The sequence below is a fragment of the Pagrus major genome, chromosome 22, assembly GCF_040436345.1.
Source record: "Pagrus major chromosome 22, Pma_NU_1.0".
Taxonomy (NCBI): domain Eukaryota; kingdom Metazoa; phylum Chordata; class Actinopteri; order Spariformes; family Sparidae; genus Pagrus; species Pagrus major.
In genome coordinates, this window is record NC_133236.1 from 8,848,532 (window position 1) to 8,920,620 (window position 72,089).

Here is a 72,089-nt window from a genome sequence, read left to right on the forward strand (position 1 = left end):
GGGAGACCTGGAGCTGTTCACCACGGCCGAGGTGGTCGTCGGCGAGGCGGTCGACCTGCTGTTCACCAGAGAGATGGACGACAGGACGGGCTTCCCTGAGCTGGTCGTTAAACAGCGTTCACAGAGCGAGGACAAGGATCCCACGGGTCCTTGAAATCCTGGAAAGTTTGTCTGTGATCTTTAGTAAAACCAGCTGTTCTCGTTATTAAAGTTGTAACAGTAAACAACCCTGATCTGTTTCTTAAACTATGCTGTTTTGGGTCTTTGAATTTGAGGGAACTGGGCCTGGAAGAGTCCATGAATTTGATGTTTAAGAAATTGTGGTGACCCTGCAAAAATAACAGAAAAATATGAGCGTTAAATTAATTTAAAAAAAGTCTTTTGAAGGACATGATGCAATTTAAATCATCTTAAGGTATCCACAGTAATTTCAGGATACCTGTGTTATAGACTTAAAGGAAAAGTTCACCCATACATGAAAACTCAGTCATTATCTCCTCCCCCCACCGACCATGGCAGCTGATGTGGCTACTGGTGATATCTGCTAGATAAACCCATCTCAGCTGCCTTTTCCTGTAATGTGTTTTTGATTTCGGTCATCTGTTCGCAGATTGAGCAGCTCTTTGATCTGATTCGTAAAAACACCAAGTGTTTCAAGTGTTTTGACGTGTTTTAACATTATAAGAGTAGTAATTTACATGTTTTGCCTGAACTGAGATTGTGCTGCGGCAGAAAAACTGAGCTTTACTGCATAGCAGTCCATATTGTCATTATGATATTGCACAAAGTAATGCTACATCTCTCTTTTTGTCAATTTGTCAATTACAAATGGGTAAAATTGATTAGGTGTTATATGTTAATGTTCAGTGTGAGCATTTTGGCTGATAAAAACATGTAGCGTGACTTTACACAACATCCTTGATTAATAACATTGTCTCTCCATCTTCAGGACATGCAGCTTCCAAACACACACACACACTCATACACACACACACCCAGTTGTCCTGAGCATCCAATAGGATGGTCTCTGCGGGGGTCGCAGCTTTCTGCTAATAGATGTTAAACTGAGCTGCGGCCTTTCAGAGCCTCTGACCCCCCCGGTTGTGACAAGACAAAGCGAGAGCCCCCCCTGCTGAGGATTAGCAATGACCTCGGCTCGGTCATGGCCGCCGCCGCGAAGAAAGAAAGGCCTCTGTTGCCGTGTGGCGGGCGGGTCGGAGGGAGGGGAGAGGGGAGTGGTAACAGCCTTTTGATGGAATCCAGTCCATGGAGTTTAATTGGAGCTCAGACTGACTGATGTCGGCCTGCTGACATGTTCCTTCATGAACACGCACACACGAGTTTGTTTTGACTCACACACCGTCCTGCTGCCGCAAATACTCACCAGAGCAACAAATGTGGATTTATCCGCCGCTGAAAATAGTCCCAAAGAAATGCACTATTTCCTCCTGTTTTAGAAAAGTTTTTATACTTCCTTTCTTCTGTCAGTTTTGTGGTTCTATTGAGATTCATGTGTGCAAGAAGTCCCTTTTTTTTCTAGCTTTGACAGAAAGAGAGCAGAAGTGTCCAGGTGAAAACTGGGCTGAACTCCGCTGGAGTTTCTGCAAAAATATCAGGATGTGACATAACATCTGTGCCCAAATATTCTCAAAAAACAAAGAACAAAACAACATATCTTGTTTGTATGCTGATCTAACAGTCCTGTTGACTTGCTGCTTGAGAACAGTTCATCTTGTGCTCTGATCGAAATCATATTACCACATCACGTAGCACTTTTGTAGTTCGATACACAAAATTATACAAAAGGGAATATTTCTTCTTTTCCATGTGCCGTCTTCAAAGCTGTGCATTTGGATTTAAATTAAAGGTCCTATTTGTAAGAAAAGTTGTTTTTTGAGTCTCACTCCCAACTCGCTTTGGGATTGTAGGACGGGTCGGCCGCCATAAAACAAGACAATGGAAAACAATAAAAGCTAATAAGATAAGTCGATGTGAAAATAAAAAAAGATTAAAGATTAAAATCCAAACCGATGTGACAATCATCACATTTTCATGAAAATGTTATGCACATTTTGGGCAATTTTTTATTGCAACAAAGTGATATAATTAAAAGAACTCCAGGCAAACCTAAAATGATACAAAAACCAGGGAGAAGGCATTGTGGAAATGTGACATTTCTGTTTGTTTCATGTGTAACTGGGGGGTAAATCTATTCAAATGTAATTTACACTCAGGTTTGGGTTTCGCTCTTGGAGTTGTTTAAATGTTTACATTGATCCTTTGTTGTTTTCTTTCAGTGTAACGTTATTTGAAGTGGAAAGCAGATTTTAAGCAGGCTGTGACAATTTTATATTCTATTGCAGACTTTGGTCACAAGGTGAGAGTACCAAGTAGTGTTATTGTCACCCCACCAGGTGCATTATGGTCCTTTCTTCCTCTTCAGGTGCGAGCAACCTGGAAATTTGCCAAGTGAATGTTGCTGAGATGGTGTGTAGGTAAATACAGACATATCTTGTGAAATGTTGCTGTACAAACACTTAAAAAGATGTTAGCTGTCAATATTTTTAACTTGATGGCTTGATTTAGGCACTACAGTAACTGATGTCTTGTGCTTTTTGGCACCAGTCGTCGGCCACAGTGTTCTCAACTGCATGGTAATGTTAGCATGCACAAAGCCAGACTGTGCTAATGTCTTTTGTAACTAGAGAACAGTTTTACATTAATTTAAACTCATGTGAAATTGTGATTTTACATGTGAAAAAAGCCAATTACATATAAACGTACAGTATATAATTCACATGTAAAAATGGAAATGGAGCCTATCACTTCTGAAAATGTGCAGTTCACATGTGAACATAGCAGATAATGTTTAAATATTTAATTGACATTTTGATTTCACATCACATTTTCTAATAAAGATATATGCTGACTGTGATGGATTATCCCTCTACAGGAAGTATAAAGTCTCTGCAGGTTGAATTTTATAGAAATAACTTAAAGGAGCACTATGTAGTTTTAGTAAAGAAATGTTAATCAGAAGATCATCTTTTTTTAAGCCTTAACAAACTAAATAAACAAACTCTCTTTGTTTTCATAACTGAAAATTGAATAAACAAACTGACCTTAAAGGACAACACAATTTCATACTGTTGGTTTATATGTGGCGGACCCTGCCAGTTATTATTATTATTCAGTTATGGAAGAAATACACATTTCTGAGTTTGTATTATTACCTCATTAATATTGTAAATATTAAAATTCAGAATTTGAATTTCTTATCCAAAACTACATAGTGCCCCTTTAAAGGACAGTTTGTAAATTATTGTAAAATACATGTGATTTGTTGTCAATTAATATAAAAAGCAAAAACCATCAGTGAGTCCTGGTCCCAGTCAGGATGTAGAGTTGAACATTTCTCACAGGTCGCAGGTCTTCAGTGTCTGTGCTGCTTCAGGAGGACGAGGCCGCACGTCAGCGGGGCAGCCGGCCGGCCGCCACATTAAAGCAGAGCAACAAAGCGTCCCCGCTGCAGCTTTGTGCTTTTGTTTTGCTGTGTTGACGCAGCATGGTGGCAGAAAAGCGTTGGTGGTCTGCCCCCGTGCCCCCCAGGGGGGCAATTTTACGCAGCCAACTAAAGCAGCTCAGTTCTTGTGGCTGATAAATTGAAAGGCGTCGCAGCAGCCTAAAGCGGATGTTCTGGATTTGAAATACAGCTTTTGATGTCGAGACCATTCTCAATCTTGTCTTTTTGTCTTTCTGCAGATGTCTTCATCATGAGGCAGAGATGATTAAATCTAAATGCTGTTTTTCCTTCGCTCATGTACACTTGTTATATTTCCACACAAAGAAATGTGAGTTATCCTCGTTTGAAATGTATGTGAATAACAGGTTAGTCATCTTGGTTGTTGTTTATTAATGTTCACAGCCATGTTTGCAGCTGGTGTCCTGCTGCGAGGCACCAATTACATTTTACTCGGAGACTCTTGCTCAACAAAGAGTCGACTTTAATCTCTGCACAGCTGTAGTTCAAGACGGCTGAGGCTGTTTTCACACTACAGAGTAATGCATCTCCGTTGGCAGGTTTTTGTCACGGACAAACATCAAAAGTTGTTGATTTTTGTTCTATTCTGAATCATCCAAAATCTGACCTGCTATAGAAACAGGAGATGACTCGTCTGATGCAGACAATCTCCTGGTGTGTGCTTCATGTTTGAAGGGAAACTCCGGACCTGATTCTGCAGACATTGTCCAGAGTTGATATCACAGAATGGCTCATGTATTCCTGATTTTACTTTATGGAGAGACACATTCGCCCACACTCATCCCCAACGGGATTAAAAGTTGAATATAAATAAATACTGGCATGTGAGTCCAGCAGAGTCGGCCGGAGATCGCACAGAAACTGGAAATTTATGCTTGAATATTTCTGTCTAACAGGCTCCGTTTGAAGTTAATTGGGGAGGCAAAGTAAGACAAAAGTGTGATGTGACCGTACCTTAGTCCAACAGATGTTAAACAATATGGTGCCAGATGTCGCTGCATTGCTTCGCAGCAAAAGCTGAGCTAAATTTTACTTCTTTTATAGATGACACAGCCTTTTATTCATGTATCTCTTTGTTTCTACAGTCACCCAGTTTGCCAGTGCAGTAGTATAATTAGTTGTGTTTCCATCAACGTATTTGCAGGCACAGTTTGCAGGATCATATTAGCAAGCGCTGATGCAAAAATTGAAACAACTTTCTCAATTTTGCAAAAAAAGATTATCTCTTTATGTAGTTTTTACCCTTTCATGAGAAAAGAGTTAATGCGCTTCAAGAGAGATGATATAGCGACATTTAACCAGCCCAGTCTCCAGGATATAATGTCGGCAGTTAACATTTCTGCGACCCACAGACACATCCAAGGTTGACAGTTGTACCAAACTCCTCATATCACGTTTACATTATATGATTATTAGCCATCTTTCACATCAGGAGGTGCAGGGGACAGTGGTGGTGTTATTACAGCCAACAAGGCAGCCAAATGACTGACTGCAGTTCGAGTCACACCACTGGATATTTTTAATAATAATACATTTATTTGTACAGCGCTTTTAAAAAACTCTCAAAGACACTTTACAAGAATAGAAAACAAACGAATGACACCTTAATGACACCTGGAGAGATTTCCAGCTGATTTTTTAAATTGAATCCAAACCATGATGTAATTAATCATTAAACTAACCAGAGCATAACCATCAATCTATCCATCATTTGACACCGCTTATCCTTTTCAGGGTCGCGGGGGACATTAGTGGTTTGACACTGGGCAATAAGTTGCCAGTTTATCACAGGGCTGACGTATAGGGACAAACAACCATTCACGGTCACAGTCACACCTACAGCCAATTAAGAGTAACCAATTGACCTAACCTAATGTCTTTGGATTGTGGGAGGAAGCCAGAGTACCCGGAGAGAACCCATGCAGGCACAGGGAGAACATGCAAACTCTGCACAGAGAGGCCCTGGCCGATCTCGAACCAAGGGTCTTGAGCATTGACATTTTTTTGGGCATCACAACCCCTGAGAAGTGAGTCGTTTCACTGTTCAATCAAATCACGATTAAATCATTTTATCCCAATTCCAGTGAGCTGGGCGCTAAGTCAGAAGTTAGCTAGCTCAGTCAGCGGAAGTCTCTAGTGTACTCTATGGGCCTCAAAACGCCAAATATCTTTATATTGTTGCCTTGAGGCGGGCGGTTATTGTATATTCGGGAAGTTGAGCTTTTTTCAGCTTCATGTGCTGCTGAGCAGCTTTCAAAGGTATGAACAGGACGCCTACGAAGCTGTATCCAGATTATAATTGTTAAATCCAGGGTTCAAAACCTCCACTTCTTTGACTCATTTGCAGCCATGTGGACGTGCCACGAACTTCTGATGACACTTTGCTTTGAATAGTCTAGTTTAATCACTCCAAACCAGTTGATCGACACACAACATTTCAAAAGCTCAGTTCAAATTCTCTTGACGATAAGATGGAAACACAGCTAATGAAATGAGCGTTTTTTCATGCAGTTCTGTTTTTTGTCTTAAAAGTCTTACAGCACCAGTATACTCCATCAGAACTGCTTGTAGGATGGTAGAATTTCTTTGTAAACCCCTCCTCAAACACTTTTCCAATGACGGCTTTGAAGGGGAGGGGTTGTCACCACCAACTTCTGATATTCACACTTCACTTTGCAGCTGATTGCTCAGCTGTGTGAAAGTAAGAAAGGTGTCAACTTTTCCCTCGGTTTTAATGTGAAGAACCAAGTCCAACACTATCAATGTCTTCCAGGAGAGACTGACTGAAAATGTGCGTTGTCATCCCCCAATTATCACCCCCCAACCACCTCTTTCTTTCAGTTTGGCGGTTCTAAAGCTTTAAACTAGTTGTTTTTGACCTCACAGGTGCAGCAGGTGTCTTCCTGCTCTGCTCAGGTGAATCTGCAGCAGCAGTAGACTGAGAGTCTGTGAGTGACAGACAAGGAGCAGAGACGCTGGTGAGGAGCCTCATAATTCCTCCATTTAGTATCTTCTCTTTTGCTCATTAGTGACTTCTCCTCCCTGTCGCCTTTTGTGCGATTGTCTGTATTATCTGTCTGAGTAATGAGCCATGTGAGCGGCGTGGGGACTCTGGCGTTGTTAAGCCGCCCCCTCTCCGCCTCACTTCAAACGAGACCAGCCCAGGTCATTTGTAAGTCGGCCGCTAAACAGCCTCCTGTTTGGGAAACAAGAGAAGCCGTGGCTGCGGTTGCAGGCCTATGCACGTCCTCCGCCGCTGGGATGCAAGCAACGGCCCCCCCGGAGAGCCGCCGCCGCTGATCTGGCAGCTTTCATGTTGCAGCCAAAGATCTCCCAGGCTAATGACACGCTGCTCTGTTTGAATGTCGCAGCATGAGGCGGAGGGCCGGGCGGATGACACACAGATCAAAACATCGAGCCGCTGCTGTCACGGCTGAGGGAAGTTGTCACAAGTTGGTTCAGTTTTTGCTCCAACATTGTGTTTGTAACAGAAACACAAAGACACACAAACAGTTTCACAGTTCTGACAATGCCTCCAATTGAGAAAGTTTCTCTTTAGGGTTGGAAGAACGAGTTCTTTATCAAATTAGAAGTCAAGCCAGCCAATTTTATTTATATAACACAACATCACAAGGCACAAATTTGCCTCGAGGGGCTTTACGATCTGTCTAGCACACATCAGCCTTTATCCTTGAAACCTGGGACAAGGAAATATATGACATAAACTGCATTTATATCGCTGTTTCTCATCTACCAACTTCCCAACACATGTGACATTAACCTATTCACATGTTCATTCACGCACACTTGGGACGCTTCAACATGCAGACTGGAGGAGCCAGGGATCCCACCACCAACCACCTGATTAGTGGAAGACCCACTCCACCTTCTGGCCCACAGCGACCCCAAAGTGATGCTGCATTCAAATCTTTGGACTGAATCCAAATGTCCAGACTTTAACCCCTCACAGACTTGTGGACTTTGCCTGCGCATTCCTGGGAAAAATGTTAGTGCTGAGAGCTGTCCAAACCCACAATTCATCCAGTCTACAAGGGGCCTTGAGTGGACTTTCTCCAGACATCCAGAGAGTTGGGCTGGGGTGCAGACTTCACCAGTTGCTATAGTTTTCCATATTTATATTTCTAAAACTCGTGCCACATCACGTTCACATTACATGTTTATTTCCAGACTTTTATATAGGGGAGGTGTCATGGTTGTGGTTTTTGGTTAGTTATTTCCTGTTTTATTTTGTAGTTATATCCTCTTGTGTCTTGTTCCCAGTGTTCTGTTTCCCTCCTGTGCTCCTGTGCTCCTCCTTAGCCTGATTTTCCCCACACATCTGTCTCACATCAGCCTCGTTAGCACTGCCCTGTTCCCGGTGTCTCTCCACCTGCATCTTGTCCCCTCGTTAGTTTAGTTTGTATTAAAGCCTGTGTTGTTCCCTCACTCTTTGTTGGCCTGTCTGTTTTTTTTCCTCGTGTCACTCCTGTGCTCCTGTGCCTGCTCCCCAACCCTCTTGTGTTCCCTGTGTTCTCATTTGTAATTTGTGGTCTTCTGGTTTGTCCTCAGTTTTTTTATTACTTTATTTTTTATTCCTTTTCCTGTCTTTTTGTTGCCATTTTATTGTTCGCACTTTTGGATTTTTTTTATCTTGGGCATCAACTCAGGAAAGCTCACTTTTTGTTTCCAGCCTGCCTCTCTGTGTCTGCATTTGGGTCCTCACCATTATGTTATTGTGACAGGGAGGTGGATGTGGTGGTGGTGGAGTTACAGGCGAGAAGGCTGGCAAGCCAGTGACCACGGTTCAAGTCTGAGTTTCAACATTTGTAAGCATCACACCACTGGATATTTTTAAGGAGACCTCGGGACAATCTCCAGCTGTGTTTGTTGCAACCAAAACAGGTATTTTAGCCAAACATAGTGTTCTCCTAACCCTCACCAGGTGTTTTTTGTGCCTAAACCTAGGCAATAGGTACAATAACCAGTGTTGTCAAAAGATAACACTAAAAATTGAACATAAACATGTGTAAAGTTTCAGCATCTAGTGATTGGGTTGGCCCTCACAGATTTGGTGTGATGACAGTGAACAGTACAGACGACTGAGGTCCACGAGTGCTCAGTCCGCAAGTCCAGAGGGTTAACATTTGGATTCAGCCTGCTTCAACGGGGAAGAAAATGGAAGAAACAGGGGAGGACAGACAGACAGGGTGTACTGTTTACAGAGCTAACCATCACACAGTCTGGATAATCAGGATGAAACAATTATTGACTCAAAACATATATGAAGAATACGTTTAAAGTCTAGGAGGAACTGAAACTGAAAGAACAGAAAAGAAAAGAAAAAAGAAATAATGCGTGTTGAGACACGTTCTCTACCTCCAACAACAATATATTATAATCAATAGATTGTGATATCAACCACCTGTGCAGTTAAACACCCTGGAGGAGCTCAGTGTGATGAGAGGTTAAAGTGTAGACCCCGTTTCTATCACAGCGTCAATTCACTGCTGCTGAGGATCGTTGGAGAAGGCTGAGAGATCTCCTCTCGAAGAAAGAAAACCACAGGCAGAGGACTTTTTCAGAAGGCCTTTCATGTGGTGTCAGTGCTGATCATTAGTGCCTGGCCTTTTGACTTTAGTCCACTCAAATGTGTCACAAATTTCACATTTCTTGTATTTGGGATCTGCAGGTCAACTTGAGATGGAAGCATTTAATCAAATACTACTGTCCTTTGTTTCATCCATATATGTGTCAGGCAGAAAAAAATGATCATTTTTGTTCATTTTTTACTGCAGCACTATTCTTACACAAAATATTTTTCTAAAAATGGTCACAAAGTATAAAAAGTATTCTGCGCAAACAGATTAATTGTCCAGTCCATTGATTTATAGTCACACTGATGAGAAAACATCAAATCCCTCTCATACAGCTCTGGGTTTGGGACTTGGGACCCATCCAGAGGGGCCTCAGAGCGTCGGGGGCCCAGGTTCTGTTACAGCTGTTCACCACCAGGGGGTAGCATGAGGCAAGAAGTCCCTGAGAGGAATATGACAGCAGGGGATCTCTGTGTCATAACATTTGTGTCTTTATCATTATTGGCTTAAAAATGTGAAGCTTGTCCTGAGGGTGGTGCCAGACGAAAGGTCATGAAGTCACCCAAAACAAAAGGGTTTCTTTTTCTGACAAATTCTTAATTATTTGGACACATGTTATGCACATATTCTTTCTTTCTTTGTGTAGAAAACATTGTGTCAGTTTGTTCTGGTGATGTACGTGTTAATTTTAAAAGAAGTACTTCTTTATTGTACTTAAGTATCTGTACTTTAATTGAGTATTTATTTCTCTGACAACTTTTGACATCTCCTCCCTACATGTGAACACAATTATCTATGTTAATCCATTTATTTCTCCTCCTCACATTTTCAAAACAGGCTCGTTACTTTAGTTTGATGCATTTCAGGGGAATTATGGATTATTTTTTATTTTGCGTCATCACACGCCGTCTTCCCAACATCACAAGACTGATTTCATCATATTAGTCCATATCACGCATGACAGACGTAGTAAGACGAAACAACGTTAAAGACAGAAGAAGACAGAAACAGACAGAGAGGGAGACTGGAATGGGGAGAAAAGGCGTGTTAGTGTCTCGTATCTGCAGAGACCCTGCAGCCCTCTGCCTGGATTTTCTTATTTTCTCACTTTGTTGCTGCTCGGGACGCTTTACCAACCCAAAATGTGGCTATTTGACGTCCTGGGAATGAGACTCAACAATCAACTGTCTTTGTGGTGCGTTTAGGAACAGCTGGGACAAATCCTACTGATTCTACCTTAAGTTTAATAGTCTTTGAATTATATTAATATGATGTGAGCTTCAGTTAGCTTTGACCAGAAATGGCCACTAGAAATGTCCTTCAGAGGGAGACTCTTTATTTTGATACTCTATACATTCGGAGCCTGTAGCTATTACTTTTTTACACAAGTATCTGTACTTCTACTGGAGGAGAGAATGTGTGGATGTTTCACACCTCTGCTGAGAGCTGTCCATGTCCATAATACCAGGTCTGAATCCCCTCTTTGCAACATTATCCTGATGGCAACGGTGGAAAATTTGTGTTCGGCTTATCCTGTTAGTTAAATAAGTTAAATCAAGCACTAAGATGATATCTGCCTGTGAGAAATGTTTATGTAACTGAGACTCAGTGTACAGATCTGCAGCAGATGAGTTCCCATTTGAAAAATTGTGTGCTGAACTTCCATTAACAATAATTGAATCCCACTCCAGTGAGATGCTAACGGAGGAGGGGGGAGAAAGGGGGAACCGTGTTGTTATTAAAATGTCTCCTCCTCTAATGTGCAGGTAAGGACCCCTTCACTGCAGGCCCGCTGCCAGGACCGTCTCTCGCTTTTAAGTGAGTGCCTTCATTGAGACAAATTTAGCTCAATTAAACCGCTTTACCTCTGCCAAGAGTGTTTCAGAGCATCAGTGCTGCGGAGCGGTCTTTTCAATTAGCCACCGTGAGCAGATTCACCACTGATCCTATTACTGTTTGGGTTTGTGACTGAGGCATTGAAAAACCTCCTGCTGCTGTGGCTGCTGCTCTGTCAACATAACCCCCCATTTTCATAATGGAGATCAAGGATGTTTTTAACAGTTAATAACAAGAGTAAACAAACAGCCAGAGGAATAAATAAATGAGGAACAAGCCTGAATATTCAAAACAGGGAAATTAGCATTTGATTGACAGATGCTCAGGAGATGTAACTAACATGAGTTTTTAGCCATGCGCACGCCCTATGGGCTGAACATAATGAAAGGGTCATTTTACACCCAGGAAGTCGAACCTCCATTGCTGTATCCAGGTTTTTCCTCATTAGATTACTGCTCCAGAGCCACAACACTGACACACTGACTGCCCTGGTGCTCTTGCTGGCCAACTGGGAGATGCATTAGCATCTATTTCGCAACATTCACTTAGCTCATTAGCTTTTTTTAGTCTAATAAATACATACACAGACAACTCTGTTTAATGACACAATCATGTAAACACAAGCAAAATAGCTGTCACGAACTTACCTCAGTCCAAAAGTTGGGAAGGCATTTACTGCTCTTTGCTGTTGTTGAGTGTTTTGTGCTAACGTTAGCCACTGAACAGGCCTGTTGCTGCTGCAGTGGCTCTTTTTCTCTGGCTCAGTGGCTGCATGCTTTGTGCTAGCTTGGTTAGCGACAGGCTCAGGGGCTGTTTATTGTGAGCGCATTTTGACATTATCATTATCAAAAAATATACACAACTAACATGGCTATTATTAGTACAGGGATCTCAGCTGCACTTTCTCTTCCATTCTTGTGCAACTAGCTCGCTAATAGCTTTAGCAACACATCCGCCACACAGCTTTGTGGAAGACTCCGGTCATGCACAGTGAGTGTACGGGTAGGCAGGTACAGAGGAATAGGCAAGATGGGCTTATAGGAGGCCTGTGACAGCCACAGACACTGAACTTCTTTTCTTTTTTATTTCTTTTTTGTTTTTGTCATTATATTTGATCTATGGATTAATTAGCAACTCTAGCTTAAATACAAACGTATTGATTGTAGCATTTTTAAGAATTTTTATTGAACAGTATTTCTTCTTGTCATTGAGTATTTTTCCCTTTGGTGGTTAGTTTTTCTACCTCTGATGATCCAAAAAATAACAAAACATTAAAAAAATGTTAAAAATCATGAAACATGAGAGGGTTTTGTAAAATTCAGCTGAAAGAGGGCCGACATGAGAAGTTTCAGTCTGTTTCATTGGAGGGATGAAAAACGGAGACCCGGCGGGTCTTTATTCCTGCGACACAATGGGTAGAAACCAACTCAAAGAGGCTGCCGAGGACACATCCCAACCTTGGCGACACAGATTGCTGTACTAAACCATGTGACTTCATGCTGAGCTTTTCATGTGCACGCTAAAGGGAGCAGCTAATCAAAGGCCCTAATGCGTTTAGTCACAGTGTTGCTGTTAGCATGAAACTACAGTAGGTCTGAATTGGACTAACAAGACGGAAAAAGAGATCCTTTTTCCTGGACGAGCGCTTTCATTAAACCTCTGTTAATTCATATCTCATGTGTAAAATGTTCCCTGCACAAAGCTCCGGCTGTGTGAGCATTAAAGTGAGAATTTAACTCGTAGAAACACAGATCAACTCCTGGATGAAGCCAGAGATTAAAGATTAAATGAGATTAATTGTTGTTTGAATACTTAAGCGAGAGCTGCAGCGTCCTGGTGAGAAAATGAATCCTCAGAGACTGGAGGGAAGCCATTGAGATGTGTGTGTGTGTGTGTGTGTGTGTGTGTGTGTGTGTGTGTGTGTGTGTGTGTGTGTGTGTGTGTGTGTGTGTGTGTAGACAGGATTATTTCCATTTCATTGTTTTAAGATCAGAGCAACTTGATATCACAAGAAGATCTTAAGTTCGTATGAACTGTTCAAGCCATGAACATGCATTTATATTTTTTAAATGATCGTATACATTAAAGGGTAAAGTGAAGCCATACTTTCACATAGTTATTAGTCATTTTCTCCATCAATCAATTGATTGTTTGGTCAGAAATGTCAACACAATTTCCTTCACAATGTTTGTTTAGTCCAAACCTTAACATAGTTACAAATACATTAAAGTTATTCAAGTTATTCAAAGGAAAAGCAACAAATCAAATTGTTTTTACATAAAAAAAAGACTTGATCGTAGCATCAAATAGTTGACAGTTGTTTTCCTGTCAATCAATTAATCAACTAATCGTTTCAGCTGTAATTAATTTCATTTAGCAAAACATATTTCATGTATATTTCAGCTCTTCACATGTTTTGTGTACAAGAACATTAATTTGTAAGGTGACAAGTAGTTAAAGCTGTCAGAGAAATGTAGTGAAGTAAAAGGTTCAATGTTTCCCTCTGAAATGTAGTAGAAAAGAAAAGAACTTACAGCTGTACTTTGTTGGGTAGTTTAATTTATAGCAAAATATATCTTATTTATTTATTTATTTATTTATTTATTTATTTATATCTTATTAAGTCTGTGGATCAGATGTGTGCAAAACTAAAGAATAGATTCAGGAGTCCTGGTTTATAAACCATTTTATTGTTTATTAACAGTCAAATAGTGTTATCCTTTTAGCTAATTATTTGAATTATTTATCCATTATTTTTCTCATTCTTATTCCTTTCTTTTTTATCCATAACAACTTAATCTGCTCTGCTCTCTTGTTAACTAGTTTTCACACACTTTCAGTTGTAATAGCATCTAAATTAAATGTACTGTATGTTATTTATGCCACTTGGGCAGACTTATTCAACTGGCGGCCCGTGGGCCAAATGTGAGTCAAACAGACAACCTGCTTCTTAAAAAAAGAAGGTGCGTTGTTTTCTTTCCCGCACTGTTGTATACATAACTAAGTGCATCGTTATATAGATATATGGAACGTAGATGTTCGGCCCCTTGGTACTTTCCTTTTTTTTCACATCTGGCCCTTTTAAAAAAGTAGTTGACTAGGCCTCCACATGGGGTTTCTCAATCAAAATAATGAAAACAGAAGACATAGTTTTTTAGTAGTTTTTTTACTTCTATATATATCAAAAGTACTTGAGTAAATGTACAAAGTCACATTCCACCACAGGCACACATAAGGAGGATGACAGTTGTTGTTTGTAATGCTGATGATCCACCAGGTGAGGGCGCTCTCCCTCTTTAAGTCATCTGCATGTTGGAGGAAATCAAGTCAGAGAAGTCAGAAAAATCAGCTCACATGTAAATGACTCAATCTGCATGTTTTGATTTGGTTTCATTCTGTTTAAAGAAAGAAACCCTTTTTCTGCCTTCAGCTGTTTGAATAAAACTCAAGTACTGACTGACTTAAGGGTAAAAATAGTGTCCTTAGTTTGTTTAAGTAAAGTTAATTTTCCAATTTTTATTAACAAGGTCTGTGGTAATTAGCCTGCATCAAACCAAAGCCCATAATCAGCATGAATCTTTACATGAATCAGTGAATGAATCATCTGCAGCTGTCAGAGTGTATGTTCATGTCACATTCCTGAGCTGTGTCTCCTCTGTCTGAGTGGGAGGTTTGTGTTGCAGCTCTCACATCTGGGATTTACATCAGATTTTTCTTCGTTTCCTCCACAAACACCAAAATGATGGCTTCATCCTATTACCTGCGACTCTAGCGTAAATGTTTATGGAAATGGCCTGTCGGAGCAGGCCAAGTGTTTTCCATCAGCAGCTCTTTGCAGTAATAATACTGCAGTGTTGATGTCAGACCCGCCCTGCCTGAAGAGGGGAGGCTAATGGCCCCTTTCCCCCTCCCTGCATCAACCAGAGAGATGAGGAGGGAAAAAAATCTAATTCACCTTAAACGTGGTGCTGCAGAGTTGTGAAGCGAGAGGGCATCTGTGCAGAGAGTCCCCATTAAAGGAGCATTATGTAACATCAGACTGTGGATGATGGAGATTCAAACACGATACCATTACAGGGAATGTGGACGGAGCTCACACATTTCACACATTTGAAAGTTGTTCAATAAAATGTTCAAAGTGCAATCTTTAATGAAATCTGCAACGATAGTTATCATTATTATTACTAAAGGTCCAGTGTGTAGGATTTAAGGGGATTTATTGGCAAATGCAATGGAAATGGAATATAAGATAGGTGTATAACCACCTGAAACTAATAACTGTAGTGTTTTTGTTACCTTAAAATTAGCATTTTATGTCTACAGAGTGTTTCTACAGTAGCCCAGAACAGACAAACACTGACTATACAAAGGGACAAGGGGTAATCAGTTGGTTGCAATCTGAAACCCCACTGCTAGATGCCACTAAATCCTACACACTGGACCTTTAAGACGTTGCTATCAAGTAAAGTTAAACTGGTAATAGACAACTTTTTTTGTTTTAACTTCTGAAGTAAATACCAATTGCACAGTGTAATGACTGTAAGTGATAACATCTGCATAAAGATTGGTTCCCAATAAGTCTCACTTTTATTATGCTATTCGGTCTGTCAACAGGCTGGACATTTCCCACAAAAGTGAAGTCTGCCATTGTGCAACCAAAACAAGAAGAGGCATTGTTTTCCTAGGTCACAATCCTCAGGTAACAGTGGAACAACTGGAATAACTGTGGAAACTCTACACTGCAAAAGAAAAAGAACCCTGCTGATGGAGGGGGCAAAGAAGATGAAGAGACCGAGGTAAAACAAGAGAGAACGGACAGGCATTCACTTAATGGAGAGCGTGCTGGTGGTGTGTCAAAATGTGTTGCCTCTTTACATACAAGTAGCTGTTTTACTATTCTTACAGTTGTTTTTTGCTTCGGACAGTAGCCAGGCTGCTGCAGCCATGTTGCCAAGACAGTGGCGCCAAAAGCAATACCACATGGGAACACTGGGAGTTGTCTGTTTCCACTTTAAGTTAAGTTGCTAGTTAAACCTTGTATCATCGACAGTAGACGAACAGTTCTCAGAATGTTGTGTTAGCAACATATTGGCCTCAGACCGCTAACAAGCTGTACTAGCTAGCTTTGTTAGAAATAAAATGATCACAGGGAAATTTATAAATCAATGATCACAAAACAGCTGCAATAAAAGATCATTTAGACGGCGAATAAAAGGTTCCTGTCAATGTAAAGTAAAAGTGATCTAACGATAACAGTTCAACTTGAGCTGTGTCAGTAACACATGGTTGCTACCAGCAACATTAACGGACACCAACTGTTAGTGACAGAACAATAATATCCTTGTGGTGTGCTTGAGTTTTGCCTTTTGTTTTTTGTAGTCTGTCCTCCTCTAGGTCTCCATGGAGAGGAGGTCATGTGACTCAGGTCTGTTTGAACACATCTGAACTTACTCAACGTCCTCTCTGACCCACGTTCTTCACATAGGCTATATTTACAGTCTATGTAGGCTAGATTTGTCAACCCAATTGTCCACACTGTAAATTTACTACAGCCCTGTTTCTTCCATTTTCTCCCGTTGAAGAAGTTTTTGGAGGAGTTTTTTCCATACTTAACTGAGGGTCTGAGGGTTATGTATGCTGTACAGATTGTGGCCCTTAAGACACATTTGAGATAAGGGCTTCATGACTTCATAAAACTGCCCCAGCAGAAGGAGAAAAAAAATCAAATTTAATCAATAATGCTAAACACTGCTCATTTATCCTAGTACAAGTGCCGTGACATTTTAACAAAACAAAAAAAACCAAAATGAGTAAAATAAGCTTAATTCTTCTCGGGAAATAATAATACCGCTGCCTGCAGTGCCGATTAAGGCCACGGATGTCGCTGTGAGCCCACATGACTCTCTGGAATGATCCGGAAATGCATGATATGAACCGGAAAAAGTACACAATGTTCATGGTCAACAGCATGTAGCAGAGCTGTTGGACTCATTCTGGACAAGTTGCGTGTTTTAATTAAGCTATTTTAACTGTTTGATACGAACTCGTATTTTTTATAAGCTGACAGAGAAGCGATTCTTCACCTGAGATGGGAGTCCCGGCGTTTTTCCGATGGCTGAGCCGAAAATATCCGTCAATCATTGTGCATTGTCTTGAGGAGAAGGTAAGTGGATAGCATGTTAGCTAGCAACCGAGTCAGTTTGCATGTCGCATTTACGGGAAGATTTAAGGGTCGATAACCTCCTTTAAACTAAACATTTACTGACTGCAATCAATTCTGAAGCTTCGCGACCATTAATGTGTCGTCAGTGTAATGTTTTGTGTTTTGAAGGTTTCGGTTCATCAGACAGCAGTTGACAAAACACGACACACGGGGGAAGTTTGTGCGGGGATGTAAACAAAACTGCGTAGTTGTTTGTCCTTAATTTCAGACTACCATAGACACTATTTCAACATACAGCCTAGCACTATTTGACACCCTAATCGACCTTTATTGGTTAGAAAAGATGTAAAAACTCTATGCTGTTTGAAAATATTGACCGCCTATCTGTGATAACTTGTATTACTTCTGCACTGAGTTTGGTGGATGAAATTGTAGATTTTGATTTCCCGCCTCAGCTAACACTTTAAAAACACACTATTGAAACATTAACATACTAACATTTATGGGAAATACAGATGATTCGCCGTGGTTTTTTTAACAGTTATGTGTTTATTGAGTGGGTTAGAAACAGTTGTCAGGGTTAAGTCCGGGATGTCTTCAGTCAAAGTGATTTGTTTGTTCTTGTTTTATCTTCACAGGGTAAAGAGTGTAATGGTGTCCGTGTTCCTGTTGATACAACCAAACCAAATCCCAACGAGGTAGAATTTGACAATTTGTACTTGGACATGAACGGGATCATTCACCCTTGTACACATCCAGAAGACAAGTAAGAACTAACTTTTGTGCATTTCAAGACTTTGTTTTTGTTCTAACATGACTACATTTTCTGCTTTGAAGTTATGTCAACAATAAAGCTTAATGTATTAAGGCTGGAAATAAATGTCGATTAGTAGTTTCGTCTAAAAAACGTAAAAAAAAAAAAAAAGTATATTGATAATTGTCTCCATAAGCCCAAGAGGACGTCCTCAAATGTCCTGTTTTGTCCACAACCCAAGGTATTCAGTTTACTCTCATAGAGGAGGAAATAAATCAGAAAATATTAATTTAATCATTTTAATCTGGAATATGAGAATTTAACATATTTTTAAATTTTTTATTTTGTAAATTAATATTTACAGTATCAATGAGGTAATAAAAAAATATTTTTTTCCATAACTGATTAAACAAGCCGCTCTCAGTGGAAAATAAGGTCCACAGAACACAGTTTGAAGCAAAAAAAGTGGTAGGGTCTGCCAAATATAAACAAAATAAAACAAAAGTAGTAACCTCACACTCTGATCTCTGCTGTCCACAGACCTGCTCCCAAAAATGAAGATGAGATGATGGTCGCCATTTTTGAGTACATCGACCGCCTGTTCAATATTGTGCGACCCAGGAGAGTTCTCTACATGGCTATCGATGGAGTGGTGAGTAACTCTCAGTGCGGGATCATGCAGCCAGAGAAGCCAAGTTGCATTTCTGCCAGAGAATCAAATATTTACTGGTAGTGTAGTTATCTGTTTGGCTGGTTTGACTGCACATTAAAAATAACATCTTGTTTAACTATGACCAGGCTCCACGGGCCAAAATGAACCAGCAGCGCTCTCGGCGGTTTCGTGCCTCGAAAGAAGGAGTGGAGTTGACGGAGGAGAAGCATCGCATCAGGGAGGAGATCATCCAGAGAGGTGTTTGATATTTTTAAATCCCTACACTCCTGGATGATAAATAAATAAAGGGAATGTATGATGAATGTGACATCCTTCACATTACGCAGAACATCACTTAACATTTTCCACCTGATCATGTTTTCTCTGAACTCTGGGAAGGAAAATACTGATGACTTAAAAGAGCTGATGTTTGGTCATGTTGGTGCTCTTTGAGAGCTTTTATGCAAAGTTGTAGAGACAAATCCAGACTTTAAAAATACACCTGGCCAGCTACTTTTTCATACAGTAAATTACAGTTATTAAAAGGAGCATCACCACTGTCCCATTGAGTGTCTTTGTGCAGTGGTATTAACTTCTCCACAGTTGTACCTGTACCAGTTTCATGTACCTGAAGCATCGTATCCACTTATCTGAGAGAGGAAACACTCTCTCCACCCCTCAACCCTCTTAACCCAGGACAGCAACATACTAATTTTACTGCTAAATTTGCTTAAATTAGCTGAATGTTGAAGGGCTGCAACTGATGATTATTTTACACTGTTGATAAATCTTCATCTTTTATTTTCTCAATCATTGATTAGTTGTTTGTCTATAAAATGGAGAAAATTGTTGATCAGTGTTTCCCAAAGCCCAAGAAGACATCTTCAGATGTCTTGTTTTGTCCACAACTCAAAGATATTAGGTTAACTGTCAAAGAGGAGGAAAGAAACCAGAAAATACTCAGATTTAAGAAGCTGGAATCAGATAATTTTGACTTTTTTTCTTAAAATGTACTCAAAGTTATTAATCATCCAAATAGTTTGTGAATAATTTAATAGGGGACAATTAATTGATGCACTGTTGTTGACAACTCACTCTGGATTTGTGTTCATTGGTAGATGTTTCACTGTCTTTTTTTTTTTTATTTACCCTTCATGCTCAATGTAAACTTACATGTTATGTTTTCCTCTACAGGAGGTTATCTTCCACCTGAGGAGATTAAAGAGAGGTTTGACAGCAACTGTATCACACCGGTGAGTGGGATAAGTGCTACATGCAGTTTTTTTTTAAGTGAAATCCATCAGTCTGATTTTGCTAGATCATATTGACTTATTTGATGGCTACTTGTCACTTAATGTTAATGTTATATTGAGTTAATTAAAGTTTTTGTTTTATGATGTAAACGCCTGTTCGTCAATGTGTTTTGTTTACCGGAGTGTAAATAAAAGTTGTTTAAATATTTACTTATAACAGCAGAATTACAAATTTGATTTCTTGTGTCTCCAGGGAACCGAGTTTATGGATAACTTGGCAAAGTGTCTTCGATACTACGTCGCAGACAGGCTCAGCAATGATCCAGGATGGAGCAATGTCACTGTAAGTGTAACTTTACTACTCAGGCTTTCAAATACTGCCAGAAATGTTAGCAGCTGTTTTGACAGAACAAATGATAAATAAATATAAAACATGAAGATTAAACATGAAATATGAATGTTTTCACCTCTTGGCTGTTGATGTTGTACCCTGGTGGTGTGTTTTATGTGAACAGTGTTCACGGTCACAAACCTTTAATCTTTACTGACTGTTATCCAGGTCTTCCTGTCTGATGCCAGTGTTCCTGGGGAAGGCGAACACAAGATTATGGACTTCATCAGGAGACAGAGAGGTACAGCTGCCAAACACCTGTTGCAATACAAAGGATTACATTAAAGCACATATACAGTATAGGATACATCATGAACAACAAAAGTGATGATATTCAGAAGATCATAAAACACAGCCTTACAAGCCAATAGAAATGTATCCGTGTGCACAAAAACATGTGAAGTAGGCTCATATAAAGCACACAAAACAAATCAATATCATACATCATTTCCAGGCTGAATTTAGTCGCACTTGACTGATTAACACAGAAAGGTGAAAGTGTTGTTGAGTAGCATCATCAAAAATATACTGACATGAACACAAGTCAAGTCTGAATCTCTTGCGCAGACATGTTGTTGACTCACCTTTGTTATTCACTTTGAAAGCTCAACCCAACCACGACCCCAACACACACCACTGCCTGTGTGGAGCTGATGGTAAGCCTTAAAATCCACCTTCTGAAATGAAGAATAAGTTTCATTAAAATACATATTAAGTAACTGATAGTTATCAGCCATCTTGTTTATCTTTTTAAAATAACATCTTTTTTCTTTCTGCGTGGTCAGCTGACCTGATCATGCTGGGCCTGGCCACCCATGAGCCAAACTTCACCATCATCAGAGAGGAGTTCAAACCCAACAAGCCCCGCCCCTGCGCACTCTGCGGACAAGTCGGTCACGAAATCAAAGATTGTCAGGGGACGGCCAGAGAGAAACAGGGAGAGGTGAGTTCTGTTCGTGCTAGTTTTCTGCAAAATCTTTAATTATATAATATATAGAAAATATGTGACATGGATGGTGTTTTTTTTGATAGCAGAGTCTTTGTTCAGATACCAGAACTAAGGGAAAAAGTAGCATATTTTAAACTGTAGTTGATCATTGAGAGCGTTACGATGAGCAAAATTTAGCAGAGGAAAATTTCTGTAATCAGAACTTGGTACCTCCCTCTCTTTCTTTTGTCTTAATCTGATGTGAATTTTACAATATTTGTTTTTATACATTTGTCTTCTCTTTCAGCATGATCAGTTTGCAGACTCGATGCCGGTGTCTGAACAGGAGTTCATATTCATCAGGCTCTGTGTGCTGCGGGAGGTATGATATTTGTCATATTTTTTAGCCTATACAGCTGAAAATGTGGAGGTAGCCCTATTGCATCCACTTAATGACCATGGTACGGAGTATTTCAGACATGACTCATCTGATTGAATGATGCCTGTTGTTACTCTATGAAGACATTTTTTATTTCTCGCAGGTTGTGTCTTTGAATGTGTTGTGTTATGAATGTGTTTGAACTAAATGAAATTAGCAAACTTTGGCCTCAAAAATAAAGCATCTACTGTCCCTCCATTTTTTTTTTTTTTTTTCCTTCAGTACCTCGCCAGAGAGCTGACCATGGCCAGTCTGCCGTTTCCCTTTGATTTCGAGAGAAGCATTGACGACTGGGTCTTCATGTGTTTCTTTGTTGGAAATGATTTCCTGCCACACCTGCCGTCCTTAGAAATTAGGTGAGCTCCAGGACCCCTTTTTCATTCTTGAATCTTCTTTGAATATTAGTGGAAATTGTACATGTTGGTCCTTTTTAAAAATCCAGAAACAACACTCAGTTAATTTAATGAAAGACCTTACAGCACTTTGGTCTTAAAAATAAATAATAGAATAGATATACAGGATTTTTTAATGTTTCCTTTCTGTCAACTAAATTAGTTGTGTTACTCCAGAAGCTGACCCAGACGTGGGCAAGACTTCTGCTTTCTTTAAGCTTCACAAAACCAGGGTTAATTGCAGGACAGTTGCATTGTGTTGCTTTAAATTGCGCAGGTGTTGAAGACAGCCTGATTATTCACTTTCACATTGATCGTAATCCTGCATGCGCTTCACTATAACCTCCAACGCTGGCGGAGAAGCTCAGACTTCTATTGTTGTGTTGTACTGTTCTTCTGTAGTGTTTCTTATTTGTATGAGGGTAAAATAGAGCTCAAAATGTTACTTGGTTACCTGCCAGCATGGCTGAAAGGCCAGCCAAGTTTCCTGATAAATCAGTGTTCAGTGTCAGCTTAATGTCCTGTCCTGATTCTCATTTAAATTTACACTGATTAACTAGTCTTTAATTATTCACTGGTGTTATTTTGTACAGAGAGGGAGCAATAGATCGACTGGTCAACATCTACAAAGACGTTGTGCACAAAACTGGGGTGAGTATAATCACAAATTTGTACCATTCACTGTTTTCAGTTGTGGATTATTTTTTCTTTAGAGAATCTCGGACTGTCCTGTGCTGTGAATAAACCGACCTGTGTTTGTCTGTAGGGCTACCTGACAGAGAATGGCTTTGTTGAGTTGGAGCGAGTCGAGATGATAATGCAGGCAGTTGGCGTGGCTGAGGACAATATCTTCAAGAAACGCAAAGAGGATGATGTGAGAATTACACACAGCAATCATAAAAGTTTTAGTTTATAGAAAGGCCTTTAGGAGTGTTGGAAACCAAAATATCAACATTTGTGTTTAATTTCTTGTTAATTATTCTCAGATACTTCCTGTTTAGTGAAGGTCTTGTAGGTCCTCTGGTGTGAACACAACAGTTAACATTTAAGTTTAACTTTTAGTTTATATTTCTCAAAATAAGGTAATGGGGAAAAGCATCGTACTGGTTTTGGTACCAAGACTCAAGGTCAAATGATACCCAGCTATAAGAGACAGAAACTGAAACACTTAGCTACAGCCAGACAACTTTACAACAGTGCCATTATTTCTGCTCTAACCTTGCTTTAATTCTTTCAGTGACTGATAAGGCTTCCCATTTTCTTTCTTTTAGGAAGGTTTTAAGAGAAGAATGAAGGAGAAAAAAAAGAGGATGAAGGTGAGTAAAGAAGGTGGATAACGATGATTTTGTTGATTGTTTTTTTTGGGTTTTTTTTTAAACACACGCTTCTTAAGAACTGAGATGAAAAAAATGTGTGTATATAGAAGGGACGTTATTGTTTATATACGGTATGAATAATTCTCAAAGGGGTGACAGTAGTTTTTTCCCCCTGTGTTATCACAGATGGATCAGCAGCGGGGCCCCGCCTACATGACTACGGGCCAGTTTGCCCCTCATGCCCTTGGGAGAAGAGACCGACCCGAGGCAGTCCAGAATGCTCGGCACCAGGCCTACGACATGAGGATGCAGTCCAGGGAGCAACACAACAAGGTACGACAGGTCGTTCATGTTTATTATGGGGTTTCTTTGTAGCTCTGGAACTCAAGCTCCAGGTCTGAACAACATTGGGTTTGCTCAAGAAGTCTGAGAGTGAAAATTTTTATTCTTCGTTGTCATAGTCACAGTTTTCTAAGAGATACCACACAGATTGTGGCCTGTTCTTCAGTGTGTGTGTCAATAAATCACAATCTAGATGTCACAGCTAGGGATGGGACAAACGTTTTTATGGCCGCAATAAGGAACAGTCAGAATAAGATGATTGTAGTGAATTTTCATTATTGGATAATAATGAATCCAGATTATCATGACTATCTTCACATGAATGACTTGAAAAAGCTGTCTAGCTGTCTCGCTGACAGTCTATTGGTTTCCTGATTTATTTTGAACCGCCTAAGCCCATCACCATGGCTAAAGGCTCAGTTTACACATTGTAATCCCCACAAAAACAGGTTAAATCGGATGTGTGTAAATACTACTGATTCTAAACTAAAGAACAACAGGGAGTTTAGGCTGCCTCCATTTATTTTGTGCAGGAAGACGTTATTATTTATGATTACTTATTTAAGATTCTTTGATTATTTTCCACTAAAGAAAAAGTGTCCCTCTGTGATGCAATAAGATTGTTTATTTCCTAACAAAATGTTAGATTCCAGAGATTCCAGTTTGTTCTAGTGAAAATAAGTTTTATGTTTAGATTTTAAGAACATTTTGATGATTATTGGGATCAATATTGTAAATAGCAATTATGTTAGAGAGGATAAATATGACATGAAATGTTCGTATCATGCTCAGTTACAACAGTCTTCTTGCCAGTCACATATTGTGATATTTTGAGTGATATGATTTTATTGTTACTCCTCTTCAGATCCAGTCAGGAAGTGGAGGACATGTTTGAGTGTAACTTGGTGATGAATTATCGTTGTAGCAGTGCGGTCAGAAAGTGTTTTTTTTTCTCTTTATTCTGCAGGATGCTGCTCAGTCCCTGAAGGCCATGATAAGAAACGGTGGCAATGTAAGTTCATGGTGAACTGGAAAGTGGACACACGCACAAAAACATTATTTTTTAAAACTTTTTTGGAAGATTATCATTCCTGAAAACAGAATGCACACACCTGCAAACGAACTGTTTACAGACAACAGTTTTACGAAGTGTTCCTGAACTCCTGTAGCAATATCCTTTTTATACAATCATGTGTTTCACAAAATGGTGAAACTCGCCCCTATTTCCCAATGTTTTGTTGCCCCTGTCCCAACTGGTTTGAAGCGTGTTGCTACCGTCAAATTCACAACAAGCATTTATTTACAAAAATCGACAAAGTTAATGAGGTGAATATTCAGTTGCATTGTGGGTAATGAAGGCCACGGGTTTTAAAAAGGAAGAAGAACATGTGGAATAAAAAAGGGGATATCTCTGGTTCCGATGTGTCGATTTTGATCATTTGTTTTTTAACTGTCCATAATAAGTCCAAGAGAGTTATAGAAGTTTAATGCTGTTGTGGGCTGCTTTTCAAAACCTGGTGCCTATAATATCCACAATGCAAATGACCACTGAGTGACATCCTTGAAGGTAATTTATCATATATTTAAATTTAAACTACTTCTTTTCACATGTACAGTAGTACTCCTCAAGACCTGTTTTCAATTGATCACAAATGATCACATTTTGTTTTATTATTGTTTCACACTGCATCCCGACTTATTTGGAATTGGTTGTATTTTGTTCTGCATCTAAAGTTGTGAGTTGGAGTTGGACTTTACTATGAACAAATGGTTGACTAGGGATCCACTTTTAACATTTGAAGTGCCAATTGGCTGGTGCATGGAGAATGCAGTGTAAAAAAAATGTTCTTTATTATCACCCAGTTGTAATCTAAAAATCCTTGATCAGTACAGCATGTTCAAAATCAGAAGTATTTAATTCTTCAGCAGCTAAAAGTTTATCAGCATCCTTGAAAATGTCCTTTTACTTGTTAAAAATTCATGCCGCCAGTCGTTTCGAAACCGTGTCACCTTTTCTTCTGGGTGAGTTGGATTGTCGCTGAACAGCAGTCTGTTTGAATGTGGGCGCTGTATTTTGGTTCAGCTCATGGTCGTGTTTCTATTTAACGTGTCTGTTAAGCTGTTAAATTTCCTGCCCGTGTGAAGCGTTAAATGTATCGGCCAACAATAGTCAGCCATACATTTGCACATGAATGAAAAGAGCACAAAGGCTTCAGGAAGATGGGAAGGCTAAGTAGCTAAGGTAGTGGGTTTTTTTTTTGGGGGGGGGGGGGGGGTTTCTTTCAATACAATATCTTTCAATTGTAAAAAAAAAAACAAACTTACAGCTGCTGTAGCAGCCAGAAGATGACTCCTTATCAGTAAAAATATATTTCAACTGCCCTTTCTGAATGAGATTGCAACAAACACCACTGTTGAATACAATACTTTTAATTGATGCTACAATGAACATAACATCATACGTCATCTTTATCTGTATGGCATAAATATGTATAAAATATTCTTAATTTCAGATATTATTGATTATGTCTCTAGAGAATATAATGCGATCTTAATTAGTTAGGTAAACGACAACAAATAAAAAATGATTAGGGTTGAAAATAAAACGGTCAACTAATATTTTAAGTCACTTTTTGAGCAAAAATGTGTAACACCTTAATTCCATCTTCTCAGATGTGATCATTTTGTGCTTTTCTTTGTCTTATGTGTTGCTGATCGATCACATGGTAATGTTAAGTTGTCTTTAGCTTCCATTGAATACACTGAAAGAAAATTAAAATGTATAAGTTTATGTTGAATGTCTTCTGATATTTCTTTCTGTCTTATTTTTTCCCACTGTTTTTTTTGTCGCCCTGGACAGTCGTCTGCAGGGACCAGTGACAGCGCAGACAACAGGGGGGTGAAGAGGAAAGCTGAGGACAGTGACAGCGAGCCGGAGCCTGAAGACAATGTCAGGTAAACCTGCATAAGCTGGGTGGGCTGGGTCTAAGCGCAGGGTGGGGTTAAGGCGGCAGTGTGAACACATTTTGTGTTTAGATTTACAGTGAATACTGTTGACTGTATAAAATAGTCGACAGAGCCACTGTGACATCACCTAGGGCCGGGCAATACATGATACTCGTTTTTGTAATATGAGACATCTGACATTTCTGAAACTGTTATATCATGATAAGAGGTGTTGTCTTTATCTGGTTTTAAAGTCTGCATTACTGTAAAGTGATGGAATTTTCTGAACCTACCAGACTACTACTTGTTTTGATACTTGCATTCACCCACTTGGTGATTACATCCACATTACTGATAATTGATCGTAAATCTCATTGTGCTAATGTTTTGTGAAAGTACCAATATAGTCACAATATTAATATCAAGACATTTGATCAAAAATATTGTAATTTGACGCTTAATCCTGACATTTATTAAGTGCTTTGAGGACATTTCAAATATAGAGATACATGTTGTTTGTCGCGATACAGCCTAAAAATGCAGTGATATTATTTTAAGGTCATACTGCCTAGTCCTAATGCCACCGAAAGGGATCTGAAGAGCCCAAGTAAAGCCCAATCTGGATCATACAGGTGGTCGCCATCTTGGCACTTCCTGACTTCGGCAAACTCAGCTATTCAAAAATGGGCAAAGAGGTTGATTTTGGGTGGAGCTGAGCAAGCTTTTGTACAAGACTTACAGTATATTGCAGTTGAGTTCAGCACTTCCTTGGCAATTTATGGCAGGCGAGAGTGAGGATAAATTCACTTTTCAATCTCAACAGTTTAAAAAACAAACTGTGCTGTCCTCGACTCCTGGTGTTGGTCCCTCCAGAGGCTCTTCCCTTAAAACTGGCCACGCCCCTAATTATGCATACCTTTATGCCTTAAAGGTGCACTATGTATTTTTGGGGAAGAAATTTTAATCGGAAGAGAAAAATCTTGATTGACTGTTTTTTGGGGGGGGGTTTATGCGTGAACAAACTATTTATTTACATGACTGAATAAACAGACTGACCTTTTAAAGAAGAACACAATTTCAGTCTGTTTTACATTGTTTATTCAGTTATGGAAAAGTATTATTACCTCATTAATATTGTAAATATTAAAATTCTGAGTTTGAATTTCTGCTCCAAAACTTCATAGTGCCCCTTTTAATATAATTTAAACAATAGTTATGTAACAATTCAAGCCTCGTACAGTTGTGATGAAGGGATTGGGTATAGAGACCATAATCGTTTCTTGTACCAGTCTGTAAACACGCTTTCTTTCTGTTGTAAAGTTGAAGTTTCAGGTGAATCATAGAGATTGCGGTATTACATGTCCTCTTTTTCCAAATTTCACATAATCTCATTGACTAGAGGATCTGCGCTAAGTGAACAAACCTAATAGAGTGATGTAGCCAACAAGATGGCTGTGCTGATTGGATGATTGGATCGAGGCTCTTCCTTGGATGATAATGTCTTTTGTGCTAGCCTACCGGACAGTCTGCATGTAGTTAATAAAATGGCTTTCAAATACTTCTTTACAGACAGCTTCAGTCAGTGAAGATGGTGTTAACAAACACAACTGGAGAGATGGACTCATTAATGCCACAGAGCTGCAGCACAAGCTGTTTAACCCTCTGCCGCCTCCCTAACACATACACACACACACTCATCCCTCTGCTGAACAGCTCCTACCTCCTTCTGCATGTCATTAATATGGAAAGCAGGAATATTCGAGTAAATTCCTCTGTGACGCACTCGTCAAAGCTGCTAAATCCATCGGGCTAAATTGGTATTCATGGAGGCTTTCCTCTTAGGACTCGGCGCTCCCTGTGGGCCGCTCCGAGAATCCACGGCACAGATGCTGGACAGACTTGATTATGTGTGCAGAATGGCATCGCTGCCCCAAATCTACCGAGAAGTCAAAGCCATTAAACTATTCCAGCAGCAGTGAGGAAGTTAATGCAGTTTTTTCAGCCTATAGATGAGCAGAGCAGCATCCTCAAAACAGCGATTTTAATACGCAAATGTATCGTTAAGGAACATTTACTCTACAAACATCTGACCCCATTATATACACTCATGTTCGACAGCAGAATTAATTTACATTTCAAGGTCACAAACAGTGTTGGTAATGAAAAAATATTTATTTTAAAGCCACAGCATCCAGACAGTCGATCCCCAAGAGAGTTGAGCAATATAATGACGGTAAATACTGCTGGGACGATTACCGAGCATTTTGGTATCAGAGAATGTTTGTGAACTTACAACTGAGGAAGCATTGGTTGAGGTTGTCGCCAGCTGTGTTTTCTGTCCAGTAGGGATCCTACGGTTAGGACCGTTTCCCCCAGTTAATAAACTTGTTATAACACTGGTGTTATGATTACAGCAGACATTTTACATGAAAAGATATCTGTTAATGCTGAATAAGTGTTTATTTTGATCATTAATGTACACCTTTAGATCTTCCTCTGTCTTTAAATAAAACTAATGCTGAGAAAGTTGGTTCATTCAGTTTTTAGTCATTAGGTCTCTCAACCATTACTCTTCAGCTGTAGCTGTACAAGCCAGTTGTAATGTCACCTGTTGTTTCCCTGCTTCGACTGTTGCAGTCCAACCTGGTCGGCGGGCTGCTCATGCTTCTCCTCCAGAGCCTCTCATTGCTGGCGGAGTGTCTCTGGGCTAGAGAGAGCGGACAGGGAGAGTGCCTGTCCGCTCGCTCTATCCCGGAGACACAGCTGTGAACCAAAGGCATCGGTGTGTAAAAGGGCAAAGTAAAGGTGGCAATTTGCTCACCAATGCCAGTGCACATGTATAAATGTGTAGGTTATGGCGAAGGCTCTGCGTAGAGCCTACGTGCGACCATAAATCATGTAACACCATGTAACACCAACTACTTTTGTAAGACGACTGTGTTTTTCTAAGTGTAAGATAATTGCTGCTGGGTCTCGAAGCTGTAGGCATTAAAGGTCCTATTTGTAAAAAAAGATGATTTTTGAGTCTTATTCCCAACCCATTAAATACTGATACTGTGTGATTGTAGGTCAGGTCAGCCACCATCCTAAAGTATCAGTATTTGACACCAACAGTGTGCGCTTAGCTTTAATGACTTGCCAAGTTTTTTTTATTATGCCAGTACTGTGTATATTTTTGAGGGAAAGTGCTTCCATGTTATGAATAGTTTTGATCACTTAAGGTTAACCGTGTGTCTGTGTGTGTGTGTGTGTGTGTGTGTGTGTGTGTGTGTTGCAGGTTGTGGGAGGAGGGCTGGAAGCAGAGATACTACAAGACCAAGTTTGATGTGGATGTGTCAGATGAGGATTTCAGGCGGAAGGTGGTTAAGTCGTACGTGGAGGGTCTCTGCTGGGTGCTGCGCTACTATTACCAGGTAACACTGAAATCACTCTGTCATGTCTATTACATTTACTGTAAAATAGTGTTGTGACATGAACTTGGACAGAGTTTTATCCCAAATTTGTCTATTCTGCTGAGAAACGACATGTTTTCAGCCAAGTGGGGCCTAAAAGATGATGGTTTGACAAGTTATCCAAACACCACTGAATATGAATGTTGCATATTTTAATTGGCTTCCTTTGAACAATTCTAATGATTTTTATGACCCGTCACTAGCTTCACAATCAGACCATGTCTGCACAAGAATAGTTCAGCTGTATTTAGCCTTCCCTAACAAACCAAGCACCACACATTTGGTGAAGTTTCTCACTCCTTTTCCTGAGTTACAGATTCAAATGCTGTGAAGGTCCCAAAATAATTATGGGAAGATTAAGAGTCTTAAACTTTAAAAGCTAGGGGGTTCTCCCCTCCAGCATTAGTGTCTCAAAATATCAACAGATTCTTTTTTTCTGGAAGCTAACTCTATTTACTCTAATACTCTAATTATATTTTTACAAGGGCAAGACCTAATGATTTGGATATTCATTCAATGGTTAGGTATTTTTCAATGTATGGATTCAGATATTCACATTTTTGCTTTGTTTTCGTTTTTTTTGCAAAATTTAGGCAATCAATAAAGGCGAACTACAGCAAAAGCTGTTATTTAACCTTGTTTAACCAAACCGCTCTGGATTACAAACATGCGAAAACCTCACCAAACCTTTCGGAAAATGTATTTTTATTCAATGAACGATAACAACAGAAACATCAATACAGCAGAATCCTTAAAAAATGAATGCCTTTAGTTAAACAAAGACATGCGTTGCAAAGCTATGCAGTCCATTTTGATTGAGAACAGATAAATGTCTGGCTAAGGCCTTTTGGAGTCATCCTCTGCATTCCGTCCTCTCCTTCTTCATCTGAAGCTTCCAATATTCACTGTTGATTATTACTGAAGCTCAAAAAAGGGTATTCGGGACAGCCCTACTTTTTACACAGAGACTGCCCAGTATTGCCCAGCGAAGACCCTTCTTTACGCCTGCTGTGTTTTCTGACACTGTACATAACAATGGCAGCATAATGCCGCCCTAGTATCTGATTTTGTATAGCATGCCAGCATTGCAAGATGCGTGACATAACATCACAAATCACCTTAGTATAACAAACTGATGTAAGAAGAAAAAGACTTTAAGCTGTAATGAAAAGATGACACATTTATGTGTTACCGTATTTCAGTTGATAGTGTAATTAGAAAAATAGAACTAACCCAGCTGCAGTGAAAAAAATACACTTTTGTCTCTTATTTTTAACCAAATACAGTTTTGACCTCAGATCAGACTTGATTCAGTCTGAATAAAAGACTTCTCTGGCGACCAGAGATTTTAACAGAGCGACAGGTTTTCTGTTGAAAGTCAAGAACTCCTTACTGTGGAGTGTCTCAACAAACAAACCTCCAAGCAGCCGTCTCTGATTTCTGCACTTATTGTTTGCAGTGTGATTATGCACTAAATCATTTTATTGTTGTAAAATATTGATCTTTATCTTGAAATGAAATAATCAGCTGTGGGCCCTCTTCAGAAGAGCTGGGGCGTCTCGGGCTGAGCCGGGGGGATTTGTCCGGGCTGATTGTGACGAGTGTATATTCACTCTCTGTGGTGACTCCACATGCTCGCCAATCCAAAGCCCGTCTCAGGGGGCTGTTCTGGATGAATTCATTAACGGGCCCTCGGCGGACGGGGACGTGTCTTCGCTCTGCTGCCACACATTCACGGTTCTGTCCGCCGTCGCAGAGTTATGATCAAGCACACCTCGCCAAATGATCAGGGAAGGAAGCGCTCAGTTTATACAAAACGCAAAAGATTCACACTTTGTTCGGTATCACAGTTTTTCAGATCCTTTGCGTTTTTTGGTTTGTCACCCCGATGGAAACATTTTCCATGCTGACAGTCTATTTGGGATGGTTCACCCCTAAGTTTTTTTTGTTTCATTTATTTTTTTCTTCCAAAAATCGACATTAAATGGCCCACCTTTGTCTTGAATTCATTCATTTTCATCAATTTGGACCCAAATTAGGACAGTTTTCAACAAATGCATTTGTTTTCTGATTAATCTCAATTTTAATTTAAATGATCCAATATATCCGATATTGAATCCTAAATCCAAAAATCAACCTTTGTGTCTCTGAATATATGTATGTGTGGGCTGTGGTTCTTCGTTACAGTTTGATTTGATTTTCTTGGTTCAATACTTTATTACAGTGAAATGTGTTTGAAAGTTGATTATTACAGTAGGTCAACCTATTTAAAACCATTACTGTCTAATACAAAACCCATGAAATAAACCTTTTATTGTTGTAAAGTTTGTTTTTTGTTGATGTTTAGGGCTGCAATTAACAATTATTTTCATTATTGACTCAGCCGATTGACCATCATAGAAGACAAGGAAAAGCAGCAAATTTTACTTAAACGATCTTAATTATCAAAATAGTAGACAAGTGTCCTTTTTAAGTTATTAATTTTTTGCAGCTCTGTGTTTATGATATTGGAGTAGATTTACTTTATGCTCATTTTGGAGTCTCCCCTCATTGATTTAAATGTGGTGTACAAAACATTAGAAACACCTGGGCTGGATTTCTTTCATGACTTTTGTATCAGACTGAATCGTTTTCAGCTCCTTGTACCTAATACTAAGGTTGTAACTAACTTTTTCATTTGCGGTCAAAGCAATTTCATGAACAAAAGAAACAGTGTGAATATTAAAGAATTGAAACTATTTGAAACAAGTTGAATCAGAACTTCTTGGATCAAAGCTGAATAGAATCAAGAGATCAGTGCCAAACCAGAGCAAGTCTTCTCTCTTCTTCTTAAATGACAATGTAGATGCTATTTAATTATAATAAATTATGTAGTTAAGGGCATTTGTTTTTTCATTTATCAAGATTAAAGTCCGTAAGACATTTTTTTTATGATTTAACAAATGTCCACAAAATTGTACTGACTTACAGACAGATGTAATGAGTTGTATTCAAATTTAACTTTAATTTAGCAGTAAAAACTAACCAATCAGTAAGAACACATTTTAAATCAAATTTAATGTTTTTATATCATTGAAAGTGACTGATGCTGAAATTATTTGTTAATTTCACGAAGGACTAAAAATCACCAGCTATGTATGTAATAGTCCATTGTTAGAAAATATAACAAACAATTGCTTTTTCTAGTTTCTCACAAGAATTTTCTGGGTTTTTTTTCCTTTTTTTTATATCGTCGTAATTGGCATAAAGAGTTGAATATCTTTGGAGTTCTGACATTTGTTTAGCCATTACCCTCCTATTCTATGACAGTCAGATTAATTGATTATAAAATCCTAGTTAGTTGCAGGCATACATTTGGCAACAGAAGTGTATTAAAACACAATATGATTATAAAGGTAAGATTACACTGAAAGACGGGAGATTACATGAACTGGCAGCTTTTTTCCCTCCTGTTATGAAACAGTAAATGTATTTTCTGTCGTAGTGGTCTTTGACCTGCCGGCTGCAGTCACAAATGAATTTCTCCTCGAGACAAAACATTCGGTCATATTAACATAAATGATTTGTGCGATTATTTGAATGTGGAGATTGGCGCCTCTTCTACCTTTTATTATGGTAAAGTCCCATATTATCATTTGAATGACCATCTTTAATAATAGAGTGGTGAGGTTCACTGAGATGTGAGGATTGGTGGATTTATCAGAGGGCCTTGTTTTCTCAGAGGTGGATTGTGGGAAGTGAAGGTCGTTCTTTGGACTGAGGCGTGTTTGTTCAGGAAGGATAAGTCGTCCAAATACTGGATCCTGCAGGATTAGACAGGTTTTTTTTGTATTTCTCTTCTTCTATGCTCCTGCATAAACATTCAAAAACACAGAGCTGAGGAAGGGAATTATTTGTGAGATGTAAGAGCCTCTCAGCAGGTGTTGGGGAATATTTTGTCCCCAGATGCTCCAGGGTTCACGGTACAGTCTGTCTTTACAAGGACTGGATTGGTTTATGCTTCATTGTAGTTAAAGCAACAAAAATCTGCCCCCAGTCACCATCGACACAGAAGTTTAAAACAACAACAGACGGAAATGTAATTTTGGAGTTGGATCTGCCTAGCAGGCAGTTTAGACTGTTTCACATATACAGAATTCAGGCCTGTGAAGGTTTTTAAATGTCAGCTCAGCCACATTAGTCTGATCAGATTGGATCTTAATCTTTATGCTGCAATGGAACTTCAGTGGAAAAAGGGCAAAGAAAAGCTTCTTTCTTTCCATTTCGTCTTTAAGTGTTGTTTTTTTTTTTCTGATCCTGTTCACATGTTAGTCAGGAGATAAATGAAAATGAAAATGTAATGAGCAGATGATATAATCGAACAGAAAATTATGGTGTATGCCTTAATGAAGACTGAGTTGAAACACGTAGGCGCTAAGCCCTTTTATTAAAGGCTTTTTATTTTTTGCAAAGTGGGAGTTCTTGGTGTTTCTTCTGTTTGTCTGACCACTCTATTTTTTGGTTTCAAAAAATTAATCAGCACATTGATAATTGATCAGTAATCACTTATAAGGTCTACAACTGCCAAACATTCGCTGCTTCTGGCTTCTTAAATGTGTGGATTTGATATTTTTTCTGTTTCATATCATTATTGATTAAATATTTTTGTATTTTTGATAAAACAAATGATTTGGAGACTTCTTTTCAGGCGCTTGAGAATTTTAATTGACTTTTAAAGTCAGTGATTGTTTCTGTGATGATTTGCAGGGCTGTGCCTCCTGGAAGTGGTACTTCCCGTTCCACTACGCCCCGTTCGCCTCCGACTTCAAAGACATCAAAGAGATGTTCACAGAGTTCGAGATGGGGACCAAACCGGTAAGAATAACCTTCTCCTCTTCTTTTGTCATTTCCGGTCTACTGTTGCATCTCCTCTCCACGATCACAAGCGCAAGCATGTTGAATGTGTTGCTCCAGTCAAATGCCCGTAAACTTGAGGTCATTTTGCCAACCGCACCAAGTAGAGGTGTCATTACAGAAATCCACTAAAACACCACATCAGTTTCAGAATTTTTACAATAAAAGAGATAAACAGGTGAAGATGTAGAGCATTTTTCTTGTTGATACGGACTATTCAAGATGAAGTTTTTGATAACAAACTAATTATCTGCTGGACCTCATGATCTCGTAAGCCTTTTAATTTTAAGTTGTATGTAATGAAGATGAAATGAGCAATGAAGTTAAATAAGAATGAAAACATTGTCGCATCACAACAAAGGTTAGCTGTTGTCTAAAATGGAATATGAATTAATAAATATTGGTGAATTGAAGCCCCACTACCTACCCTAAATTTGAGGAATCTGCATTACAATGGAATTAATTAAAAACTGGCAAGCTCACTCAATTTTGGATTGAATTTCTTTCAAAGGCTGACAATGGGAAAGGAACCAATCACCTTTATTTAGCCAGATTATTCTTTTAAAAACGTGCATATACTTGCTTTTTTTTGGTGTAAAAAAAGGTATAAGATCCTACTGAGTAAGTTAACTACCAGTCCATAGTATGTAATCTTACTTGTGTGTGGTTGTTGTGTGTAGTTCAAGCCACTGGAGCAGCTGATGGGAGTTTTTCCTGCTGCCAGCGGCAACTTTCTGCCCGAGACGTGGCGAAGCCTCATGAGCAGTCCGGTAAGAGTTGAGAATGAGGGGCAAAGAGATCAGGAGATTGACTCATCTTTTTAGGGATCTCTTCATCTTATTTTAAATACTTCCTTCACAGGATTCTGCCATCATCGACTTCTACCCCGATGACTTTGCCATTGATCTCAACGGCAAGAAATACGCCTGGCAGGGTGAGTCACTTTCCCCAGTCAGTTAGCCAACAGAGGATGGAGATGTTTTTGACAGTGTTGTTCCAGCAGTTTTATATCATATCACAAATACACCCTTGGAGTTTTCAGTAAGTAATTCTCTCACAGGCTTGTTTTTTGGTGCTAGACTAGTCTTACCAAGTATTCCTCTCTGGACCTAACTTTGCTTTCCAAAGTTAGGGAATACAGTAAAGTCTTTTGGAGTCAAGGGGAAACCTTATTTACGGCTGTATTGTTGCCATCTTTACAGACGAACAAAAGTAAAAAATACTTTTTTTGTTTCGAATCCAATGAACAACATTAGATTTTCTGCATCAACTTTCCTCATGACCTTATGTAAATTTATGTACTTGTGTTGTGTAGGAAACAAACATTACCGGAGGTTAAATTCCAAATCAAACTCTCAATGTTTTGGTTTTTTTAAGTGAACGTAAACTACATGACGTATAAAGTCATTTTGACTTCAGTTAATCTGTATATGTGTTTTTTTGTTTTGAAGGAGTGGCCTTGCTGCCTTTTGTGGATGAACGTCGGCTTAGGGCGGCGCTTGCTGATGTCTACCCCGACCTCACACCTGAGGAAGGTGAGAAAATCCCCACAATATAAAACTCTGGGTTTCTTTTGTAATTAACTTCTGCAACAAAAGTTGTTGGTTTGCTGAGCTGATTGCTCAGACATGGCTCTTATATTTGTGACTGTCACTTAAAGAGTTGGTATTATTCAGATAAGATTTAATTTACAATATATAAATGAGAAGTTGTTGTCTTTATATAGTAGATGAGTCTTTAAAGAATCAGAACATATCTGTACACTTGTGACTCATAACTAGAAGAAAAAAAGCTACATCTCAAATTCTTCTATTGTTATTATCATTATTATTATGGTCAAATACTGTAACAACACTTGTTTTGTTTTTTTACAGATCATAAAGGAAAAGATCTTTCTTTGTTTTTTGTAAAGTTTGTACATTTTTAATGGGGCAAACTCAAGACTGCTAATGACGGCCATTAAAAAGACTTTGATTGTACCAGCTGCTGTGTTCAAGAAAACAATTCTCTTATCTGGAAACTACAATTTGTTTAACATAAGACATTTTTTTCTGTCTTTTTTTCGATGTAATCATCATTCGAATGTCACACAGCTTAATGTTGGTGCCTCATTCTTTCTTCTCTCCTCCTGACGTTAATAGTCTGTTGTGTGGCTGTTTGTTTGTCAGTCTTTTCCTTTTCATCAGCCCTCTCATCTCCTCATCTCTCTTCTCTTCCCCACTACCATCCAGTCCATAAAGTCAGAGCTCCAGTCTCTCACTCACTTGCTGGTTTTCCCCCTCTGACCACAGCTGCTGTCTGTTTTCTGTTGCAGAGAAAAGAAACAGCCTGGGGAGCGATGTAGTGTTTATTGGGAAGTCTCACCCACTCTTCGACTTCATCCACGAACTCTACCGTGCAGAATCTCTCGAGGTAACAAGACCCAAAACTCAAGTCACACGAGATCCAGACTGGTAGCTAAATAGTTAGTACTAATTAGTTAATGTGTGTTTAAAATAAAACAAAAATTCTCACTGCTTAAAGTTTTTTAGCTGTCTGTGGTTGGCAAACAACCAGTGCACTTTTAGACTAGAAGCAACCAAGGGATTGATGGGAAATGCGACAATAAAGCAATTAGTTTCTCAGTTGCGCTGTTTCATTGCTTATTTAAAGTTATGTTAAATATGTCTGCTGAGGTCTAATGCATCATTCAGCTGACACCCTCCAATCTGCACACAGTCAGCTGCTCTGTCAGTTTAACACGTGCCTGTAATGATAGTCTTTTTCTGTGGATCAAACTTTCACATCCAGTAAAATGTCTGCATTTCTTGCTGCATCATTCTACTGCAGATGTTTGTGTAGCTGTGCAGGTGTTGTCTGAGTTGGATTTAGTCTTGTTGATTATGCATTTGTTAACCAAAGCAATTGTTTAGACCCATATTTTATTTGCTGGGTAAATACTTTTGAATGAGCAAGTCTGAACAGTGTGAAGCAATGCATGTAAAACTGCTGACATTAAGAAGGAATGATCAGGTTTGGACACACTCGCACTCAAATACTGGTGATGTGCCTCTTTTCGAGTCTTACTAGTAGTAGAGCTGAACATTTAAATTTCGTCCTGATGGTGGTTACTAGAAATTAGCTCATGACAAGATGAGTTCAGGAGTCTCACAACCTCAGGAAAGAAACTGCTATGTATACTGGTGGTATGGCAGCAGATAGTTCTGTATCTCTTGCCAGAAAGCAGCAGGGTGAAGAGACTGCACACAGTCCTGAGGATACTAAAAGACAACACCTACTCCACCCAGACACCTCACCAATAAAACTGATGCTCTGTAGATTGGAACCAGTGGAGTTCGGACTTAACGCAAGATTATAGATATCTTCTTTGCAAAGCTGACATGTTGTACAAAAATGAAGGAGTTCATCCTCTGGGGAATCTTAATTTGAATTTCATGGCAACATACAGTATTTTTCCTTGATGCTACCAGGACATAAATGCCTTGAAGTAATTCTGATACAAATTATTTTTTAAGATTAAATGAATTGTCATCATACAACACAAGATTTTACAACAAAACTCCAGAAAACACAAAATACAGAACATAACTATATAGAAATAACTGATAATAATAAGATTCTAATGTATCTCTTGCCAGATGGAAGCAGTCTTTTAGTATGCTTTGGGCTCTGTGCAGACATCTCACTTCACTGATGTCACTGATGCTCTGTAGATGGTACCAGTGATATTCTGGGCGGTTTTAATCACCTGCTGTAGAGCTTTCATGTCTTGGGCCGTGCATGAACCATGCCAGTTTGTGATGTTTCCAGTCAGGATGCTTTCTATTGCTCCTCTGTAAAAGTTGACCAGAATTTGAGGAGTAGACTTTACAGCTTACTTTTTCTTGAGGAGATCAAACGGAGCACAAAATGTGTTTAGCTCATCTGGCAACCTGAGCTCACACATGATGGGGACGCTCCTGCCTCTTTCGCCTGTGACGTTTTGGATCTCCTGCCACATAACGTTAGTGTTAGTGTTGAGGTCTCTGCCGAGGTCTGTTTTGCTTCCTTGATACTGACTGTAGTGTGAAGCTCATCAGGAAATCTGAACTCACAGATGATGTTAGTGCTCCTGTTTTTTTAGCCTGTGATATTTAGGATCTCCTTCCACATATCTTTAGTGTTATTGGTTTTGAGGTCTCTCTAGTCTCTGCTTTGCCACCTTGATACCAGCTTTCAGTCTTGTTCTTGTGGTCTACCTTCATCTGATCCAAAAAGGGCCTCTTATTTTATTTTTGTTTATTTTTTTTCTCTCAATCATCTAATATGGAGAGAGGATAAATAATGTAGAGCATTTTAACAAATAGGACTGGATAGTCTTCTGCTGAGCAAATGCTGTTGCTCTGTGGCAGCTGCTTGATACAGACTCTACTTTTATCTCCTTCAGGGCACTGAGATCCCTGCAGAGCTCTGCCATGGAATCCAAGGTACATTAAATCTTGATGACGACCCTATTCTACCAGATAAGTAAGGAACACCTGCTTTTTTCAAACTTTTGTGCACTTGGTCCCATGTTATGTTTTTAACAAACACTCGATCCTACTGAAGGGAGAGCTGGTCCAGTGTGACGACTCTGACCTGCTTATTCACTCACTGTTTTTTTTTTTTTACATTTATCCTTCAGGGCAGTGATGTCACCCATCCCAATGCTGCGTGACATTTCACAGAACAATTCGATCGGGTAAGAACCATCCATCATCAACATTTACTGTCTGAAAACAGAATAAATACTAAGAGTAGAACATTTTGACATATAAACACAAATTGATAAGATTTTTCAAAGGTTCGGTGGTCATGGTGGTTTGTTGCAGTGATACTGAAGCAGCTCAACAGTATGGCTCCTCTTTATTTATACATACTGTTTACTAAAAGTCCTGCTGCTTTTCTTTCAAACGCTTGTACTTGAACTCTGGCTCTGCATATCCTTGTCTGACTGGAATAAAGAAACTGATGTCAGTTATGAGAGGAGGTGGACACAATAAAAGAAACAACTGTAAATTTAACACATTCGAGCACAGAAGTCATGCAGCAAATCCTTTCTTTGTGAAGCTTTTAATTAGGGTTGCAACAAGTCATGATCGCTTCATCTATTCATCCATTATTTGGTAAGTGTTTAATCGTTGAATGTCTGCAAAGAGCTTCTTTGACACCTTTTCTTTGTTTTTCTGACCAGCCGTTTGAAACCCGCTATTCAGATTTCAAATGTATATAAAAATTAGAGAAAAGCAGCAAATCCTCTTAATTTGAATAGCCTGAACCAGACGATGTTTGCCATTTTTGTTTGAGAAATAACTGAAATTATAATCAAAATGGTTGGCAATAAGTTTCCCACCATCAGCTAATCTTAATATTAATTCATTATTTGACTACGTAAAGGGACAATTCACGCTGAAATCTAAAATGCATATTTTTCGCCTTACCTGTAGTGCTATTTATCAATCTACATTGTTTTGGTGTGAGTTCCTTCTCTCCAATATAATGGAACTTGATGGCACTCGGCTTGTGGTGCTAAAAACGCCCAAAAAACCTTTTTAAAAGAAAACTCAAAAGCAATTTTTCTTTCCAGAAATCACGACCCAGTTACTCAAGTTAATCCTCAGCCCTTGTTGTGAGCAGTTTCATGTAGGAACTATTTTCTTTCCACCGAACTACACCCGCCAGTTGTATCACCGTTCTGAAGGAAGCATGCATCTACTCACGGACGAGAGGATTGCTAACTAAGCTTGCTCACATTACAACACAGTCAAGGAGGCTGCCATAATGTTGACATCCTTCACCATCACCACAACTTCGTCTGCACAGTGATACATTTGGCAGGTGTAGTTTGGTAAAAATAAAATGGTTCCTCCATGAAACTACTCACAATAAGGTCTGTGGATTATCTTGAATAACTGGGTCATGACTTCTGGAAAGAGAGGTCGAGTTTTCAAAATGTTTTTTTTTTTCTATTGGCGCTTTGAGCACTAGAAGCCGAGTGCCATCTAGTTCCATTAAAAGACATCTCTATGGCCGATATCTCTAAAACAACCAAGATAGAGACTTGGCACTAAAGGTTGGAGGAAAAATATTTATTTTTTAATTTCGGGGTGAACTGTCCCTTTTTAAAATGACCTGTTCTGCTGTCGTTTTTTATCCATCTCCGTTGCCCTTTCTCTGCTGTTATATTGAATTTTATTACATGGTCGTATGTTCCTGTTATTTTGTCCACCTGCAGTTTCACACTTTTATCAAAAAAGATTTTGATTAAGATTGTGCTTCAAAGCTTTAACACAAAGAGAAGAAAGAAATAAACATAACAAACCTTCATATGGAGTTTAAAATGATAGTGACAGACTCACATCTGACAGGTAACATACATAGTATTGTGTACATGAACACATACATATACTTTATGCAAACAAACAATCTTAGACGTTTCTTTTCAGTATATTTTGTTTATCAGTGATTCACACATCAATACATGTGCACCACAGCTTATTTACAGACACATTGCAGCATTGAGTCGTGTGTATCTCTACACCCACTTGTCATTAGAATAATACGAGTGTGCAGCCATTCTCTGAGGCTGAAAAGACATTCAGGAACATGTGGCAAATGACAGGGTGAAGTAGACAAGGCAGGTTGAGAAGGAAAATGATAACACTTCATCACAGAGATCCTGAGTTTGTCATGTTTCATGTCGAGGATTATTCTGAGTCGAAGGGGACATTTTCCTTTTTAAAAATGTGAGCTAATGGAACCATTTTTGTCCTATTGAAAATGATTTTCTTCTGCTTTCCAGAGTAAAGTTCAAGGATCCGTACTATGCAGATGGCTTTGTGTTCAAGGCGGTCCTCCTATCTGGAGCCAAGTGAGGGTTTTTCTTTGTTAAACTGTATTTATCTTAGAAATGTTTGGCCAAACATTCGAGCCTCATCCTTTTCAGGTGTGGATAACAGTGTTTTTCATTTTGCACTTCTCATTAAAGGCTGCTGATGTTCTATATTTCTGTTATTTCCAACTATCCTACTCCGTTTGTGGCTCACAGCTCAAAGCCCATTGATTCTTATTGAAGACAGAAATCTTAAGTAACTCTTGTAACTCTTTAATAACTTTAAAAACTCACTGTAGTTATTTATCAAACAACAGGAGGAAATAGTGCTTTTGTCTGGGACTATTTTCAGCAACAGATTAAATCACATCTGGTGCTCTAGTGAGTATTTGTGGCAGCAGGACAGCATGTGTCAAAATAAGACGATGTATTTTTACACACAGTACTTGTCAGTAGATACATTCATTGTTGGTTTGGGACTATCACCAGACTTACCCTTTCAAACAAAGTCACAACAATCACAAAACTTTACTGGCAGCTTATAACGCTCATGAGACAAAACTGCAGACTGACATTTGAAGGGCCAAAATCAAACCCCTATTGTATTGTCGAGATGTAAAATGGTCCAAGGTTCCCAAATTTCCTGCATAAAGTGACCACCATTCTCAGATTATGAAACAAAGATTATGCCACACATTTAAAGGCATTTTACCTCCCAAAAAATCATTAGTTACTTTTTATCTTTTTTTAAATTCAATTTACATTTCTTTCCTCTAGAACCATCTGCCGGGCCAAATTAAAACTTATTGTGGTCCGGCTGTGGCCCGTAACTCCCACTTTGGGTCAGGCCTGGTCATAAAACTTATGACCAAAAGATAAAATGGCATTAATGATCCATGTCCAGGCTCTCAAGGTGGTTTGAAAAAATGTAAAAAGCCTTTATTTTTAAAGGGTGGACACATTAAAAATAAACTAACACGTGTCTGCTTTAGAGCCCACATTGGTAAGCCGATTTTATCGACCAGTATTGGCCTGACAATAAAATTCATTGTTTAACTGTAAATTATCCAGCCTCCATTACCTACATATCTTTTGTGTTTGTTTGATGAGGGATCATTGCAAATAAAAATTGTATTTCTTTTTATATTCTTTGTTTGTCAGTATATCAGTAGTATATAAGTATCGGTTCACACCTTCTTCAGGTTGTGATAACAAATTGTTGTCTATCAAAAGGGATGAGCCCACAGGGATGTCTTCAAAATGCTCATTTTGTTTGATCTTTCCCCAACGTACAGAGTCTTTAGTTTAAAATGATAGAATACACAAAAGTACAGCAACACCTGGTATGTATGGGGCAGTGATAAGGAAAGAATTGTTTTCTAAACCTAACCAAGTAGTTTTGGAACTTATTAAACTAACCAAACTGCAACCCAGAATAATAAGCTACTAAGTGTAAAAATGAGAAGTCAGGTTATGGATTCACATGGACTATGATCTCAGGGATGAAAGTCCTGTGTTTGACCCATTTAAGGCTAATTTATGCTCAACGCTAGATGTGCAGTCTTCTGTCCGTACTCTGCGTTCATTTCGTCCGTATTTCGGCACATCTTCTGAAAGCTTAAAGATAGAGAATATGGGAATTAAATGGTAGTTGGATGGTGGTGAATGAAAAGTGGAGGTCCATGCAAGACTGATTTGACTCAGAGCAGCGCCATCTAGTGGTTGTATTTCTTATCAGTGCCGACGTGAAGGGCGCATAGACGTATGTGGGCAGTGATGACGATTATATTGTTTGAAATGGACACACTTTCGTACATAATGGGAGCGTAAATGAGCCTTCATTTAAAATCTTCCTTAGTGCATCTTTGACTGTTTGTTGTTTTTTCAGGCTTCCCGATAAGGTTCTGAAACCAGAGGATTACGAGAGGGGGAACAGGGGTCCATGGAGACCCCAGCTGGGCTTCAACCCAAACAGGCAGCAGGCTCACCTGGACCAGTCGGGCTTCCGGGCTCTGGGGTAAGTTTCTCTGCTACCTTTCAAATCTGTATAGCTACAGGGTGTGATGAAGCTCTTCTGCTATGAAATTATACATTTTATAAACATGACTAACTTTTTCTCTGTCCGACGGATAAATGAAATTAAAGTAGGAAGCGAGACAAAATGAAAATTACACAAAAACGTATTTTTCTACCAGTCAGGTACTGAAAACACAATAGATTTGCACAATTCAAATGCAGACAGATGGATATTTGAATTGATATTTTTGTGTCACAGAAAACATATTCACAAAAGGTTACTCCTTTGTCATCCACATTTGAAATGAGACCCATGTTATAAGTCTAATGAAATCCACCCTAATAAACACAGTAGTTTGAAAAATCCTGTCACACAGTTCATGTTTGTATGCAGCTTAATAACCAGAAAGAAACATCTAAATCTGATCACACAGCTGCTTCTAAACCATCATTCATGGTATGATGATATAATTTATAGTGAGGAGTGTTAAACAATGACTGCTGATTCTGCAGTGACTCAGTATTCAGATTTGGGAGAGGAGTACAGTATTTTAAAATAGAAAATGTGTTTAAATGTTTGTGTCCCCCCTAACGGTCCCCATTAACCAGCCATCCTTGATTATGATCTAAGCTCTCTCCTCCACACATTGATATTATCATTAAGGAAATGTGAATAATTGAACATCTGGCTCGGTCTGACTGTCGCGTGTTTGAGAATTAATTATGCACGGATTTGAAGAAACACAATGTATTCCAATTTTTTTTTTTCTTTTTCCTCCTAAACTGAGTCGTTAATTCAGTAATTCAGGCGGTAATGTGCCTCGATGGGGCCAAACAGGCAGGTGCTCAGAGGATTGGAGCAGGAAAAAGATCTTTTTTGTTGCTTTGATTTCAAATCGTCTACTGTTCAGTGGAGACGAAGATTTGTGCTAAGTCCAGTCAGTGTTGTTCACCCCTGATATGATGGAGGTGATATGATTCCTTTCTGAAAAGAAAAAAAAAATGACATTAATGTTTTATACTTCATTATTTATTCATTTGTCATTAAGAGCTGCCATCAGTGGACGACTTGCTCGACCTGCTGAGTCACAGCCCTCTTATGTCAAGCTGTATTATCAACAGAAATGTGATCATGATTCGATCATCAATAACTTTGAAACCCTTTTAGTGTAAGTAGCTGAAGAAAAGTTACATCACTTGTAAGATCTGAACCACTGTATTAATTCCAGGCTCTCAGAATCTTTTTAAAGGTATAAAAATGTCCTAAATACAGTGCCATCACTATAGCGAATATCTGGCTTTAAATGTCAATCCATTGGCTCATATCAGTTTCTCAGGACTTTCTCACCATTTGGACTGAAAACCCAGAAGTTTAGGGCCTGACACACCAATGTCAGGCCCTCGTTGATAGGCTGTTGCTCTAGTTTTTTAGGTGTGTGCCGTACCCTTGGCACTATTCGGCCCTTGTTGGACTCTTTTCAGCTGACAGCTTTTTGTCAGACATACTTTTGATTGGAAGTGGCTATATTACTAAAAGCAGTGTAAAATTAAGCTTGCATATCTGTTGTCCTGAGTCCTCCAGTTTTCCTAGAATAGATGCGTTTTTTCCATATACAACATCCAGCCTGACTCTACTCGGTTTGACTCGGCATGGCAGGGATTTGCATTTCCAACCCAACTGGGCTACCTGCTTGAATTGTGTGCAGTCAATGACACGCTTGTCTCGATCCCCGCATAAACAGCTCCGCTAATTCAGTTATAAACACGTTTAATTTCCTATAATTTCTTTACAATAAAGAAAGTACGAGCTAGGTGTCAGCTATAGTTTTTTTGGTTGTGTTCAAGTGCAGCCTTTTGACCTTAGATGTCGCTATTTCTAGATGGTTTGGTGTGTCTGGGCTCTTCCAAAAAATGTCTCTTGAAATGCTCAAAATGACTCTGTTGGTGAACCAAGATCAACTTTTACTACACGGCGTTATCTGGCCGTGGGTTGCGGTGACAGTTCACATTCCTGGTAGATTTCTGTCTATCATGAACATATTTATATAGTTTACCTCAAAATTGTTGCTACAAAAGTTAAAATAGTTGCCATTGGATAACTTTCCTTGTTTGTTTGTTCTTTAATGGTCAATCTGGCCCTGGTGCTGCTAAGCCTAAAAGAAGCCTCAGAGGGTGAATGAAGACAGATTTATAGTCTTTTCTGTCACAGTGTGTTGTTCTGATTTACATTCTTACAGTCAAACTTGTTCTCTTCTTTCAGTCACAGTCAGAACAGAAACCGTGGCCGAGGACAGTACAGCAACGCCCCACCACCAGGCAACTACCAACAAGGAAACTACCGTCCTCAACACAGCGGAGGCCAACAGTCTTATCAACGTAAGACACACACACACACACACACACACACACACACACACACACACACACACATCCTGAAAGGTGTTAGTTAATCTACAATAGACGGATCATTTTATCATATATGGATATAATGAAGTAAATTAGCCATGTTGGTAAAGAAAGAGTCTTATCAGTTTACAACATTTAAACAATAGCCTTTGTTCAAAGTTTTGTAAAAAGTAAATAGACCTTGTCAAACTACTGCATGAATGAACATCATGAAGTGGGTGAGGATGGATTCACAGCCGTAGCCTTGTGTTGGACAATGCAGTTTGTTCTCTATTATTACACCCCGACTTATTGTACCACACTCCGCTTAAAGATCAGCTAATATTTTCTTTTGGAGCAAATTTTCTTCTCCTTCAAAACGTCATTCTACTCTTCATGAAAAGACGGGTCACTGTGAAGCAAGTGTTCATGAGTTATTCTGAGTGTTTTTGCTTGTGAAGAATGGTAATTTTTTTATAAAAGGTGGATTCTGATTTGTTGCTTTTACACTCCCTGTGGTCCTGGTCATCAAGTTCACAGGCTTTTGTTGCATAAACGGCTGATGCACATACAACAGAAAATAAAATGAAGAGAGATTGATGGATAAATGGTTGCTAAAATACAATAATACAAACTGTACTATTTAGGAAAGTTTTAGACTTTTTTTGAATGAGGCTTTTGGACATAGTTAAGCAAAAAAACAAGAAAAAAAAGAAATGACGTGGTTAGTGATACTTAACAAGCTAATTTAATATAAGCGTGTGAAGTAAATGAGCAAAAATAACAATTGGCAAACACTGGGGAAATATGTGTCGGTTACTGAAACTTTACTTTAGAGACAGGCCGAGACGATCCTAAGAGCTGCATCAGGGCAGATTTAAAGGATCATTTAAAATGAAGCCAATCAAAGTCTGATCTTTTGCGAACTCTACTCGTCCTTTTGGTGTTGTAGCGCAAAATAATGTACACGTATTCACTAAAGCCCAACTCTAATTAACATTAGCAAAGATTAGTGTGAAATCATTCGGTTTTAGCCGGAGCTGAGCATCTCTTTTGACTGTGATATGACAAACGTCGCTGGCAGCAGGTCATAGCAAAGTGACACATCTTCGGTAAGCATCTCGGCAGCCCTAGTTTTTGCTGTGTGTCACGCACCATTGGCACTAGTCGGCCCTTGTTGGTGCCTTTTGGTGGGTCGAATATGTAGAATTGGCGGCGGAGACTGTTGGTGAGAGAAATCAATCTGGTTGGCTGTCCAGCTAAGCCTATCAGTGCACAAGAATCCCATGATTTCACCGAATTTCAGAGTTTTCAAGGATTCTCCTTATTTTTCACCTGCGCCTCTTCACTAATTTGCAACTTTCTTTTCGACATATTCTCGATTAGAAGTGGCTTTACTAGCGACAATTGTGTGAACATTTTGCAAGCGCTGCTTTATCCCAACAATGGTGTGTATATCTGCAGCCAGCCAGTTGTGGGAGCAGTAACTGGCTGGTTCTCAGAGTAGCTGTAGCGGTTATTTCAATGTGTCATATTTAATCAACACTTCATCAAACCTTGATGGGGACATCCCTCCTCATGTTCATATCTCTTGTTTGAAACAAAGATCATGTGCAGATTCATGTCTCTATAACTCCCTCTAAACAAGTTTTATAAACTCTGAAGCAGGAAAACTACTGAATCAACCTGACATCAGCTCCTACAAACTACGCTACTAGTTTACGAGCACCGCAGCATCTCCACTCTCAGTATAGAGCGTTTTAAACAAACTGCATCATCTAAATGCCTAAAATGGAAATCCATTCGACAGGTACACCAACAGATACCATTATTCCACCGTTATTCCCCTGTTGGACACTTTGTATGCACAGCTGTTTAATACATAAATATTATTGGTCTATATTTATACGGCTCTTTGTTCACCACGTGAGGGATGGTTGAGCGGCTCGTCACACATGGAGGCAGAATCTCTCTCCCAGCTCCTAATCATGCTCTGCGCTCGTCCCGGCCTCGGCCCCGCGGTCCTTTGCCAGCTCTTCTCCAGTTTGACTTTGATGTGCCAATTTGCAAGTAGATGAATAATCTCATCTGCCCACTGATAGCGTGCGGGGGAGTTGCAGCTATTCTGGTGGCACTTGATGCAAATGGGGGGTTTCGGCTCCTCCGGATTGCGGCGGCACTTCTGCTGGCCTCTGCCGCTCGTTCTTAATGTTAAACTTGCCAATTAGCGGACCAGGACGTCCTTATTTTTAAATCTGACTCACTCTGTATTTTTTCCATCATCGTTTAAAGAAATTACTTTAATATAAATCTTTGTAAATGTTAATTGTGCCTTTTCTCCATCTGATTTTTATCATATCAGGTTTATTATCTATTAGGTATATGGTGCCTAAATGCCATTATTGAAGGAAGCAATGATATTATTTTAGAATTCTGCTCATTTTTGTCTAAACCTTTGACTTTTCTTTGAACTATGATGGTCACATGTTCAATTTTGGTCTAGAATAGAAGAAGAAGAATTTGTCTTTTTCAATACCACAATTTACTCAGGGATTTTTCTACTTTCTGTCGAACATTGAAGGTAAAAAGTTAACTTAACCTGGGCCAACGATAATATTGGCATCCCTAGGAATGTGATTATCCAGACAAGTATCCTTATCCTTCAGCAGGAGGCCAGAAGCTTGCTTTTGTCCGGCTAACACTTTCTCAGGGCCAATCCTCTGCTCGGCCAATAATCACTACAGGCTTTGCTCCTCCGGGCTTTTGTGGTTTTGGGGGGGTTGGTGGCTGATTAGCGTTGTGGGAGACCTGGTCCGGTAATGAGACTGTCGAGTGGCTGTGCTGGACACAGTGGCCCCCTCTGATAAAAGCATCCGGGAGGATCCCGTTTGATTGGGTGTGTGATGCGCTGTGAAGAGGGTTGAAACCAAAGTTAACTTCCCCCTTTGACGGCGCTGCTACCTCCTGCGGTGATGTGTCAACACGCTGCCTCTGAAACATGCTGCTGTGCTTTGTGCACTGCAGCCGTGCCAGCTGGAGTTTAATAACCAGCCGGGGAGTCTCTGCTGGTGGCTATTATTGTCTTGACACACAGTGACACCAAATTTTAACCAGGGCAGCAAAGTAACGGTTTCATCCAGCGGCCACAGTGGCTGATAAGCCTCCAGCCTCCCTAACCACTTGAGAATAACAACTGCACATAATAGCTGCTCAGGCTGGTAGACCAACTTCAATGACAAGGAGTCACAGAAAACATGTTGCCATGATAACAAATGTCCTCTCAAACCTCATATGTCTCATAAAACATCATATTTACTGTTGGGCTGCTTAAAGCAGAGTGTTCGGAGCAGTCCCGCAGATTTTTGTCATTTCTTCTCAAAAGAATTTCATTCACGGAAGCTTCAATTTTGCTTGTGTTTGAGTTTTATTCTCCCTCATTGATTTAAGCTCAACAGCTTTAAAGTGATGTATCAGACTTTGAAAGAAACCTCTTCAAATCTAATTTCTAACTGAAATATTATCAACATTGAAGTATGGCCAAGTGCAATATCCAAATCACAGAAGTTGTCAAACATTTTACTAAAAAAAGAAAAACCACAAACAGCATTATGATGAAGTACTGTAGTGCTGCAGAGACATCCTGAACTACTAATCTTGTTCTCCGGATGTCAGAAAACATTTTCGTTTGGTACAGACCCCAACAAATGTCACATTGTGATGTTGATAATTTTATATTTTGTGAAAATGAACATTGTGATGCAAAAATTATCATTCCCACTGATCGTGAATCATACCGCTATTATGATATCGAATTTTTTTATTTATTTTTTATACCATATCCTGCAGCCCAATAGACTAGAAGGTATTTGAAGACTTGACAATAGTTCAGTATTCTTGTTTAGCAGTGGACTCTATCAGTGCTCATATCATATTGTTTAATAACAAATTTATTGTATGAACAGTTTTCTTTGGATATAAAATGTACGAGTGGAACCCAGTTGAATATGTAGCACACCAAATTTTAAACTGTTTGTGACTTGAAGGGCTTCGTACCTCAATACTTTTTGAGTACCAAACAAAATGTAGTAAAAATTATTTCTGACCTTCTTAGTTGGTCAGTTCCTGATTTAAATCAACATTTGGCAATTTTTTAGACATTGTTTTTATTACGAAAAAGCAAGTACACCATTATCTGTATTTGTACTCGGAATAGGCGGGACTTAAATGTAAGGTGGGCGGGACTAATTGGAAGTGTACTTTTAATCCTGAAATTGATGCTAGTTGATCGGAAGTTGCTATATTTATTTTCAAGAAAGCTATTTACAGAAAAGCCTCAGAATTGGCCTTCAGATCAATGTTATTGATCACAAGAGTAAGAGAACTATCGTCAGAACTTAAATGAAGCCAACCAATGAGAATGTTCTTTAATCAGAAACGCAGTTCAACACACCTTTTACTTGGCTGAAACGTGTATCCTGTACAGATAATGTACTTTTTACAAGTATCATCCGAGTACTTGCTCAAATTAAACACTAATGCCTTTCAGAAGTGAGACCCGCCAAAATACATTGAATAGTTGCCAACTATTTCTAATAACTGTTTAATCGATTTGATGATCAACATTTTGTGACATTTTATAGACCAAACAAATACGCAATTAATCATTAGTTGCAGCCCTAAATGGAAGTTGGATATCATACAGTCAGTAACGTGCAGTAACAATGCAGAGTCCCTCTTTTGGGATATGTTGACATCAATGAAAATATTCTGATTTGAACTGTAGCATCCTCAGCTGTCGTTCATCTGAGTTGTGTGTTCTTATCTTGTTGAAGCAGCAGATGCCGTTTTGGGAGTGTCTTTGTCCAGCGGACAGAAAAGTTACTGTCCTGCTTCTGCTGTCAGACCTGAGCCGGCTGGAAGGGAGCTGAGTCAAATAGTCGCTGAACTAATTGAAAAGACTTGGAGAGAGACGTTTAGTTGTTTAGCGCAGTTGTAATCCCTGCATTAATACAGTGGACACAGCGTGTTTTAAGGATTTAAAGCGTAATCCTTTGTTGGCTTTTGTCCGGCGCAGACTGGAGGTCTATACACTTTCAGATCATTGTTAATTAAGGAGATTGACAGGTGTCCACTTGTAATTCTCTCTTTTGAGTCATCGCTGGCGACGAGGAAAAGAAGACCAGAGTGTTGTAGAGTTATAATTGGAGCCCAACTGGGTGGTCCACTTAAAGTTTGTTGGTGGAGGAGATAATCAAACATGAAAACTGAATGACAAAAACAAAATGATAATGTGCTGACAGCAGTCTGCCTGCTGGCTTGTAATTGTGTCTTTTTATTACTTTTTGCAGCAGCCAGCAGAGAGCTGGTGGAAGATTTCCTGCCTAACTTTCCTTTTTAAGATATCAACTCATGAACACATTATTTTAGGTTTTCCTTCCATTTAAATGACTTTCATGAGGTCTAAAACGCCTAAACGTCTCCTCTTAGTGCCCCAGAGTTTTATACTCAGTGGATTTGATACTGGGCCTTTTTATAAACATCCGTTGTTCCTGTTGGCGTAGGGTCATCACGACTCTCCAAATGTACTATTCGATTTGACTTCTGATTTTGAGGTCAAAATTCGATCTGATTTTCAATTTAAAATGAATATTTAGCACTGACAGCTCTGCCGTTACACATCTGGATTTGTCAAGATCAACATATCATTAAAAATGTAAATGACAGTTGTCAGGGCATAAAAACAAACTCTTTAAAAAAGACAACACTTTGACTTTATCCTGGGGCTTTTTGCAGGTTAGAGTTAGACAAGTTTAAATAGAGTTCAAAGATAAACTAAAATACCAGCCCTCAGTGATTCAATAATAAACAACAAAAGATAGAAATTCAGTTTGTTTCAAAGTTCAGTTTTGCAAACCTGCCCTGGGTGATCGCCTATACTGCCTTTTGAATTCAATCATTGAAATTCAAAGACTTTCATTGACTTTAAATTTAAAATCAAAATCGTGACACCTGCGACATGATTGAGGTTCCTTTCTGACCAAATACCTGTAAACCTGCTGTGACATTTTAAATGTCCTTTTTTTGTTTTGTTATATTCAATTTATAATTAATTTCTAATGTAAACTTACAGTAGGACACTAATGTAGTCTTTTAGGAAATGGGATCAATAAGTTTTCCCAAAACAAGTTGTGATGCTCCAGATGCTTGAGCTTTTATGTCGTAAGAAGTGAAATATTTTTGAAATGTGTTCTAGGAGCCCAAAAAAGTTAGATAAGATTTTTGAATGTCAGTACAAATAAAGGTTGACTTCAAACACGTAGAGTGTCTATTAGGACTGAGCCTTAAGAGAAAAACAAGACTAGTTTACAGTCGTGCTAACAAGCTGATGTTTACAAAGTGTAATGTTCATCATGTTAGATTAGCATGCTAACATTAACTTTTTAGCAATAAACAAGAAGTACAGCTTAGGCTGATGGGAATGTGAGCAGGTACACTCCTGATTATATCATGAGTGTGTCTGGGGATTGTAAGAGTCCCATGTTACTGTCGGGTCACTCGCATCACAAAGAAATGTTTAGCGGATTCAATTTTTGGTTCCCAAGTTGATAAAAAACCTGTAAATCTATTGAAGCTGCAAGTCAGGACACATTTAATTTTCTCATGTCAACACGTTCAGTGACAGTTTTCCCAAGACCTTTCTCCATTTCACATCACCTTCAGTTCTTCGTTTTAAAACTAAATTTCAAGCAACATTATTGGTGATAAATCTTTCGGATCATGTAAATACATAGTTGTTGATCTCTGGAAGCTTGGACGGTAGTTATGCTAAGCTCCCTGGTGCAAGTAAGATTATACCAGAAAAGAAGTGATTCGTATGACATGTTCAAAAGTTTACCTGACTTTGACACATAAAATCCTGAAGCTGCCTTAAGATGAAATCCTCAAACATATGTGAAGCAATGAGGAGACCGAAACAAACACCTTTTTTAATTACATCATCTTGTTGTGTCCTCTTCTTCTGCTCAGATTTAATGGCACCTACCTGGAAAATTAGCTTTACCAATTTTTAATCATAATGCACTAAACTCCTGATATTCTATTAAGCGAATGGAAAGAAAATGCTGATTAGTATTAGTACTTCCTTTTGTGAATATTTTTGGAAACAAGCGTATAGAAGATGAAGAAAACCAGCAAGTATTCATGTCAGAGAAGCTGTAACTAGATCGTTTTTGCAATATTTCCTTGAAAGTTCCCTGGTGATCGACTTATTGATTAATCGAAAAGTTTCAGTTCTAAAGAGTAATCAATAAAAAGAAAATTGAATTTGACTAGTGCGGGTGTTTTGATATCTTATAGCATCAATAGCTGAAAAGTTATTGTGTTTATAATTTTTCAATCACAGCCTGATGATCAATAAATATCCAACTGTTATATCTCCACTTGTATCAGCCTCGGTGAAGTTGTATCGGTCGAATCAGAATTTTTACACCGACAGGTTTGTAAATGTGAGTCTCCAGGTCCTTTTCATGGCACCCTTCACCCACCCTGAGCTGAACCACTCAGCAGGCCTGCCCCTATAAACAAACAAGTCCGCAGCTCGCAGCTGGTCATCGCCTTGGCAACAGTGAATCTGGAAGAAGCCGTTAGCTCCTCTTTTTTTTTTCTCCTTTTTTTTTTTTTTTTTTTTAAGTGTGTCTTTGTGAAGGGCTTGCAGCGATGGAACCAGGGTACTTGAGGTGTCCACAATGCTGCCGGCTGAATGCTTATTTCATTTTCTGAACAAAAAATGCAAATGCAGCGCTCCGGCTCTCCCTCGACTGCCTCCCCCCCCTCCTCCTCCTCCTCACCCCCTCCACCCCCAGAGCCCAGCACGACTCGACGTTTGAAAGAGATTAATTTTATCATGACAACTGATTCGTTCTGTATCCATGACAGAAATAAATAGTTGGTATTTTTCTTTTTTTTCTTTTTTTTTTGTTAAAGCCGACTTGAATTGGGTTAATTAGCATTGATGTTTCATGTCAAATCCTTCCAGTTTTGCCTAGAGGATTTTCTCAGGTTTCATCGCAGTTTAACTGTAAGAAATTTCGATTCAGATGATGTAATGTGAAATATTTCTCCTTCCTGTCTAGTATTTAAACTGAATCACATGTTAAACTTTGAGGTAAAGCAGCTGAGAACATTCTGCACTGTACTGCTGGTTTCATATTGAGTTAACAAAAAAGATTCAGACTCTGGTCAAATTCAGGATAAATCTTCAAGGACTGAGTTCCCTGCTTCTTCGAAAACTTCAGACTTAACCCAGTAGAACCACTTCTGAACATGTCGTCTTTTGTTCTCCGCAGATTCCAGGCAGAACAGTTTGCTGGGAGCGCCTCCCCCCTTCCAGCAGCCCCAGTATCCAAGGTGAGTTGGCCGGTTTGTGTGCTTGCTTATAAAAATATGTGTGTATATGTGTATGTATGTATATATATATATGTGTGTGTGTGTGTGTATATGTGTGTGTGTGTGTGTGTATGTGTGTGTGTGTGTATATATATGTATGTATGTGTGTATGTATGTGTGTATATAAGAGAATTACCTTAGCTTTTGACTTGTCTTTGTTACATTTTCAGCGAAGGCATTTATGGAAAGAACACCAAGTCAGAAATATTGTTTTGCAAGAAAACTTCTCTTCCTTTCTCCTCTGTTTCCTTTTTAGACTCACAGGTAGAACTCATGTGCATTAAACATGTCAAGGCCCTGGTTTGTGGTTATTGTAGTTCATCTCCGGCTAAATCCCCTCGTTGATTTCTCCACCAGCGCTCTGTCTTCCTCCGTCGGGGGGCTTTGCCGGTGGTGCTGCTGCTGAATTAAGATTTTTCCCCGTTGCTCTAAAACAAATTTCTCTTGAGGAGGTTTGTGCAACTTAATGAGGCATCACTAATGCTGTTGGAGGCCGCGTCATTCCCTCCGCCGCGGCCGCACAGTCCAGCTATTGATTCTGGCTCCAGACCTCTCCAAAGTCCTAATCAGGTTCTCTGGTTCAACTTTTTCAGGCCCATTGTGGCTCGCTGTCACCTCAGGTCAGTAGTTATTAGCGGCGACTGAAAACAGTTTCTTTAACTACTCGGGACCAGACCAAATGAAATGCAGGAGGAACTTGGAGAGAGGGGATTATGGATTCCAGTGCTCGGTTAAGTCCGGCGCTGGTCAGAGTGTGACATGGTTCAGTAATGAGGGATGGGGCTGCTGCTCTCACTCTCTTCTTTCCTCATTGTTACAAAGAAGAGACTTTTAATATCACTGTTGCTTTGACACATTGTCCGGCTGAGGTTTGGAGGGCCGTGGCGTGCCGACTCTTCACTCGGTCCCACGGACGCCTCATTTCAAGGCTGAGGGCGATCTGAACCATATGTGAATATGGTTCATTTCATTCTCTGTTCTTTCATGTGCATCGACACAAAGTCATCCGAGAGGAGAGGCTGTTTTATCTCCTTTAAGAGCTCAATCTCTCAGTAAACGCATGTCGATGGGGGTTTAGAGAGGTCAGAGTTGAAGGCTGCCACCAGAGAGTTCAGCGTTTTATCTGCTGGCTGGAATGAAACAACGTGAATCGATCAAAACTTCTGAAGTAGTGCAATCAGATTTTAATGTAAAATCAAGAAACGAAACTTGCCACCAAATCTAAATAATAATTTTGCTCAGTTCTTTGTCTAGAGGTGCAACTAATGACCATTTCTTAATAAATTAATCTGCAGATGGTTTTTCAGTTAATAGTCTGTGAAACTGTGATAGACATTTTTGTCCATTTTCTGACGTTTCATAGAGTACAAGCTGACACATTTAAATGTGATTTTTTTTGACCAACAGTCCTAAAGCCCAAATGTTCAGTGGAAAAAGCAGCAGATTCTTACACAAGAGATGCCGCAACCAGAGATTAATTAGAGCTTTTTCACTCTGTACTTAAATCAATTATCCAGATAGTTGCAGATTGTTCTTCGTGTTCTGTCAATCAAGTAATTGTTTCATCTTCTGTTTTTTATGTGTCTTTTAAACATCATTAAATACTTAAATTCAGCATTTTTTTATTACATGATATCATGTTTATATTACTCAGTAGAAGATATTTAAAATAGGAGCATTTTGGCCCTATGAGGAGAGTTGCAACAATAAATCAGTTAATCGATCAGTTGTCAACTATTGTCCCCTAAGTTGATAACGGATTAATCAGTTCAGAGTTCTTTTTGAAGAAAAGGTTAAAGTAAAAAATCTCTGGTTCTAGTTTCTTAAATGTGAATATATTCTGGTTTCTGTCCTACTAAAACTGAATATCTTTGGGTTGTGGACAAAACAAGGCATTGGAGGACATCTTCTTGGGCTTTGGGAAACACTGATCGATATTTTTCTCAATTTTCTGAAATTTATAGACCAAAAAACGAATTGATTAATTGCGAAAATAATCGACAATTAATATCATAGCTGATACCGATAAGACACAGATGGTTTCACATTTTTGTGTTCTAAAAAGAAATTTCTAAACTGTAGTTGATTCACACTGGAGGGTAAAAAAGGCTGAGATGTAGTGAGCAAAGATGGATTTCTTAATATTCCATATTCTTCTTCTTTATGCTTATTGGCGGAGTGCTAACCAACTTTTAAGATGCAAACTAGAGCCCAACCGATCCATCAGTTGGTCGATATTATCGTCCGATATTGACCTATCACAGATATATCAGTATCAGTGTATATGTTGTGGATATTGGCCGATGTGATACGTTTTTGGTTTTAAAAAACACAGCTCAGAAAACGATGTTTGGGTGATCTGTCAACATCTACAACAGTTCATTGACGTTTTGTTAAAACCTTTTTTTTCTCTTTGTCCTTTAATCCACACCGGTTAACACCGTCCAGCCGATAACGAGTGTAAAAGCTCATCAGAAATTAATTAAAGGTGACTATGTCAACATGCAGTAACTCCATCATGGCCTTGTCCGCATGAATTAACCTGTTTTAACCTGTTAATGTATTTCTTCTCTTCACTCTGAGATGACTGGAAAATCTGAGTTTTATTTTGTGCTGTAGAGTTTTAACTGCTTTAACGGGCTCAGGGATGTATGAGTTTTTAGAGCAGGTGACTCTTCTTCCAAGGTCTGTATGTCCACTTTAGACAGAAACACAACCTGGGCTCCGACAGGGTGGAAATATTAATTTAAGACCTTGTTGGAGAGCACTCGATGGGGCTTTTTCAGAGGCTGACAGATGTGATGTGTTCGTATCTCCAGGCAGCAGCAGCAGTACGGAGGTGGGGGTCACGGGTGGGACCGGGCAATGCAGTCGCAGCAGTCATCGTACCAGCAGAACGCGAGCCGCGGGCGGGGAGGGGCCGGGCCGGGCGGCTACCAGCAGCGCTACGATCAGCGGAGAGAAGACTGGCACGATCGCAGGGACAACCGGGGACAACAGCATCAGGTAAATGAGCCTTAAAACTATTGTGATGAGCCAGGGGCGGAGTTTAAGTTTCTTCTTCAACTTGAAATATCTGGACGTGTTGTCTTAGTGATCGTTATATTTGAAAAACTAGAAAAGTTCTTTAAAATGACTTTAGAGTTCCAGACGTTAAACCTTTAATTCCTGACTGAAAAAGAATTCGCACAAAAACACAAATCTGTGCAAGAATCTAGATTTTTCACAAGTGTGTGGATGTTTTTTCATTCATTTTGATAGTTTAAAGCTCCAGCGCCTCCGCTCAGTCTGACACCGGCCGAGCCATGTTTTTTGTCTCCATTTTTTTAAACTTGCATTTTCTGTCATCTTATTCATAAAAGTTGTAAAGAGCTAAATTTTCGGTGTGGCTGGTACGGATTTTTTTTTAAGTCATAGTTGAAATTTCTTCCCACTTGTTTTGATAGAATTGAAATTCCTTTCAGGTAATTGTGTTGTTGGTGGCATAAAAAACAATTTTCTGGAAGCATTTTTGACCACAATGTCAAATTTGTATCCTGTCTTTACATTTTGAGTTGTCATTTTGTTTTCTCAAAGAGCATCAGCTGATGAATGTGTTAATGCAAACTTGGTTTTAAACTGTATTTTAGAAGATTCAGTGCGTATTATTTTTATCGATTTATCTGTCAATTCTTTCTTCAGATTATGATAATTATTTATTTCTATAAAATGTAAAAATGCCTGACAACTTTTCATGGACTAAAACCCAAATAATCCTCAGTTTACAGAACAATGATGTAAAACAGAGGGGCATCAGATCCTCACATATGAGAAGCTGCAACTGTTAAAATGTTTGATAATCATTTAATAGTTTGAGTCATTTATCCAGCAGAAATATCAAACATTTTTGGCGATTTTCTTTTTGTCAATCGACTGATTGTTTCATCTCCATTGTCTTGATAATATTAAGTTTCTGTAAATCTGGACGAATTTGAACATTTCTGGATGTTTGGAACCACATTTGACCTTCATGAGACACAAACATCCCTGAGCTGAACGTTTGAATCAGCACACAAGAGACAACAGACCGTCCTCTGATTGATCAACAGTCAAAATGGGAGTTGACTCTTGTTGGGCTTGTTTGTGTCTGATGCACAGTGCAGTGGTGTCTCTTCAGCTTTGATTTAAACTTTACTGAGGAAACTGAATTTTACATTTTAAACACTGAACTTCCTCTCAAACATTTCAGTTTTGTTTTTGTTTATTCGATTCAAACTGTTTAAATCACCAACAGACTGTTCAGTCATCCAGCAGCATTAAAGGGTCGGTTCACACAAAAATAACTTACTTTTTCACTTATCTCCACTGATATCTGTCCAGCATCGTTTTATTTATCTCAAGTTTTCTCAGATTTAATTTTTTGAGGTATCAGCCTTCATCCCAAACCAGTGAAGTGAATAAGATTTAGATTGTGAAGATACTTAAATAAAATTAAACTGTAACGATGTTATAATTTTGGGCTGTTTCAGCTGCTGCCTTTATATATTTTAGTTGACAAAAAGACTTTAAACTTATTATTCAACCAAACTTAGGTTAAGTCTTCTTTATTGTGAAACCAAATTAAAGTTAACTAAACTTGAGAAAACATGTTCAGTAAACTTCGGATGTTCAGTTGAAATCAACAACCGTTCAGTCCCACAAACATTGAAAAAGAATTTCCTCTACATTTTCTCAGTTTCTCGGTCAATTCTTCGTTTCACACAAAGAAAAGCCGAAGCTCCAGAATGATCCACACAATAAGGACTGCTTCTTCAGTAGAAAGTAGCTCCAGTGATTTCTTTTTGATGTAGTTTGTATAAACTGACCCGTTTTTTAAAATGACGATGCTCCAATAGACAAAATAAAAGATCTTCAAAAAAATGCTCAGTTTGACAAAGGTGTTAATTCCTGTCAGTTGTCTGAAGGTTGTTGAAACTCTCCAACACATTACATGAAACATTTCAATTGAAATAAAAATTTAAAAAAGTCCAGATTTGTTTTTTTAAGTTTTTATGCATTTTTTTTTTGTTTTATTTTTGAGACATAAAAACTGCTGATTTGATTAGATCAAGGGAAGGTGAAAAACAAATAATAATTCAAAAAAATTAAGTCACTGTTAGACATAAATTGTGTATATATATATGTATATATATATATATATACACACATATATATACACAAACACACACACACACACACGGATAACTGTTTTTGTAGATGCATCTAATCTTCGTAATGTTTTTGTGTTTCAGGGCTACAGCTCCGGCAGAAGTTACCCTCCTCCTCCTCCATCCAGCCGGTATAACTGGAATTAAACTCAAAGTGATGTTGGACTTTGGGACAGGGGTTTAGGGTTAGTGGGGGCGACTATTTGTAGGGGAGACATGTCATGTTTTTTCATTTTTATTGTCTTCTTGTACAATTATTTTTTTCTTTTTATTCTACTTTAAAAAAAAATGTGTAACTTGTGATTTTTAAGATGAAAGGCCTGTAAAACTTGTAAAATACAAGTGAGTCAAGGACAAAGTGTCCGCTGTGTTTATTTTTTGAGAGAAATCTCCGAAGTCTTCACTGTTTCAGAACAAAAAAAGTGAAATAAAACGTTGATGTTGGATTGTATGTGTCTTACGGGAGAAATCTCCTATGTGAGGAAACGATGTGGGGGTTTTCACACTAAAATTTAAAAGCAAAAACACTTTAAAAGTCACCTAATTTTTTAGACAAATGTCCAATGGAATCAAGATTTCCTAACAAAATGAAAAATTATGTTTTTTTGTTATTATTTGAGATTTAGATTCTGGAGAAGGTTCTGGTACATTACGCGTCACTGCTGCGCCGCAAACCACCGTTTATATCCACATTCCTGGTCATTTTGCGGCTTCTTGCCTGCTGCAAATTATAATCGTTGTCTTTGCACCAAACTCCATTTTAAAAAAAACACTGAAAATAACCACGATTTCGCTTCAGGCTGCACAATAAAAAAACATCGAAATATCCAAAATGGAAATATCATTTATTCAATACTGAAAACAAATAAAAACCAGTGGTGACAAAGAATATTTGATGACTTCACATCCACTGAAAATCGTTCTCAATTCGTTTAATTCCAACCGAGAAAGTAGCTGTAGATTTCAGCCCATATATAAACCTGCAATAATTTAATTAGTCGTAGAAATGACCGGGAAGCATAGCCGCGTGCCTCATCCTGAATCCCCTCAGATCAGATTTAGTGGTTTTGTTTCCAGCAGCTGTCGATAACAAAAAAGACTTCACAGATATTTTTGCAGAGGGAGAAAATAACATTATTCTCAACAGGTTCAGGCTCTAAAATACATTTTTGCGCCTTGTTGCTCAAAACCACCGAGTGTCTTTTGAGTCCCTGTGTGCGTAAAGGAACCAGAACTTTACGCACGGAGAGAAAAAGAAAAGTCTGTTGGTTGTTTTTGTCCTGCAGCGGGTTCTCTCAAAAATCCAACACGGCAACGAGGCCCCACAGGCCCGATCCGGTCTGTCCTCCCTCTCGGTGTCCCTACCAAGTTCTCCCATACAGTAAATTGGAGCCGATCATGCTGTTTGTGTACTCGATTAGCGCCGCGTCCGTCTGCGTCATGTTGATCTGAGCGTGCAGTCCCAGCGGCGGACTCGGGGACAAATCCTCCAGCTCCTCCGTGGAGGACAGCTGGTTCACCTGCTGCTGCTGCTGCTGCTGCTGCTGCTGCTGCTGCTGCTGCTGCTGTTGTTGTTGCTGCGGGGTCCCGGTCAAGGCCTCTCCCGAGCCGCCCTGTCGGTTTCCGATCTGGTTGGAGCCGCTGGAGTCGTTCCGGCAGCTCTTCTTGGAGAGGACCGGGGACACGGAGGAGGAGCGGTGGGTCGTCGCGCACAGACCTCCACCGCTTCCTCCACCTCCACCGTCCTGTAGCTGCTGCGTGCTCTTGTCCTTGGCCTGCCGCTTCAGCTTGTAGCGGTGGTTCTGGAACCAGATCTTCACTTGGTTCGGGGTGAGGTGGATCAGTCCGGCCAGGTGCTCTCTCTCCGGGGCGGACAGGTACTTCTGCTGCTTGAAGCGCCGCTCCAGCTCGTACACCTGCGCCTGAGAGAAGAGCACCCGCCGCTTCCTGCGCGGCGCGGCGTGCAGCGACACCATGGACTTTGTGGAGTCCATCCCGGCCAGACTGCCCACCATCCCGGACATGTTCATCCCGCCGGAGGGGCCCATAAATCTGGAAACTTGGCGAGAAAAATTACCAATGTTTAAATGAAAAATAACGAGCTCACTGCTAAATGTAACATTCTCCTCAAAATCTAATCATTACATTTATCAGCAGACACCTTTATCTTTTAGTAGAATTCTGAATTTAATGGTATGTTTAAATACATCTTAAAACATTAGAAGACAATATTATATTTAAAAATTATAGAAGACGAAAAGTAGAGTAGAAAGCAAGCAAACATTTTAATTTTTATTAAATAACTTTCTAATTAATTTTAGGCCTCTATCCCGTTATCAAATGTTAAAATGCGAGCTGTTCACTAATAAAACAAACGTACAATAATGTGACATTAAAGAGTTGAGTCATTTGTAGCAAGTAAAGTCAAACTGGAAAGGGCCTGTTTTAAGTCCTCATAGAGGAACATAATAATGATGCATGTGCCTTTTTTAATATTTAGTAAAAAAAAAAAGTCCTAGTTAAGTACCGAACACACACACTGAAGTTCATCAAGATTTTAGCAACATTGCATTTTTATCCATCGTGCGGAAAATCACTTTTTGTGCGTAAAACTGTTAAAAACAAACTTTTTCAGTAGAACCTCCTCTTACTTGTCGGGTATCTGGGCTCGGGGTTGCTGTACCACGCCGCGGCCGCCGCTGCCGCCGCCGCCCCTCCGCTGCGCACCGTCTCCTGGTAGGACGGCAGGTCTCCCACGTTCCCGATGCCGCTGTTGCAGAACCCGCCGACGGCCCCGGAGAACTGCGGCACCCCGTGGGGCACGTGGTAGGGCCCGCCGGGTCCCAGAGCTGCGGCGGCTGCTGCTGCTGTGGCTGAAGAAGAGGAGGAGGATGAGGATGAAGTGGAGGAGGACAGGTGGTGATGGTGATGGTGGTGGTGATGATGGTGCAGATGAGGCGGCTGCTGATGCTGCTGCGCCTGCTGCTGATGCGTCATACCGGGCTGAGGGACCTGCTGCTGCCGGTAGGCGCCCAGCTGGGACCCGAGGCTCCCCGCGGCGTGATCCATCCCTCCAAACCTTCGGTAGCTGTCCTCCATCGGGCTCAAAATGTCGGTGACTGAGAAGGGAGTGGAGTGCTTTGGGCTGAAGGACATGGTGCGGACACCCCGTGCTCTGGCTGGATGTGGTCGGGTCGGTCCGGGCGGCTCTCTGCCTGCGTCCCCCTCCCTCCCTCCGGCTTCTTGCTTCTTGTGCCTCCCTGGGAAGAAGTCCAGCTGATCGGCTGCAGGAGGAGACGAGTTGCCCTTATCCCGCCGGACTCAGACTCCAACACATGGAGGGGCGGAGCGACGCGGACACGGCAGGCGGCCAACAATGCCAATTGACATTATAGACGTAAGAGGAGAAAATGGTTTGGACCTACTTTCCTCCTCCGCTGGTGATGTTTGCTTTACGAGCTGTGATCCAAAACAAGAACGAGAATCAGGAAACTCCTCTAAACTCCCCGATGAGCTTCAGACTGTTTAAAGTTATTGATTTTTATCACATTAAATCTTCTTAATAACTGATAATGATCACTGAACTGGTGTTAAACGAGCAGCAGTCTCCTTTATTGATCATCCGTCAGATATTCCAACTGTTAGCTGATCAATATTATCTATATTAGAGTCATGTAAGCAGCAGTACAATGTGAATATTTTGCGTCAGGTAAGTGTTTATTTACATTCTGGGAAGCTTCATTCTTTGAGGACAATGGCTCAACTCCAGTCTCTGTGTTTCAGTTCAAACTGGCCACAACTTTATTGACATTTGGATCCGTTTTCAGCTGTTTGACTTCAGGCCTCGGTTACATTTCCAATTACGCACGAATCGATGTGAGCTGATGGCCTGTTTTCTAACTCAGGACGGAAACTGACCTTTAGGTTGAAGCACCATTTTTTATTTGTTCCATTAAACAACAGCTGAGTTACATTTCTGGCGTTGGTGGAAACTTGACGAGTTTATTTACAGTTCAATCTGTTTTTATTAAATGATAGCTCTCTCAGTGTTCAGTATCAACTCTGAACTGTGTTGTGACTTCAGGAGTTAATAACCTCTTCCTCTTTGTTCCAGATTGTAAAAATTCAGAGTCTGGTGTGTAAAAACCTGAAAAGAACTTTAAAGTTGATTTTCCTTGAGTCATTATCAGGATACATGTCCATTATCTTTATTCAGCTTTGTTTTTGATCTGATTTTTCTTCTTTCTGGAGGCCATAAAAATCACCAGAATATGTTTGGTGATATTTTTTCTGTCTGTATTTATTCATTTTTGTGTTTCCTTTAAAAAACAAATCACTTTAGTGTCCTGCCTGCATTCATTTATTTCTGTTTTATTAACTGAACCAAACTAGTTAATAATTAATGATAATTTATAAGAAATGTATTTTTCATATTCGATAAGGAAGGAAGTAACTTTATTCCATATTTCCAGAGCAGCGGCGTCACAAAGTGCTTCATCGAGACAATAGTGAATAAACCTAAAGCAGGTCTGTCCAGTTCCAACGAGTTTAAATTAATTCCAACTTTTGTCTTGTTAAAAAGAAAAATCAGTAAACACCTAAACACACTTTCTCTCATCTCTGCATCCCTAATAAAGAAATATATGAATAAAACAGCTTTAAGAATTATGTGACTTTTTAACCTCTTTAAATTATTTCTTAGATTGATTTATTGACTAATTTAGAAATAGCTGATGAGACTGAGTTACATGTTTGTTGAGCAACAAAGAAAACAAATAATTTATCTTTTTAAATCTCACGTTAACCAAAGTAAAATCTATATTGTTCACAAAATCACTCCTGGAATCAAGAGTTTGATCTGTGATTGATTCATTGATTCATGACGTTTCAACTCCATGCTTTTGATTTTAATTGCTCATTAATTATATTTATATGAAACCAGATTTATCCTCTGACGTTAAACCCTCTAACTCGCTGTGTTTGTCCTCAGTAAACAGCAGCAGGTGTTTCCTCTGTGATAAACAGTAACTCACCTTTAAACCTGCAGCTTCACTGGAAACAGTCCGAGCAGCCAATCACCTGCTGACCTGCGGCTCCACGTCACTCCACGTGCTCTGTGTAGTTTTCCGGCGGCGGATTAAAAACGAGTCATCAGGCTGCAGCCGCAGGAGGCACCGGGGCGGAGAGGAGCTGCCGCTGCCCGGGGCGGAGAGGAGCTGCAGCCCGGATCAGAGCCCCTGCTGCCGGTGGGCCGACACAGAGTTGAACGCAGAAGGACCAGACAGATTTATTTAAAGGACTTCACGTGGAGCTGATCACAGACGACAGGCCTTTTATTGTTATCTCAGGCTCTCAGGTGTCTCAGTCTGACAGAGTGCTGATGTTTTCATCCAGACAGACTCATGTTGAGGCCTCTCAGTGCTGCTGGTTCATGTCTAAATATTCCCACAGGCTCTTTGTGATGAGTTTAAGGTAAGTGTTTTACATATGATTACAGTCAAAGGTGATTTTTTTTTTTTTTTTTTTTTAATGTAGGCAGTGATGGAATTTTTAGTCTTTAGTCTACTTTAAGTACAATTTTGAGGTAAAGTATTTCCTTTTTCTGCTACTTTAAACTCCACCACATTTTGGAGGCAACTATTGTACTTCTACTCCAATACATTTTTTTGATAACTTGATGAGGTTCTAGTTACTTTTCATATTACATAAATTCATTTATTTTATTGGCAATCAGATTTTTAAAAAAGAAATCACACTGACAATCAGAAAAATGCTAACTATCAGATTCAATAATCATCCAGGCGGATAATCAGTTGACCCATAATATGCAGTATATACATTTAATGTAAAAAAAAAAAAAATGCATATGCATTACTTTTACTTGTACTTTTGGTACTTAAGTACATTTAATATCAGATACTTTAAGACTTTTACTCAAGTATTATCTGTATGAGCGACTTTCACCTTTACCACAGTAATATTTTAACATTATACTTTTACTCAAGTTTGACTTTTGTTGACTTTTATTGCAGTTTCAGCACTTAAACAATCATATTTACAATTTTGCCTGCTGTTTTTTTTTTTTTCATTTTTCAGTAAAACAAAATGAAAATAAAAGGATAAAACAAGAAAAAACAAATGAAACAATTTCAACGAGAAGTATTGATTGAAGTGGTTAGAATACAACACAGGTGGACAATAAGGAAAATATAAATGATAAAAATAAAAGAAGCAAATAAATAGGAAAGTGATTATACACAGAGAGGAAGGAGGGAAAGGGCAGACTGAGATACATATTGAATTTAGAAGGTCTGTTAGATCAAATCCCCACTTTATAGTCTGGGAAGGACTTCATCTTTTAATGAATATATCTTTTTGGAGACGTTATTTGTTCCATCTGGTATTTTCCCACCTTCTCAATCCAAATACTGTATGTTGGCGGGTCAGGTTTTAACTGTAATTCATTTAATTGCTGCCTTTAGCTGTCCCATCAGCGCCTTTCAGTATCAGACCCAGCAGCACCACGGTCCGATCTATTGTCATATTGTGGTAAAATACTCATAATCTTTTCATCTGTTCTTAACTCCTTTGTTGTGATGTCATCTCATTATCGTCCTTTATTGTTTTTATTCTTTTATTCCTTTCCTTTTTTACATTTATTTTTTTAATTACTTATTTATTTTTTTCTTTTCTCTCTTTCTTTTTCTTTGATTTTGCCTGTTTTATCACTTTTATTCCTTTGACTTGTAATGACTCATTGTGTTTTTACGTTTTTACATTTTTACGTTTTCTGCTCTGCCTTCTTGTTTTAACTCACCTTAGACGAGGGCTCCTTGTGTTTGGCTCAACTGTTGAGTGTTTGTTCTGTAATATTGTCTTCCTCAGTTTCCTGTCAAATCCCTTTGTAATCTTTTACAGGTGCTACAGTATACAAATAAAGTTCATTATTATTATTATTATTATTATTATTATTATTATTATTATTATTATTATTACTTCTTTAAGTGCTTCAAACACTTCAAGTATATTTTTATATTTTCAGTTTAGGTCATGACCAAAACTTCTGTGTACTTTGACAGCACTGTGTACAGGCAGTGCCTGGTGCCTCTGTAGCTCTTAAGTTTCTTTATCAGGTTTTTCATGTTATCATTTGTAATGTCTCTTGCATGATGTTTAACGAGTCTGAGGTTATTTATATGAATTTAAATGTGGAGGTGCATTTTAGTTCATATAAGTTTCCACGGTGTTCCAGAAGGACTACATGTTGGCTCCTGTTCTCTTTCTCTTTCACTGTGGTTTTATATAAATCGAAGAAGGTGAGAATGTTTTTAACTGTCTGCATATGTTACAATCTCACTGTAATATTAAAGGAACTACATGTACTCTGTTTTATACAGATTTATAATGAATCTCTGCTACTGTTTAATAACTTTACAGAAACTTAAAGGGGCACTATGTCGTTTTGTAGAAGAAATTAAAACTCAGACTTTTAATATTTACAATATTAATGACGTAATAATAGAAACTCAGAAATCATTTTTTCCATAAGTGAATAAACCAGCTGTTCTCAGAGGAAAATAAGGTCCCAGATCACTGTTTGAAGCTAGAAAGGTGGCAGGGTCCACCACATATAAACAAAGTAAAACAATATGAAGCTGTGTTGTCCTTTAAGGTCAGTTTGTTTATTCAGTCATGAAAACAAAGAGAATTGATGATTTAGTTTGTTTAGGCAGAAATCAGTCAATGAAGATCTTTCTCTTCTGATTAAAAAAATCTTTTCCAAAACTACAGAGTGCTCCTTTAAAAGTATTCTATTTAAAATCTTATAATGTCATTATTTCCCAGAGTGACTTGCAGTGATTTACATCAAGTCTAAGATTAATTATTTACACTGATGGGCGTTTTAAACTCGTACAATTTATCTTCTGTTGTCACTATTATTTATCTTGTAGTTAATTATACAGAAAACTGTTTCACTGATTACAGTTGATATCAGTAAAGATAAGTGTTTTTTCATCTTTATTATTCTCAGAGTACAGATGTGGAGGTTTGCTGTTCTCTGTAGAACATCATCACGCAGACTGTCCTCAGGTATCCAGGTGTTGATAAACTTTGTAATGACATTATCTTTTAATTTCGATGTGAGAACTTACCGGACGGCTCTTACAGCTGTTTTGATCAGTAAATTATAAGGACAGACTTTGTGTGTTTGGTGTGAGGTGAAGCTTTGTCCACATATTTACTTTAAAGTCTGTTTTAATTCAAAATGAAGATGTTTGTAGATGACATTAAATGTGGCTATGGTGAGTTCATTGAACTTGATGGTGTGTTAAGCTTTTAACCATATAAAAACTAAATAATGAGCTGTTTAAAGCTGTTATTTTAATATTCTCATATGGTCCTATATTATTCCTGTAGACTTGAAAGTCTGTATTTGACGACCTGAGATGAGACTCAACAAAAAATCTTTCACCCGAATCGTCTGGTTTATGGCGACTTTAAAGGTCCTGTTTGTAAGAAAAATAGATTTTTGGGTCTCATTCCCAACTCTTCAAAACAAAGCAGCCAACCTGTCCGACAATCCCAAAGTGTCAGTTTTTGACAACTGGGATTGAGACTCAAAAATCAGCTCTTCCTCCAGATAGGACTTTTAATGAGCACAATTACTTTTTCAGATCTTTATACTGCTAAACTCTTTTAACATTATCAGAAGTAAAATAACTGATCTCACGCTGTAGAAATACTCCACATAAAAGTCCTGCATTGGAGATGTTACTAAGTATAATCAGGAAAATGAACTCAAGTATTAAAAGTAAGTATTTAATGCATAGAAATGTCTTGGATGAGCGTGAGCTGCAGTCTAGAGTTTATCTAATGATGTTTTTTATGTAAAGGCCAATAGTTTCAGTTAGTCAGAGCTTAAAGTGATGTCTTCAGATGTCTCCTTTAACCTCAAAATGATTCAGTTTTTTGACATTTAAGACAAAAAATCCTCACATGAAATGCTTCAATCATGATGACGTCAACGATAAATTAGGTATCAGAAAAATAATTGCTGAATCAATGAATCGATTTATTGAGAAATGATTCAGGCTCAAATTTGAAATGAACCCTTGACACTATGACTTTTTACAGTGCGTCATGTATCAAATCTTCAAGTATCTTCTAACAGTTAAACTACATGATTTTCAGTGCAGATAGCTCAGATTTGCACTTGAATAAATATACTTGGTCACATTTCACCATTTAGTTAGAATCTGTGATGTTTTTTTGTTTATTTATTGTGAATTTGAGGGTTTTATCAACTTTGGAGGAGTTTGCATTGTTCAGTTTAAACAATGCTCATGACTCCTCTTGTTTACAGTCCTGGTTACAGTTTTTTCCATGTTTTCCTCAGACACAGTTGTTTCTTACATGTTATTCCAAAAGTCTAAATATTTCTCTATTTAAACTTTTTTTTCTCACCCTTAAAGCCACAGATCCCTGCAGACCAAACAGAACCTTGACCTCCATCAATCTCTTTAGAGCCGGTTCAATCTCCTCTCCTGTCTGGAGACTGATAGAAAGTATTAAACATCAAGAAACCAGGGCAGTAAATGAGAAGCAAAATGAACTCAAAGAAGAAAACAAGATCCTTCTTATCGAAAAACATTCATGTCTTTCTTCCCTTGAAAAAGCAGCTCAATCTCTTGGTTAACATCCATCTGAAGCTGCTGAACTCCTCTCTGTAAAGACGGATGTCATCAGTCTCTGAAGGGGAGTGAACTCTCTTCTTCCTCATTTGTAATCAATAAAGAAAAATCTTCATGTAAATCAGAGAACAAAAGCGTTTTCAAGTCTGAGGCAGCGGCGTCCTCGACCTCAGACTGCTTCCTGAATCAGACGCCTTAATGACGACAAAGAGCCTTCATCAAATCCCTCACAGTGTTTAAATGAGTTAATGTGATGATATTGTAAACCTTCTACTTTGAATCTACTTTGTTCATGTAAAGCACAGTAACAGGTGTACAAGTATGAGTTTAAGCTACAGACAGGTAAAGAACCGCAGCTTCACTCATTAGCTTACATACAACTTAAAGGGGCACTACGTAGTTTTGGAGAAGAAATCCAAACACAGAATTTTAATATTTACAATACCAATGAGGTAATAATACAAACTTTTTTCCATAACCGAATAAACAAGCTGTTCTCAGAGGAAAATAAGGTCCCAGAACACTGTTTGAAGCTAGAAAGGTGGCAGGGTCCACCACATATAGTAAAATATTATAGTAAAACAGTATGAAACTGTGTTGTCCTTTAAGGTCAGTTTGTTTATTCAGTCATGAAAACAAAGAGTTTGTTTATTTAGTTTGTTCAGGCATAAAAAAAAAATCAGTCAATGAAGATCTTTGTCTTTTGACTAAAATATCTTCCCCAAAACTACAAAAAGCACCTTTAATTGTCTTTTTTCATGATGTTATTTCAAAGTGTATACATCCAATTCATCTAAAATGTCTGTTTGATGCCGTCATATCTCATTAATGACAACACTTTGAATGCCTAGTTTACCTCTTGGGCCACAGACTAAAGAAAATGACAGCCTGAGCTAGCAGTTAGCCTGAGATGTCACTGTTTGGTAGATATAAAAGACATTAACAAAGCAACACCGTACATAACATAAACACAGACGACACACTGGAGTGTTGGTTGGACCACCATGTCTATATGTCTTTAAATGTTACAGTTACAGTTGTCCGTTTCACATTTCTCCACAATGCAAATCAACGGCCAGTTTTCTGATTTGTGACATCACAAATAGTGTACAAGCAATCCTGGTCTAATATTCAGCAAACACAAGTATGATGTGGAAACCTGAAGCCTCCAGTGATCTAACACTGAGAATGGACTTGTGTCCAGAAGTTAAACTTGTGAAATGAAAAATATTTGCATTTTCAGATATTCTGAGGTAGAGGGAGAAGTTTCAGAAGGATTTGAATATCAAAATTATACTTGACATCATTTATTATTGTGTTAATGCATGTCTGGAGGGGATCTTTTAGGATATTTACAGATTTCTTTACATTTGTCAGCATCAACAGGAAACACTCACTGATCCTCTGGCTGCAGGAGGAAATGATGTTTGAAAATGTCAAAATAAAAGCTCTTTCTCTACGTTCACAACTTGTGCTCATCTCCTTCGGTGATGACAGTAAAATCAGCTGCGACTTTTTGGGTTCACTGTCCTCATGTGACATTAAGGCTGCTGTTAAATTCTGGATTTTTACTTGTAATAGAGTATTTTTAAGAATCGGTATTTCTACTTTTACTTAAGTAACATTTTACATTCTGGATTTTCACTTGTAATGGATTATTGTTAAATGCATGTGGACCTGGTCACCTGTGGCCTCAACTGCTGTCTCTGACTGAGCTGAATGTGGAGGAGGAGGAGGGACACTGCTTCACCTCCACCCTTCCTCCATGCTTCCTGTCTCATGGACTCCTTTCTTTCCTCCTCTGCAGACTCTGCTCCTCTCCGTCTCCCCTCAGTTTAATCCTCGGCTCTCTGGAGGAGCATTAGGCCAAGCAGCTGGGCCTCTGAACGCCTCTTGAACAGGCAGCCCACTCCAACCTGGAGGGAGAAGGGGGAGGAGGGGGGAGGCGTCCAGACCACCTGGCTCCTGAAATGTAGAAAAATCCATCAAACTATTACTCCAAACCGAGAGGAGGAGGACTCACTGAGGCGATGAGACAACCCTCTAGCGGAAAAAATGTCTTTCTTTCTTTCTTTCTTTCTTTCTTTCTTTCTTTCTTTCTTTCTTTCTTTCTTTCTTTCTTTCTTTCTTTCTTTCTTTCTTTCTTTCTTTCTTTCTTTCTTTCTTTCTTTCTTTCTTTCCTTCCTTCCTTCCTTCCTTCCTTCCTTCCAACTCACAGCTGTTATTAAGATAAGATAATCTTTTATTGGTCCCACAATGGGAAAATGTGTAAAGGATAAAAGTATAAGTTAGAGTTATTCTGTCTTACTGTCAAAAAACAAAACAAAAACAAAAACCTAGATGTGATGAGTGAATGTTGAGCCCTCAGGGCCACCGTTTCTCTTGAGCTTATTTAACTCGTTAACTCATCATAAAACATACTTCATTCAAACTTGACATAAACTAGATGCAACTGACCAAAACAGTCTTGGTTTGTCTTTCGACAGTCACCTCTGGTTTGGTCCAAATAAATCCTCAGTTCACAGAGTAAGATGTGAAAATATTCTGGCTGTACATGCCATTTTCACCTGCTGCTGATGTCCGACTCTCTCCTCTCCCGTCCCCGCCTGCCGTGTCTTCTTGA

At 39.0% G+C, this 72,089-nt stretch overlaps 3 protein-coding genes across 3 annotated transcripts in view; 2 read left to right on the plus strand and 1 right to left on the minus strand.

The window, feature by feature from the left end:
- LOC141018498 (bifunctional protein GlmU-like) overlaps positions 1 to 227 on the plus strand; it is a 5,092-nt gene extending 4,865 nt beyond the window's left edge. The window contains exon 3 of the mRNA XM_073493493.1: positions 1 to 227. This exon is cut by the window's left edge and continues 119 nt beyond it. Within this exon, the coding sequence (XP_073349594.1) occupies positions 1 to 154 (154 nt within the window). The 3' untranslated portion in view covers positions 155 to 227.
- Positions 228 to 16,916: 16,689 nt separating this feature from the next.
- On the plus strand, positions 16,917 to 60,225 carry xrn2 (5'-3' exoribonuclease 2). The gene is made up of 31 exons (XM_073492875.1): positions 16,917 to 17,134; positions 17,773 to 17,900; positions 18,429 to 18,540; positions 18,687 to 18,798; positions 19,735 to 19,793; positions 20,047 to 20,136; positions 20,353 to 20,425; positions 20,790 to 20,840; positions 20,970 to 21,127; positions 21,420 to 21,494; positions 21,774 to 21,907; positions 22,537 to 22,594; positions 22,710 to 22,817; positions 23,215 to 23,259; positions 23,446 to 23,592; positions 24,569 to 24,613; positions 26,462 to 26,556; positions 29,825 to 29,960; positions 34,746 to 34,853; positions 35,573 to 35,662; positions 35,754 to 35,826; positions 36,344 to 36,427; positions 37,207 to 37,304; positions 39,319 to 39,398; positions 39,556 to 39,612; positions 41,713 to 41,781; positions 43,631 to 43,759; positions 46,019 to 46,134; positions 54,489 to 54,549; positions 57,408 to 57,594; positions 59,859 to 60,225. The coding sequence occupies exons 1-31, from the start codon at positions 17,060 to 17,062 to the stop codon at positions 59,919 to 59,921; spliced, it is 2,916 nt and encodes a 971-aa protein (XP_073348976.1). The 5' UTR covers positions 16,917 to 17,059; the 3' UTR covers positions 59,922 to 60,225.
- Positions 60,226 to 61,135: 910 nt separating this feature from the next.
- On the minus strand, positions 61,136 to 62,930 carry nkx2.4b (NK2 homeobox 4b). The gene is made up of 2 exons (XM_073493250.1): positions 62,426 to 62,930; positions 61,136 to 61,833 (listed from the first exon to the last, which is right to left on the minus strand). The coding sequence occupies exons 1-2, from the start codon at positions 62,928 to 62,930 to the stop codon at positions 61,136 to 61,138; spliced, it is 1,203 nt and encodes a 400-aa protein (XP_073349351.1).
- Between the last annotated feature and the right edge of the window lie 9,159 nt (positions 62,931 to 72,089).

Coding starts and splice junctions, on each gene's coding strand:
- nkx2.4b (XM_073493250.1), bottom strand. CDS start 62,930: ATGTCCTTCAGCCCAAAGCACTCCACTCCCTTCTCAGTCACCGACATT. Junction 61,834..62,425: donor CGAGCCCAGATACCCGACAA/GTAAGAGGAGGT, acceptor TTTCTCGCCAAG/TTTCCAGATTTATGGGCCCC.
- xrn2 (XM_073492875.1), top strand. CDS start 17,060: ATGGGAGTCCCGGCGTTTTTCCGATGGCTGAGCCGAAAATATCCGTCA. Junction 18,541..18,686: donor ACATGGCTATCGATGGAGTG/GTGAGTAACTCT, acceptor AACTATGACCAG/GCTCCACGGGCCAAAATGAA. Junction 35,827..36,343: donor CAAGAAATACGCCTGGCAGG/GTGAGTCACTTT, acceptor TTTGTTTTGAAG/GAGTGGCCTTGCTGCCTTTT.